We start from the raw sequence: 70783 nt of genomic DNA, 5'->3' as shown, positions 1-70783 counted from the left end.
ATCTTTGTTCAGATGACATGGGAGCCCACCCTGGTGTGAACTCAGCCGGAAGGAGAGTTCATCTCTCTCCTCTGCTGTGTTTGCCCAGCTCCAGAGATTAGTTATCAAAAGTGGTTTATTTGCTGGAGAAGGAGAGAGAGGAGGAAAGGAGGAGGAGGAGGGAAATCAATATGGATATCATTTGTCAAAACATTAGGCCAACTGATGCTGTCTGAAGCACTTGGGAAAGCAGGCAGGCTATTGAAAGGTATAGTTTTGCAGAACTTGATGATTTCAAATTGAACAAGACACAACTGTGAAATGTGGCAAACCACAACCTTGTGACCAGGTAAGTGCAGCCTTTCTCAGCTGGGGGACATTCCTCCTCAGCAACCTCTCCAGAACCCAGAGAAATCCGGGAGATATTTGCCTGACAAGCCTCAGGCACTAAGCTCCACCAAAACCCCAAAACACAAAGATAAGAGGGGTAGGATGGTCGTCGTTAATGGAATGGCACCAGGAAAACCTTCCTTGCTCTCTGCTCCCCACCAGCCAAGGCTCAGGGGCATTAAGCTACATCACCCCTTATATCTGCAGCTGTCTCTGCTTGCAGGTGATGTGGGGAGGGGAGATGACGTGGCCAATGCCACCCACCCTCAGGTGCCCACAGCCACTACTCGATCCCTTGGTTCTGACTTGCTCCTGGTGCTTTGCCTTCATTCCGAGGGGACCAGGGCTGCAACACGCTTCATGCAAGGCCAAGTGCCTGTCACCGGCTGCACCTTGGGTTTGTCCCCAAGGCCCGTGAGGGAGAAGCTGCCCTCTCCCTGCTGCCCCAGCACAGTGAGCCCTTGCCATGCCCACCCCTGTGCAGCCTGGCTCTGCCCCTCTGATTTAGAGGGGTTCTCTGCTAGCTTCAGTCGCCAGGTAGCATAACCGTGGCTGACATGAGCGATAAGAGACCAGCCTGAAAGCTAGTGCATTATAAATGATTTATTGGTCTAATAAAGAGCCTCAAATTATCCGCCGCCTCCTTCCTTTCTCCCCTCGCCCCAAGGACCGATAGAGCTACCGCGCAAACATTTTCTACCTCGCATTATGTAATGTCACAGAGAAGAAAAACAAGTATACAGCCCCCCGGGGGGCCACACGGTTGGCAGCACCCCCTCCCCCCCATCCCGAGCAGCAGCCTGGCAGGCAGCACCTCTGACAGTGCAGCACAGCATCACTGCCAGGCAGCTGGGGCAGAAACTGAGCGCTCCACGCTCTGCCACAGGAACCGCTTTTCCTGCTCTCCCCTTCCCACCCGGAGTGCCTCTTGCCTCCAGAGGAAATATGAGTGTCCTGCCCTTTCCCCCAGAGCCTCGCCGTTCCCTCGGGCTGCCAGCAGCCAGGGGTGTCCTCTCCTGGCGAGTCCCCGCCTCTCACCCCGCAGAGATGGGGCTCTTGGGGTCGAGGGTTTGTAACCTCGGAGCCAACAAGAGCTGGGCTGCACTGGAGGGGTAGCCAGGCCAGCAATGGGAAGATCTCATTTGTTTTAGGAATGGAGGATTTTGCCCCACAGTGTGGGGGCCCTGGTAGCTCATTCAGCCTCTGAGTCAGCATCCTCATCTCTAATCCATATACTACTCCATCACCATCTTTTTCACAGCAGTCGATACAAATCTTTAGTTGATAAAGTCTGGGAGCTTGTTATCTACTATTACACATGTAGGGTTTTTTGGTCAGCTCCTCAGGGGCCTTCCCTCCTCTCCATTTAGCCTAACCCCCTGCATGCCCTCATTCCAATTGCTCCAGGAAGAGCCCTTCCCTGGGACACGTAGTTGTATGAGCCACGCTAGGTGCTGAGAGCACACAGGGTCTTTCCTGCCCCATGGAGCAAGCCCACAAGTCCTGCCTCTCCTTCCAGCTCACTTGAACAAGTCACAGCTTCTCAAGATACACAGAGCGGGAGCAACAAATTAACCTACTTTAGATGGCTTGCAGGCCTTAACAAGTAAGTGTTGCTAAAGGGCTCGAGGAGCCTCAGAAAGTGGCACTGTAAAACGGCAGAATATTATCATCCTCCTCATCATCCGCTATTATCCTGAAGATTGCAAGGTCAGATGAGGTGAACTGAGGACAGCAAAACAGTCTTAAATGTTCAACATCAAATTATTTGAAGTGTGGCAAAGGAAAACGAAAAAAGGGTAAAGAGAAGGTACAGCTAAGTTGTCCTTCCAGGCATTTTAGCTTCAGCGTGTGACAGGAGCCCCACAAGTACGAGGTTGCCCACCCCTCTCTGCATTTGGCAGGGTGTATAGGAGACCTCCTGGGCATCCCAGGACCCCCATAACTCCCAGGACCCGGACCAGGATTGACAGCTTCCCAGACACAAAGCTGTACCTGAGCCTATGAGATCTGCTCAAGTTGTGCTGGTCCAGTGGGACTCAAAAATGCTTTTCACCAGACAGAAAAAGTAGGATTGGGGTGCGATGGTAACAGAGTGGTACCTGTCTGGGGCCTGAACTGTTTGGCCAAGGTAAATAAGAGAACAAAAATTCTGGGAATGATGTTATGAAAGGTGTATTTTGAGTGTTTTCATTCCTTGCAAGGCTGACCTATTTAGTGGAGGGATTTTAGCCCCTAGGAAGAATTAAATAATACTGTTAGGAAACAGGGACCATAGTGACTGAGGCAACCCAAGGCCTCTGCTGCATGTGCTCTGTGGGTGCCCAGGCAGCCCTGGGCTACCACACTGAACCATCCTGATAGCTGACAGCCTTCTCTTGCCTTTGTCCTGAAGGCACACAGCTACACCTCTGCCTGTGGTAGAGCCAAGCACAGCAAGTGGGGCTGCCCTTAGGGAGAAAACACAGTCAAAGAGGAGCCTTAAAAGCCTTCTCCTCTGTGCCTCTAACAGACCTGGCCCTCACCATCTCGATTACAACCCTTTGCTTTGTGTAAGTGCGTGCACTGGGCACCTTTTGTTTCCAGAGGTCTTGGTAACAGCAGGTCTCCAGAGTTTGTTTATGTCCTCATGTGTTTTCCCCATCTGAATGAGAAGATGGTTGAGATAGAGTTTACCCACCACACTACATTATGGTTCCTGATGGTACTGATAGGATAGTACCAGGGCTGAAATCCCCAGCCTGGGGGCAAGAGAGGACCACAAAAGAGGCCATGACTGAGCAGCCGGGGCTGAATCAGAGCAGCCCCCTGGGCACAAGCTCTTCCCACTGGGAATGGGTGTCAGATGAATCCCAGGGGATGCACCCCAGCTCACACCTCTCCCTGCCTTCCCAGACATTCAGCCTTAACCTGCTGCCACACCACCCCAGTGCCTTGGCCCTGCCTTGTGGTTGCACAAACCCACATGTGAGTATGATACCTCCTTTGTGATTTATTTGAGTTGCACACCTCATCCCGAATTCAAACTTAAAGGGTCCCATTTAGTTGTGTACAATGAGACACAGAGGAAGCCCACTTACCCTTGCTGGGAGTTCTCAGTGTGATGGGTATGGGTGGTGGTGGAAGGAGGTGGCAGTTTGAATTTCTATTTCTCTCCTACCCACTCCCCTAAGCACTTGATTCTTTTCCAGAGTGAAAAAATGCTTGCATCCACACAGTTTCCAAAAAACTCTCCCCTGGGTATCAGATACGAGGGAATCTACACCTCCTCTGCTCATACACCCCATCTCTTTCACCACAGAGGTGCCAACTCCTACCTCCATCAGCTCGTGTGTCATTCTTTCAGACACACTCACTGGTGCTTTCTGCCTTGTTGTCCCTCACACTGGAGACGGCTTCCCATAAACATCTGAAAAGCTGCCTCCTCCTTCTCCTCTAAATCCCTACTGTAGCACGTCTGAGGACTGCAAAACTCTTCACAAGCCCCAGGCTGCTGCTGTGCTGAGGCTACCACATACCCTGCTGACCAGTACGTTCCCCTTACCTTCTTGTGCTGCTTCTTCCTCTGCCTGCAGTCCTCTCTTACCTCTCCCATCTACTGTGTAGGCACCCTGTGACAGGAAATATCTTCTCAGCTTTTAATTTTGTAGCGCCGTGCAGAAACAATCCAGTCTCAGGTTCTGAAGTACAAATGGGCTCAAAGGCACCAGACAAATACATGGAGGCTGGGCCTGAGTGTAGCTATTCCAGCAGAGAGTCTAGGCACGTCTGTTTGCCCAGGAAGCCTTTGAACTGGCTATTGCCCAGAGATGGGAAGGTTTACCTGAGGACACATCAGTCTGCTTTAGCCCTCTCCATATGTTCCCTTCCCTAAGCAATTCCTATTATTCCCTGACAGCACACCACAGCTAGTACAGGATAATGGTTCAGTGGGTCCCAGGCTGCCCATTTGCATGTTCTTTTAAGTGGGTCTGTAACAAACTGCAAGCAGCAAGGAGAAGCCTGATTATTAATAATTGCCTGTACCCATCTGCTCCCTTCTGCAGTCTTCTGCTGCTCTACCCTGAATAGGTGGAAGAAGGCTGAACCTGCCCAAAACTGTAGCAGTAGATTTCAGTGGCCAATGGTTAAAATTTTAGGATGATAATTTCTTTTAATTTAACCATTTCTTTCAAGGCGAGAGACTCCTATGGAAGCACCCAGACTCCAGAGCATAATTTCTTATTACTTTATACTTGAGGGCCAAGGCAGAGTAACTACTAAAAGCAACAGAGATAACTAGAATATAAAAATGCTACCAAGTGTAAAGGACTGGGTCTGAAGAGCATAGGATCAGGGTCTGGGACTCCAGGGAAGAAAAGGGATCACGGAGGGATGTTTTCACTGACAGTCATTAACTCCTGGAACACACCTGGGAGGAGTCCCTCCACAGGTGACTCTCGTATCACCTCCAACCTCAGCCAGCTGCTGCACTAACCTTTCTTCTGTAGGTGCAATCAGCTCAACAAGAGAGCCCACGGTGTGGTAGCAGTGCTTGTTCAAACCCAGAGACAGCCCTGGGTGTGTGACACGAGCCACAGCACCCACAGCTCCTGTGCATACCTGCCTGCTGACTCCAGCCTTCACGTTAGCACCAGGGGGGCCCCTCTGCTCTCCCACCCCCTCCCAGCCACTGCTGTCACCCCTTGCTGTGCATCACAGCCCCCCTCACGTTGCTCACAAAGAGCTGGATGTCAAAAAAACGGGAATAGAAGATTTTACTCCGAAGTCAACTTAAACGACATCATTGAGCAACGTCACTCTGTGAGCAGGTGCTTTATCACAGGTGGCTTAACTACACCACGTGCCCCTACCTGTGTACAGGTACCAGGAGGCACGTTACCCCCCACGCTATCCCCAGACTGCCCTCCCCGTGGTGACACCAGGGCATCCCTTGATATGCCTAGTGCTGGGCTGAGCTACCACCCCACACCCCGGGGGCCAGCACAGCCCTGTGCCTGAACACATCCCAGCCTTGGTGGCAACCCACACGCCACCAGCAGATTTGCTGCCTGCAGGAGGCAGCTACACCAGATAATTGGTCGCCTCCCTGACAGCTCCAGTCTTATTGCTCACGCTCCTTTACATAACCTGGGTGATATGAGGCTTGCTATGGCTGGTTTGGGACTGCTAGGGAGCCAGTGCAAGTGCTGGTGGAGTTTTATTATTACTGTTATTTATCATTATTTGCATTGCAATAGTGCCCTGGGGCCTCTGTTAGGATTAGGATGCAGTTGTCCTGGGTGCGGGGAATATTTAGCTGGAGACTCGCAGCTGGAAACAAGGTGTGTGCTTAAACTCCCTTGGAAAAGTGCTGTTGTGAATACAAAGGAGTCTCTAGCCCAGTGGGTTTTAGTCTTTCCTACTGCCTCAACACTACCTCTTCTGAACACGGCTCCCTCTGAGTTCCACCAGCCTTAGGAAGGGCTTAGAGGCCAGGCAGGGGTGGTTTTATTTCTGATTAATGGGGAATCCTGGCCATTCCCTCACCACCCACAAGATCAGAAGGCAGTCCAGAAACCAAGGAGACACATCACAAAGCCCCCCAGGACCCCCAAGCTCAAAGAAGCTGCGTTTGGGTTGGCAGCACCCCTCTGCCCTGGCACCCCAGTAGGAAAGTGGTGGGCATGGCTGGTGAGAAACAGATCTCCTCTTGCAGGTCAGCCTGTGAGCTCCCAGACAAACTGCTCAGCTCTCAGCATGGCCGTGGGGAAGCAGAACAGCATGGAGAGAACGTGTTCTGCCTCGACTGCCACGCGTCTCCTGAGCCCCTGCGTGAGTTGCACGGACAAAACTGATGCCAGAAGAACTTGGCAGTTGTTCTCATTTCCACAAAGCAAACACCCCGAAGACCAGGAGCTCCTAAGACATGATTTAGCAAACGCCTAATGGCACACAGCAGCACCAGGCAACAGCTTAAGAAATGCGGTAATGAGCGACCTGTCACATTATGACCACTTTTTGCTATTTATTTAGCCCCGTTAGCATTTGTCAGAGCAAATGGAAGCTGGTTACTGTCCCAAGGAACTCAGTCTCTTGCAATTGTTGGGCCATAAAAATTCAAGGTGTGGGATGTGGGGATAAGAGCTGAAGTCTCAGCTGAGGGGGTGAGGAGGTTTGGTGTAGCATGAGTGTCACTACACACATTAGATCTGACCAGGACATCAGTCTGAACACCACTGTGCTTCAGGCATGGACAGGACCGTCTCTGGTGACCAGGTCTCATTCATTTCATTGTTTCTGTGCACCATTACACCCCTCATTTAGTCAGCAGCACCATCACTTCTCACAGGAGACAGGGCCTTAGCTGGGTACCGAGCAGGAGAAAGAAACCTGTAGCCCCTGTGGGACACCACAGCAACAAGCAGCTCAGTGTCTGCCTCCCACCCAAATGCTGTGCCTGGCCAACCCTGTGACCTATTAAATAACCTGCTGAAAAAGACAAGAGATCAAACCTGGCAAAGAGTTTCCAGACTGGTCCCAGGACAAAGTCAACATTTGCATTGTGAACATCCTATAGCTGTCCCCAAGCAGACTGAAGTGGTCAGGGGGACAGCTAGAGGGGTGGGACATCTTGCTTCCCTCTGCACCAAGGCACTCTGTCCCCTGGCTCTGAAAGTAATCTTCCATGATATCTGCCATGGGCAGTGCTTTCAGATGGCTTTTTTCTCTTCCACCTGGTGGGTCTCCTCCCTGCCTTTTGGACCAGCAAGGGAACACTCCCCACAAAAGAGAAGCTGCACCCAGATACCCCACGCTGCACTCCCAGATACATGGTACCAAGTCTGACGTAAATCTATGGCTCTGGACAAAAGATCATTTAACATGCTCGGTGCTGAAGGGTAGCCAAGTAAAAAGCTTCCTCACTGGGCTCACTCTGCAGTAAGTTTATTAACAACAGGACCTCCTAGATAACATAGGTGAAAGAGGGCAACTTGGGGGTATACTGGGAGAGACGGATTTCTGCTGCTCGATCAGCTGGCAAACCTCAGTGGGATCGTGCCTCCAGCATTCAACAAGCCTGCCTCAGCATGGAGTAAGTGAATCTTGCTGTATTTAAAGAGACAGTCCCAAGGGTTCCCTTTTAATCTCATCTCTGTTTGCAATTCCCCCTTCTGAGCCTATGAGCAACATTTCTTTCCCCTTCAAGTGCTAGTCTGCTCTGTTCAATTTTCTCTTCATCCCTCCCTGCCCTCTCCTTCCCTCTGCTATCCCCATGTTTCATTAATGGAGCTTGAAATTATAATACAGTGATTCAGCTTCCTTTCATGTCTGCCAACAGTCAGTGGCACAAGCCTGGAAATGGGGCTTGCTGGTTTCCTCAGCCCCTCAAAGGGGCTGCAGCAACCCCTTTGCTCAGACCATGAAGCTGTGGATCTTCTTCCTGTCACGGGTGGCAAGGAGAGGAACTTCCCCAGGAGCTCCTGGCGCTGGTCATGGACCACTGTGAAGCCATGGGACACCTTGCACCAGGTCCAGAGCATGCTACTCCTTGCCAGGCATTTGCTGGGGGTGTTTGAAATAAAAGGCCTTGGAGGTGCCAGGGGGTGTGCTACCTGGAGTCACTGTGCTGCCTTGCCTTGCCCTTCATACACTGGCTGTTTCGGGGGTGGGACTCACCCAAAGCTGATGTCTAGGCCTGTTTCCTGAAAAGATCTTGCCTCCTGAAAACACAGTCTCTGCAGGTTACACCCAGGTTACAGCCCCAATATGCTCAGTAGTGTAACGGCAGAGCTCAAAGGCATAAGGAAATTTCCTTCTTAATATCCTGAAGCCCATGGCTGCTCTCTGACACCTCTCACCCTCTGCCCTGCCCTGGTTCCCTTTCTTTTGGCTTTCACACCAACAGATGTGCAGCCCCATATTTCCTCTTCTCACTTCTGCTCCCTGCTGCACGGACCTCACGCTCTTATCCCCAGCTTACCTCAATCTCCAGTAAACAGTATCTCCTCTCCCACCACCTCAGCATGCTCTATGGAAGAAACATCTGCCAAACACCTTCTCTGCCACCAGCCCAGTCTTGTCCTACTCTTTTTTTTTTCTTTCATTCCTTCCTTCCTAGCAATGTTCCTCCTCCTGAACAGAAAAATTCTCGTGCCACCAGGTTTTTGTTTCTTTCGTTCTCCAGCTTCCAGGTATTCCAGCTTTGGAGTCACAGTGTTGACACTCTCCTGGATAAAGCGCACACACTCCAGCTCCTACCAATAACCTCTGCTCATCTTCATCCTTTCTAGATGAGCATTTTGTCTTGGCTTCATTTTGTCACCTTCTATTCCACCTGCTTCTCTGCTCAGCCCTCTCCGTTGCCTTTCCACTCAGCGCCTGTACCTTCTTACTGCCCATCTGTCCCTACCCATGCTCCAAACTCCCACAATATCTCCTTCCTTTGTACTTCACACCACTTACCAGTCCATTTTCTCTCTTGCATCTTCTTCATCTGCAGTCTGTTTGCATTTCTCAACCCCTTCCACCGCAGCATCCGTGCTCCCTCTCTCCCCCTCCCGCAGGATGTCCCTCAGGGGACAATTGTGCTGCGTCCTGCCCCACTTCTTCTGGAAGAACAGAGACGTTGTCCTGGCTCTGCCTGTGCTCGGTGCTGTCTTGCTGACAGGCAGCAGTACATTCAGGTGTGCTCCTCTGCAGCCCCACACCCCTGTCTCACCCTGGGATGAACGTCAGTAATTAGCACTAATGACTCCTGCCCGATTCCCCTTTACGTCTGTCAGCACGCAGTGAGCAGGAACAAAGAGGCATTGTATGGATACCTGTGTGCACGAGGTGACCATTACCCTTGAGGACTTCTAGAGTCGAAGAACAGGAATTTTTATGGCTCCAGCCTGAAAGCTGGGCTGCCTCGCTGGAGAACGGGCACACGTTCTCTGTGGGAACCCAGCAGCTGCTGAGCTGTGAGTTACGAGTGCACGTGCAGCAGTGGGGATGTGTGGAACGAATGTACTGCAGCAGGAAATGTCATTCAGCAGCCTGTCAGCGTGGCTGGGACCACACAAGCGTGTCTGTGGGTGCTGTGCCACTACCCACAGCAGAGACCACTGTGGTGTGCAAACACGAGCACGTGGCGAGAGCAGCGTGGACGTGTCTTCTGGCCTTTCAGGTTAATTGATTTAGGAAGTAGTTATGTTTTTCCTCCATTAGTGAGGCTACTGTTCCTCCCTAGAGCTTTCCCAGGAACTCTTTCCAGTAACTGTTCAGATAACAATAAATGATGCATAAGCTGAAGATACTACGCCAATAAGGAGAGGTTGTGCAATAAACAAGAATTAGAATTACACGAAGGGAAGGGAAATGAAAATCCCTACTTCAATTCATAAAAGCAAAGTCCTCTGTATAAAAAGTAGAAAGCTGGACCCTTTTGAAGAACTGGCTGCTTTTAAGAATCATCAGTGATCCATCTCTTCTATCATTTCTTAAAAATCCTACATCATGGTAGCTCAGCCAAGGCAAGTCTTTGCAATTGGCAACATACAGGAATGTCAGCAGTATCACTTTGGAGAGACTCTGAGCATCTTAACATCTCCTGTTCAAAAACCTCACTTCAGATGATTTTAATTGCAGGTAGAATGCTTCTTTTAAGAGAGAGCACCAAATGACTGCTGGACACCAAATTATGTGTACCTGAGATAGGTGCTCTGATTCGGCTCACTTTCCTTGTTGCAACGCACAAGTTGCTTCACAAAAAAGTGTCAGCTTCAGCAATCTTGGTGTAATCCAGGGATGGAATGACAGTGGGAGGAGAGAGTGTCCCTGTCCCTCAGAAAACCTGCAGGACCAGAGACTGAAGAGTCCATTCAGCCTCAGAGATGCTCCTTTCCCATGGAAGCTCTGCCAGCCACCAAAACAAAAGGAACTTCCTCTGACACTTACTTCTTACACCATTTCTTTGCAGCTGCTAAGAACATAGCCCTGCCCCTGCAGACCTGTGGACATCTGCCAGAGCAAAGTCAAGAAGGAATTAATTATGGTGACAACAATTCTTTCTGCCATATGGCGGTCAGACCTGCTCAGGAAGGGAGAACACCTCTGTTTTCTCACCTCTCCGGGAGAAGCTTCATTCCTGGATAGTTCATGACAGGGTAGAGCCTGTCCTTGCACACAGCCCTTCCCCTTCACCCTTTAACATTAAGCTGCTGCTTTCTGGCCCTCTAGGTGTTAAAATTTCTCAACACCTCACTCAGGGGAAGACTGAGATCACAGGTTGGCCAGTGGCTCATTCCCTCTAGCAGTCCTTGTCTAGGAGGAATTTGCCTTACCATTGCGCTGGTTGCCTTCTTCTTCCTCTCTCCTATACTGTTGTATAAACGCTCTCTCCTGCTCTTCTCTCCCAGAAGGAAGCGGGGGAACCTGGATGGCTTGAACATCATCTGCTCAACAAGCCTGCAAAAAATCATCTCTGTGGGCAGGAATGCTCTCCCAGGTCTATGGTGATGGACTAGCCCCGGATAGCATGGCTGGTCTTTGCCTGAGCAAGCCACCTCAGGGAGTGGGAGAGAAATTTCTGGCTGCTTTAGCTGTAGAGTTCCATTCTCTCCTTAAAATCAGCCTAAAATTTGGATGAACAGGAAACTCCTTCTACTGTGTCACCTCCTGCCACACACTAAAAGGCCCTCATTGGTTTTTCTAACGTGCTTTTCTGTGCTCTATCTGGCCCAAGAAGCCCTCTTTAATGTATTCCTCCCCAGTTTCCCATAACCTGCAGCTCAGAAAGCCTTGATCTGAAATACTTTTGTTCTTGTGTTTAAGAATCCTAGGAGAATTTTTTTCCGCAAGTTTGTCCAAATGCTTTTTGAAACATGTAAACATAAACCCCGTAGCACCCCGTGGCATGGAGTTCCCCAGATGAGCAGTGCCTTGTTTTGGGAATCTCTCCATGTTGTTTTGAACATCCACCATGAACATCTTCAGCTGGTGCCCCTTTATTCTTCTAGGAAAACATCTAAGCAATGTATGTTCCTTCCTTGCCCTTTTGCTTGTACTGTTTCTGACTTTCTAGACCCCTATCAAAAACCATTCAGCAAATTGTCAGCTGAAGAATTCAGTCCTTCTCAGGCAAGCTGCATTGATTTATGCCAACTGAGGTCCTGGTCCTCTATCCTTGCTGAAGATGCAGGATGACCTCTAAAGACTACGTAAAAACACTTTATGTAGTGAAGGTCAGTGTGCGTCTCAAGTATTTTCTGTTCCTGCAACACACACACTGCTGCAATTTTCAGCTTTAAAATTTCCTTTCAAGGCAAGAACAATCGGACAAAGCAGGCATGAATCCACTGACCAACAGCTTGTTGCAGAGAATTTTGTTCCATGGCATTGAAGGGAGGTTTTGAATGAGATGATCAGAGTAGTTCAAGCTTAATACAGCTTTACATCATTAACAGTTAATGTTGAACCAGAGCAGTAGAGTAAGCTGTACTTATTGCTAGTCAGATAGTCTGCAGTGGTCAAGGAGAAAATAATCACTAAAGGCAGGAGGAGATTAAAGTGAGGTGGTAATATCTGAGTGCTCGTTTTTCTAAAAATTGTAGATTTTCCTGGCAGTGCTCACAGCCCATTTATTCACAAATGCTCACAAGAGGAAGGATAACGCTTTTTTTCCTTCACCAACTTGTTTATAGCAAGCTATCTCCCTTCTTTAACCTCATCTCGAGTTACTGTGGGCACAAGAAGCATCAGACACACTCAGGAAGGGACTATCCTTCTGCTTCACAGGTCCAGGACACGGAGGTTCATTTCCCTCAAGGGCACAACTTCCCAGTCTTCTGCACCCCAAAGGAAAGAGAGAGTGAGCCACAGTAAAAACATAAGAAAAGCAAGGGGGAAGCTCCCTCCTAGTGCTGCAAACTTGCTGGACACGCTGCCACAAGCCCCTCACCAGCGAGGCCCTTGCCAGGCAGGCATTTGTAAGAAATGGTGTCCCCGTGTTCCTACCCTGAGGCACTGCTCCTAATACAAACCTGCACACAGATGCTGCCATTTGGCCCCGAGGTGTCATGGCAGGAATAAGAGATGCCATGTCATGGGTGCTGCAGCTTGACTTTGCTCTCCAGAGTGAGACCAGGAGGCCACATTCTGCCCTCGTCCTGCCCCAAGACCAGAGCAGAGAAAATCGAGCTCCTGAGGCTTGTGAGGGAAAGGTCTGCTTCCAGTGCTACTGGGTGCTCTGCCACGTGGACACCTAAACTGACGGAGAACAGGTTACCTGGGGTACCAGGCTGGAGTTAATTTGCAGTGCTGGCAACAGATGGAGGGTCCCTAACCTGGGGTGAAACCTGATGTGTGTTCTGACTAAAGCAGCCTCTGAGCAAGGCAGGTTTTTGTGCTAATGATGACAGCCACACACTTGAGAAACTGCCACCCCCTCTTCTTGCAACAATCCTTAATTAGAGAACAAAAAGGAAACCCAAAGAGCTCAAAGCCTGCTGATTGTTAGTGCCCGTGCTTCTCTCCCACCTCCACAAACCACCACGTCTGACCTCCACGGTAACTGGCTCTGCTGTGCCTAACCACGTGTGGTCAAGCAACACTTCTTTTTGTGCCAAAAGAGCGATTCAGAAGGGGAAACAGCCCTTCTGTTGCATTTGCAAGCACAGCTTAGCCATCGAACTATGCAAACCTGGGTTTGAGAAATAGCAGTGGCACCCTGCAGCATGGCTAGCTGCAGGGAATACAGCCAGAGCATCCAGGATGCAGCAGGGGTTTTATCCCTCCAAGCTGGTGAGCTCAGGGGTGTACTGAAACCAAAGAAGATGCTTACAGCAGAGAGCAGAAAAAAAAAATATCCAACCTGTGAGAGTGGCCGGGGAGGGAGAGAAGAATGGACTTTCTCCACCTGGCTCTGTTCACAAAGAGGGATCTGTGTTCCCAGGTTCCCTGCATATAGATCCTTGCTTGTAAATTACAGGCTATTCACCACATTTCCTGACACTGCCCAGTGTTTCCAAAGGCAGCCTCTGGGTCAGGGCAATTCATCTACAAGGGATGCAGATGAATTTTCTGAGAGCTAACAAGCAGCTCTCTCTCCTGTCTCAGGAACTAAAAGAACTCAGCTCTTCAGTGCGCTTCAGGGTGGCCCTAGAGAGACAGAGCTCACCTTTTGAAATGTGGGCTGTGTTGCCAACAAAGACTGAAGCTCTTCACAGGGGTGCAAGGAGACACGTGCTCTCCTAGGCAGGTGGATATTTGGACTGAATTGGCACCATCCGATCGGCACTAGAAATAGAAACTCTTGCTTAGTGCCTGCAGCCAAAACATCTGCTTCACACCTCTTGGCCCTGGGACCTTGAGCCAAAATTCAAGTGCAGCTCTCAAGGGCAACATAGACCTAAGTGCCTCTAAAAGTAGTAGACAGAATTAGGATTTCTGCACATACAGGACTTACGCCGTGATAATTTTTATTTCAAAGGCACAAACCTCTCAGAATACCTTAAAAGTGAGATATCCAGCAACAGGACATTCATATGTCCGTGTTTCTGTGATGGTAGTTTGCTCTCCAGCTCTACCTGTTGGGTGATCCTCACATGTAACACACCATTGGGCTGCAAAGGTCACACATAAGGGGTCTCCTTTACGTATAAAAAGAGTTAATATTGAGGCCTCCTTTACCCCTTCACCGATGTAAATGGTGAAACTAAAGTACCCCTTTTATGTCTTTCAGCTTCTATCCCTTACTGAAGAGACACTAATTCTGGTATTAGAGTACCTTTTCCTTTGTTGTTTATCTTATGCAGCTTGTGAAGGGATTTTTGCTAAACTGAAGAAACCCAGGCCCTCAGTCACTGGCACCTCAGGGTGTAAGAGCTCAAAGTGGAAGGTGGGTTGTAGCAGGGTAAAACCCCGCCTGAGTAGCTACACCTTAGTATCTGGTAAAACTACTGCATAGAGCCAAGGCCTTAGTTTCAGCACAGGCTTATCCTCTCCGGTTGCATGGTCTCCCATGCCACACTTAGCCTCCAGTTTGACACTCATAAAACTGTCTGCAGGCTTACCTCTTCCAGCCCACCTTCCCCTCCCTGTTTCCCTGCGCCTCCTTCACACATAGGGTCCTCGGATCTGGTCCTTGCTGTTCTGACAGGCTGCCTGATGGCTGCTGCTGCTCACAGAAGTATCTGGCCTGTTTCATTGACTGTCCTAACACTTCAACACCCCAAAATATAGTCCCCACATGAGACTATTCTTTCTTTTCCCTTCCTGGGGACTTCAACCTACCAGAGACACAGGTGAAGTGAGAGGTGCACTGGAACAGTGGGAAGCCCACAGCGCCCTTGAAGGGTCAGAGAACCAAGAATTCCCGGGCTCCAGCCCCCCCCCCCCCCCCTACACAAACCCCCCCTTTAGTTTTTTGTACCTCTGGGCTGAACACTCGGATCCCCGACCGGATGCCAACACAGCGACTGAAAGCTGCTTGGCGTTATTGCTGTCATTGTTTCACACTGCCCTCTTTGATGGAGCATTAGATCCCGCGCTGAACAAATGCCTCGGTGCCTGCTGAAGCCTGCTTTCCCTCCCCTGCAGCCCCCTGCCAGCGCTGGCTTTCAGGGTGCCAGCTGTCACTCGCTCTGCATCCTTCCAGCCAGCGCGGCAGCAAAGGCGCACGGGCAGGGAGACAGGGAAAGGCGTTTGGAGAGCTGGAGCGGCACCGAGGGAGCGAGGAATAGCGAGCGAGGAGAGCTCTTCAAAGAGGAACATCAAAGCATCAGAGACGGGGAGAGAGAGCCGCGAATGACAGATCTGGTTTAAAGAGCCATCTATCTCCCGGCTCTCGCTATGTAAATGACTCCTGCTCGCCGGCTGCCGCTGCTGCGGAGGTAATTGCTAATATTTTTTGGAAGCACTTCCTCTGTGCCGAGGCACCAGGCCTCCTGCCCGCCTCCCGCAGAGGTGTTAGCGGCAGGGATGTCCCCCGTGGTGTGGGAGCCGTGCTGTCCCCTGCATCCCTCCTTGCACTGGTAAGGGTGCAAGGCTGGCAATGTGCTCTTTGGTTGCCCCATTATCCATCTGCCCTCCCTGGCTTCCAAGTTTCTCCACAGGCTTCTCACTGTGCTGTTACCCTTCAGACCTCCCATCCCGTCTGTCCACACTATTGCGTTCTCTCTTTCCTTTTCTGCTCCATCCCACTCCTCCCTTTCACTTCTTGCTCCCCATTGTGTTCTTCTGGGGGCTTCCCAACATCCTAGCCCCTTTCTGCCTGCCTAGCTGAGTACAGATCTGCCAGAAAGGTACCTTCTTCCACTGCCTCCTCAGCATAATTGGGGGAGAGGGATGCTGGCCAAGGCCGGAGCCAGCAACATTAGAACTGAGAGACTGAGAAAACCCTCTGTGCTGTCTCTTGTCAGCACTTGAATCTCCCACTTGAAATGAAGACAGAACACAGCACCCAGCCCAAGACCAAGGAGGCGAGTATTGCCTTTTGGAGTCTCTCAGACAGCCTGTTCCCCAAAGTTAGAGCTTATTTCTTTGGAGGAGAGCTGAGCACTTTGCCAGTGTCACTGCTTTGAAGTGAGCCAAGCCAAAGCTGTTCACCAGAGACCTCCCCTTTCCCTCTCCAGAAGACCTGATTCCAAGGCCAACCACACATGCCCTCAGCGAGTCCTTCCTTTCTCTCCACCCACCCATTTTCTCTCTTTCAGCTCCAGCTCCTTTAATGAAAACTAAATACCTTCTCCCTTCCTCACAAGGGCATGTTCCTGTGGTCCCTTTGCCCCCTTCCACATCTCAAGCACTCCCAGACTCAGCATGAACACTTCTGCTCATCCCTCCTCCTCCAGTTGCCCTTCACTGTTTGCCATCCTGGGGAGGGCTAAGTACAACTATAATTTAGAGAAGAAAAACAAATTAATATCTGGGGAGGGTGGGAGTCAGGGGGTTACTGCAGGAGGAAGTTGAAGGACACAAGTCTACTTGTCTCTGGCAGTCTTCCCCTCCCTTGATAAAAAGTCAGGAATAATGACTCACCCCAGTCCCTACAGAGAGTAGTGAGTTTGGAAGCACTGCCCTCCCAAGGGTTAAGATGTAACACATTTCCTTCCCTGGCTTCATCTAGCTCCGGTGGAGGGAACCAGGTCCTGAAATTCACCTTATGGGCTGGAAAGGAGCATGAGAAATTGCAGCCCAAAGGGTCAATTTTCCAGAAATATCTAAGTACCCAGGAACAGGGGCTCGAAATGAAAGTGTCTCTTGAGCCATCTCTTTCCTTCACTGCTGTGGTGTGATAATAAGGTGCTTTTTATGTAAGTGACCTATTTTCCAGGGAAGCCAGTTCTCCAAGTGGGGAATTGGAAAATGACTAGTGCAGCAGTTTTGTACTTTAATATGTTTTCATTCTCCGTGAGCAACAAGCAGCCTCTGTACCCAGAGGACAGAGGAACTGTCTGCTCCCATCAGGGATGCTCCCTGGTGCCCAGCCCAGACAGGAGGTGGGAGGCAAGCCCACGCCGTGTGCTGCACGAGCCCCTGGCAGGCAGAGCTTTCCCCTTGTACCTGCTGACAGAAAAGCCTTTCCTCCCTTCCCAGCCCATCCCAGTTATTTTTTCTGTGAAAGCCACTAAGGTGAGGCTGGGGGAAGAAACTGAAGAGCCAGAAAGTTGCATGGAAGGGGAACGGGGAGCTGGCTGTGGGCTTTGGGATGAGCTGGGAAAGAGGGGTCATGGCTCGTGGTGAGCCCTGGCTGCCCACTGTCAGTAGAGCCACGTGGCAGGGAGGGTGGCCAGGAATGTAAAACAGGGGGGGCAGGGGGGCTGTAAAAAGGAGGAAGGTATGGACACCTCTGTGTGAGGCTGAGCACCAAAAAGACAGCACCTGCTGGGAGACAGGTTGGTGTGCTTTGACTCTGGTATAAGTCCAGAGCATGGCTTTAAAGCACAAAAAGGGTTGCTTTTCCAGCTCAAGGAGAGTGATTCCCCAGGAATCAAACCCAACTCACTGCCCTCATCTCCTAGAATTTTTGTGTGATGTGAGGGCCACAGAACACCAGAAATCAGCACCCCCATGTCCCATCTCCTAACTAAAGATTTCTGTAGTCAGAACACTGCCCATGAACCAGCTGGGTGGCACAACCAGGTGATGCTCACAGGGAAGATGAAGCCAGACTTCCAAGACATGGGAAGTCCTGTTAAGGCTTGGGTCCATCCCATAACTGCTGGCAAGAAAGGAAGCATAAAGGGGAAGGATGAGCACAAAGCCTCTTTGCTGAACACCTGCAGTTCACTCCCACAGCAGCTCTGGCTGTGATCGTGTTCTCTCACTTCCCCACGTGGTGCCTCTGATGCTTTGGCATCAGCGCACAGTGGATGCCCTCCACTTAGGAGGGGCCTCGCACAAAGGAAGAGGTATTGGTGGTCCCCCAGCATCACCCACCACCCCAGCATCACTCCCTACGGCTGTTGGAGAGGTGTGAAGCCCCCTTGAGACGAGACTTGACCTTTCTCTGCCAGCTGCCTTGTGCAACCCCTGCGGTCAGTGCCCGCTGCGGGCAGGTGAGCGTGGGAGCAGCAGGACTCAGGGCACTGCGTTCCCTCCCTCCACATCAGCCAGGCAGGAAGGTGCAATAGATTTTGTCCAGCAGTGAAATAGTGCCAGCACTGTAATTCAGTGCACCCCCAAGGAGAAGGGGGAGACGCATGTGTGTCCATCCCAGAGGAGCGCCCTTCGCATCCAGGCACGCGGCAGTTAAACCCCGCTCGCATGCTGAGGGTTCTCCCTTTGCTGAAAACTTACATTTTTAAAAATTAAAAGCCGTGATTCTGGCATGAGAGATGCATTCACCAGGGACGAGTTTCAGCTCACCAAGCTGCTGTGAATCAGTAGACCCCTTCGCCCCCAGGCATCAAGAGAGATTAAAAACCATTAGTACACTAGAAAGACAACTGCGGTTTAATCAAAACATCTTGGGAGCAGCTTATGAATACTGTTAGCAGGCAATATTTTCTAGTGTATTTGTCTCTCATTAAGAAGAGCCTAACTTAAGCAGCTTCCTTTTGAGTTTTTGCTTTCTTAGGCTTGAATTTGGTTTAATTGCTAGCACACAAGCCTGGATGACCACTCGCTGCCTCCTGTTCCTCCTGTATCCATCACAGCAGTTCCTCATTCCTGATTTTTAGCCAGGATTCTGATTGCGGCCTCTTTTGTTTACTGGTTTCCTTCTCTTGGTATTTGCAATTCTAAATAAATTGAATATTTATTACCAGCTCGTCATTTTATACCAAGGACTGAGCCCCCCCCCCAACATGCACACCCAGACAGGCTTCCTGGAGTGAAGGGCAACTTTCCCTACTCGTCCAAAAGAGAGGGCCAAAACTGCACTGACCCCCCTTCCTGAGCAGCTGCCACCCCAGAGTTCTGACACCAGCTGGCAGCACCATGCACAGGCTGGGAAAAGCCATGCTGGGGCTGTCTGAGAAACAGGGACGGGTAGGAAGGGTGAGGCTGATGTGATCAGGGACAGCTTCACAGAGGAACATGGCTGGGAAATCCTAACCACTGCAGCTGTGTACAGCTGCAGAAAACAGCCTTGCTGTTGTGCTGCAGCTTTCCTGGACATCAAGACATGGAGGAAACTGGGCAGCCCAAAAGGAAGCTGCCAGAGGAGTATCCAGCAAAGTGGTATTCACCCTTGTGCCGTGCAACAGCTGATGAGTATCCAATATATGCCTACCTCCCCCTCCCATTCCCTGCATTTTGACAACCACAACAGCATCCTTTTGTACAACTGGCACAGAGCATGTCTAAACCTGTGCTGTGGGAGGTTGCCCTAATGGGGTGCAAGTTACCTTCCTCCGGTCCCTCTTGAATCCACAGGAAAGTGCACAAGCTAAAAACTTCAGAATGAAAATATCTCTTTTTCTACAGGATTGACAACTAAATAAACAACCTTCCTCCCAAGTCTCCAAAGAAAAGTAACCAACATTCAGAGTAAAGTTGTTGAAAATGGAATAGCATACCCTTCTGTCATCCTTTTTCTGACAAAATTGCCATGATTTTCACACCACTAGGCTAATGCACCCTATCTAGCATTTGTCCTTTTTTTTTTTTTTTTTTAAATAACCCAATCCTGGAGAAGTTTCCATCAGTTCCCCAAGAAGCTATTTTACAACCCTGACCTCACCACTGAGAAAGTCTCCCATTCTTCAGTCTACATGTTGTTATGCTTTATTTCATTGCTCTAGTTAGTCCCCTGCCTGACATCCAACACACCATCAGAGGGCTGCTCACTTATAGCACCTTGACATGCCACCGTGTGACTCCTGTGAAATATAGGACTGAAATTTAATCTATGTGCCTGTAGCCCAAAGCTATTAAGAGCAGGTTGTAGATTTATAACAACACACTTTTTCTCCTTGTCGCTGGCCCAAGGACTTGGTGGCTGCAGCTGCACTGGTGTGACCCCCGGGCTGCTGTTGTTGCCCGTTCCATCTGTCTGCCTGCTGAGTGCTGCCCAGAAGGGCTTTGGGTTCACTCAGCTGGGATGCAGGAGGAGCAGCAAAGGTGGAGGAACCTTTGTAGGTGCCACCTAAGCCCCAGCAGGCCTGTCCTGTCTCCCCACACATCAGCATCAGAGCAACAGGTCAGCCTGGAGTCCTGGCAGGCAGCAGGCACAGAGGAATTTGGGGTCAGGCTGCCCCAAATGGCAATGGCACAGCAGCTGTGTCTTGGATCACACCAGGACCAAGTCTGTCAGTATAATGGCGCAGATGTTTGCATGCTTTTGGTGTTTAACAGCCCAAAGGGCTCACTCTGGCCTTCCTTCCCTGCTAAGAGTCTCACCAAGCTGAGCACTTATGTCTCCAGACAGGCCCCAGCTGCACGTCTCTGTCCTCCTTAAAGTCACAAGACCATGAGAGGTTTGACAGGTGCTGCAGCAGCATTTTGAAACACCCCAGCAAAATGGTGAATGTAGAAGGAAATCACACCTCTGACTCATCAAAGAAGCTGTGGATATTTAAGGCTCTCAGAGAATAAGCTTCTCCCATCACCTGAGCCACAAAAACCCTTTTCCTGCACCTCCCAGCCTGGCATGGGAAAAGTTGATCATCACACACAGAACCCAAGTTATCATATTCATCAACTTATAACATACATTCTGGCTGCTTCATTGCATCCCATTTTAGAAAGTCCTCGAAATCCAGAGGAGAATGAGTTCCCAGGGAAGTAATAATGCTCCTGAGGTCTTTGTACTATGAGCCAGAAAAAGAATGGACAAACTCTTCTCTTAAGGAAACTACCTTTGTGCCAGTTTGTCTTTTCCCATCTCCCAGTGCAGCATGTGATGGGCAGGGATTCAATCATCTAGAACTTCAGTATCCTGGGGATGTGAGTCGGGGCACATGGAGGTTGTTGTATAGTAGAAAAGAGAGGATGTCACATGTGTCCAAAACACTTCGAATTAATGCCAATATGGAAAACCAGGATGCAGTAGTGTTGGATCCCAAATTACACCATTACATTCCTTGGAAATCACAAGACCCACTCAGGCTCGTAGAACACAGCGTGGCATTGCCCTGCCTGTACATCCCTGACCCACTGTGCAAGGTAGCACTGGCTTTGCAGATGAGCCTGAACTTCTTGGAAACCTCTGGTGGCCTTGGAGGCTGGGATTAGCCACCCCTGCCCCACAGCAAAAAGCACTTTGTCTAAGAATTAGGGAATTTCCAAACACATGAAGCACATGAACTCCTTGGAGGCACCATCTAATCTGCATGCTTGGCTGCAGCTCTGGCACTGGTGGGGGCAACTCCACCCTGCAGACCTCTTCTAATGAGGAAAGCCTTCTGCTCATTTCACAGATCTGCCATGTGCAAACAAGTAGGTCATTCCTGTAATCTCTTCATCTGGGTATTAAAAAGCCTGTCCAAATTTAAGCTTGGGGTGTGTCAGTCTTATTACTCCTGAGGGCTTCTGTCGAGTCTGGCAGGAGCAACACCAAGGCTGCCAAGGGCAATGAGAGCATTCCCAGTGGTGGATGAGTGTCCTGCATCGTGCTTTCCGAGACTCTCAGTCCAAAACACAGTTAAAACAGAGCCCAACTCCCCCAGCCCCAAACTGGGGAGCTGGGGACTGGACAAGGAGGCTACCTTTTTCCCCAAGCACAGAGCGCTCCAATTCCACAACAAGGGATCCCAGGCTGCTGCCAGGAAGCCAGAGAATTTTCTGAAGGAGATACTGCCTGGCATTTAGCTGCAGAGACCCTGATTTTATCAGAGAATATAGATGCGTGTGAACGTGCGGTGAGTGATGGCGTGTGAAAGCAAGAGGGCACTTTGTTAGCAGCCCAGCCTCTGGAAACCGGAGCCTGTAAGGGAGCTGACTCCAGCTCAATATTGCACAGCAAATTGAGGGTGCTTGTTGCACACAAAGCAATAATTGTATCTGGTCTAAATGAACTCAGCAATCACTCCAGGATATAGTTATTATTACTGTTAACGGGAAGCTAACACCAGTTACTGCTCCAAAATGAACTCTTTCCTTGTCTCCTGATTGGATACCATCACTCTCCTGCTCCTAACAGTGATTGCTTTCTGCAGCCTCCATCCATTTTCCTTGAAACAAATACAGCTGCCTTGGTTTTTTGACTCCTTCCTCTTTGCACTGATCTAGCTCACATTCCTCTCCCTCCGTCCCAGAGGCACCCATAGCCTCCAAAATGTGAAGCCCAGGTCTAAAATCAAAGTAGCAGATTTTCACCAGGCAAATGTGCATCCAGATGCTGTCACTCAAACACGGGGAACATCAAATCAGAGTGAAAACCTGTTTACAAGCCAGTAAGGGCTTATATCCAAAGAACGAGCTCAGAACAGTTTTTCCAACATAATTTCCTTGTTCTAGTGTTTGAAATGATACTGCCATAACATTGCCTATTGTGGTCTACTTCACAGAGTCCAGAGATTTGCCTGCTCTACCATTCTCCCCCTGCACCTAGGTCAGTATTGACATCACCTCTTACTGAAGAGGAGAGCAGAGCCCCAGAGCTCAGTGGCTTTCTGAGGGATGCAGAATGAGTTGGTGTTGCAAACCCTGGGCTTGTTTTCCCCAGATGCCAAGACTCGCTTTCTCCTTTTGAACATTCACTTTCAAATCCAGCATCTCTCTTAAGGAAAAGTTAAAGATTCCAGAAATCAACATGAAATCCTTTTCATGCTCTGGCTGAGATTCTCCTCTGAGGTACACACTGACCCTGGCTTCACCTTAAATAATGTATACATTTCCATAAATGTTGCTGTTCATCTCAGTAGTGCAGATAGCTGCTTAAAAAGCAGCTGGCTGGTCTGCTCCATCAGGGAGGAACACCAGTGTGGCTGATGCAAGCCTAGAAGGTGGATGGGTACTTTGGCTGGTGTCAGCCCCTGCCCTCCCCCTTGAAGGTGCAGGTGGAGCTGGTGTGAGGTTCACCTCCGCAAAGGAAGCTGGTTTGGGCATTCACTGCCATGGCTCATGATCAGTGGGCAATTTAGGACATAGACACATGGCTTGTTTCTGAGGCTGGAGGAGAGAAAGGCAAGGAGAGCCCTGCCCTGTCATCAGTGACCTACACACTGGGTCTGCTGTCCCTGGACCCCGCTCCAGCATCTCCCTGCAAGGCTTGGAAAGCACCAAGGAGCATGGAATATGGAGGGATAATCACTCTTCCTGCCCCTCCACCAGCATCCTGCTCCACACACACATGCAGGGAGTACCCAAATACGTTTGGGATGTATGGAGAAACAGAGCACGTGCTTCCCCACTGTTCCAGGCACGGGTAGGCAAGTGCCCAGGTGGGTCCTCTCATGGCCCACACGGGTGGGATGCTGCAGCAGACCAGGCTGTGCAGCCACGAAGCATTGCTGAGCCCTTCACAAAAGCTTCAGCTCTTTCTCCGTGTCTCCAAGCAGGAATGAGAGGCAGAACCGAGCCCCACGCGTCGGAACAGCTCAGCCCCTGTGCTGCCGGCGGAGGGCCCCAGGCTTGTCCCCAGCCTCGCCAGTGACAGTGCCTCTGCGCCATCTCTTGGCAGCTGCATTTGCATTCCCACAGTCTCACTCCTCTGACTGCTGCAGCCACCGGCTCTCGCCGTGAGAGACGGGCAGGGATGCTCGCCGGGAGCAGCAGCGAGGATCACAGACAGGCAGAGAAACAAGCACGAAACCGACCAGTCAGAAGGTGGCAAGATGTGGGGGCCTCTTCTGGCGGCTGATGGATGTGCCAGCAACAAAGAGAAGTGGACATGGAGCTGCGTCTTCCCCTGCCGCGTGCGTGGGGCAGGACATCTGCACTTGTACGGTGTTCAGGACATCAGACACCCACCCCTACAGGCTGAGCAGTGAGTGCTTCACAGCAAAGGATGACAGTTGGCTGGGGAGCCTCTGAGGGAAACATGGAGAAAGGGGGAGGACTTCTCATTCTGAAATCAGGGAAGGGTTTCCTAAGCTGCTTCCCCTGTAAAGCAGAGCTCTACGGCAGGGTGGTACTGGCTGACAGAGAGCCCACTGGAACAGTCTGCATGCTCCAACCAAAAACATGGGCTGCCCAACCAACACCCTGCTACTGCTTAGGCTGGGACACGCCAGCCCCTGGCTCAAGAGCTGCACGGCAGCTCACTGGTGCCTGGGTTTTGTCTGAGATTTTTCCTGGGCAGTCCTCCCCAGGGTTACCCCAGGCTCGCAAGGGATACAACAAATGGAAGTACCTTGTGTCATCGGCTCCCTCTGTCAGCTGGCAAGACAGCCCCGCGGTGCCAGCCAAGCAAGTTAATCAAGCGGTGCTTAGGGGACCATAAATAGTTCGCACCAGTGTGATTTGTCTGACTGCATGGCATAGATATGCCATCAGCCAATTTGCCCACAGAGTCAGAAAGGAGCCAGGCAGCGACGGCTGGAAAAGCCCAAGTGCAAAATGAGGCTGAGAGAGAGAAAAAAAACCCGAGAAAAAAAGCTGCACATTGACAGATGAGGAGTTTGGCAGCAGGGAACACAGGCACGGTGTGTGCTGTGTGTACCTCACAGCATCACTGCAAGGCTTAATTAACAACAAGGCCATGGGAAGTTTGGGTGCTGTGGAAGAACAAGGTGATGACACTGATCCTGTGACCACCACCACCTGCAGTATGAGCTGCCCTGGGGGGAAAGAGGGAGACAAACATCCATCTTATTTAGATCAGAGTGATGCCAATGGGCTTGACTGACACAGGAAGAGGAATTGCGTCCCTGCTTCAAGAATCTTCTTTATCCATCTGTTTTGGGTACAAATAAGAGTAGAGAGATCATTTTGACAGAGGCAATGAGATTTCTCAGAAAATGAACCTGTGAAAATTGATTTCTGAGCTCTCTGTTAGGAGTGGAAAAGAAGAATAATTTCAGGTTGTCCAGAAATGCAGATTTTCCAGTTTGCTTGCTGACACCTACCATGGAAAAAAATAAACACTGTGGGTTGGCTAAATCCTTGCTTTTGACACAAAAATTCACTGACATTTAATTCATTTTCAGGGCTTGTGTTTTGTTTTATGCCTCTTTTTTTTTTTAATCATATTTCAAAGCAGAACATTCTTTCAAAATGAAAAAGTGAAATGTTTTGTTTAGGAACTGTGGGAATAAAACATTTAGATTGAAAAAAAGTCCCGCCCTCCATTATTTAAGCCCAAACTATTTGTCGAACTTGACATGCATTTGCAAATGGATTCAGTTGCCCTGAAAATTGAGGGGTTCTTTTCCTTGCTGATAGCTGCTTCTGGGGGGTGGAGGGAAAATAGCCTATTTCTGCCTTGCAGTTCATTTGTTCTTGAAGCTCTTTAACTCAGCTGGAGTCAGAAATGTTTGTCTTCCCAGAGGGAAAGACCAGGCTGCACAAACAGCCTGGAGGTGAGGGGGAAGGCAAAGGTGTATCACTCTACTCTCTGGCAGCAGGAGGGCTGCACCCTTTTGTTAGGGTGCACTAACATCCCAGGACATTAAAAACCTTGGGACTGTACATGGAGACCCCTTGGGAAAGCCGCTGGCAGCCTGGAAATGCTGTTTTGCCACAGCAAAAAGCATATTGTTCCCAAATGGAATACCTAATCAGAGTTCCCCTTGGCACAGGCCCCCAGACTGTGCCATTGCTGGCTGGCTTTTGTTAGGAGAAGCAGCAGCAAGGTGTGAATCCAGGCTGCAGGGCACAGAGGTGCAATCCCCCTGCCCTAACACCCCTTCCTACTGGGAGGGCAGCATCTCTCTTTATGGAAATGGTCTTCTGCACTTATCCAACATTTCTGCTGTTTATTCTACTTTTGCACTTCTAATTAAGCTCCTTATTAAAGCAATTAATTCTCCAAACACAAAACTGCAGTGAGTGAAAATTATTACCAACCAAAGGCTGTTTGGTGGAGTGTGGTAAATGAGTTGCAGAGTACTGTAGCTTAATCCTGGTCCCCATGGATAAGGATTGTTGCAAGAAAGCCTTCCCCCACTGCTGGAGGGTTTTTCTGCTGGGCCTCAACAGATGACAAGGGCAAAGAAAAGCACAGAGACACCCCTCCCCTGGGAGCAGCACTACAGGAGCCTCCAAAACTCATTCCTGACAACACAGCACAGGCATCCTCTTATTTTGTGAAGAGCTGTGTACATAAGGTTTTAATAACAAGCTCAAGATTTAGGACTCCAAGGCCTGAGGGCTGCTCTTCTACATTAGCATAACAGCCATGCAAAAGTAGACAGGAGGCCATTCCTTCCTCCAGGAGCCATGTCTTCTTCTCCACACCTTTCTCTCCCCAGGCTGTCAGCTCTCCTAGAGCTCACCCTGCCAATAGCTGGGAAGAACTGAAGCCTCTTTTTTTGCTATTTACCTTTTACAACATAGGGAATCCTGTCCCTACAAATCTACCATTCCCAAAAAGCAGGCTGTGATAAACCTTACTTTTAATTCTGGTCTCCTTCAAAAGAATAGAGGTGGGGAAAAGATAGCAACAGAAGAAGGATGAGGAGTAGCTGAGGCTGACAGGCAACCCCCCTAGCACAAGGAGGGCAGGCAGTACACTGGTTGCCCTGCTTAGAGCATCCCATGATTTGCCTGAGATGCAGGGCAGTAAGAAATAATTATAAAACCTGAGTGACAAATGTAATAAAAGTCCTTTTCCCATCCTCACCCTGCTGACACCTGTTCTGTGGTATTCAAAGAGTACCTCTCTATCTTAAGGGCAGACAAACTTGACCAGCTAAAGCTTTCTTTCTCTCCTTCAAGCATCTTCCTCCCCACTCCAGACCCGCAGGAGTGAGCAAGGCACCTCTCCAGGCACCCACAGCAAGCACTTGGCAACCACAGTGCCTGTCAACAGAACTGGGAGAGGAGGAGCTCCAACACCAGCAAGCCAAAAGCAGTGCCAGCAGCTCTGCCACCGTTTAGCTTCATCCATCCCTTCCCCAAAGCTTTTGTTCTCTGTCTCTACCAAAGGGTAACCTCCAGTTGGCAAATACCCCTTTCCCACCACACAGCCTCATTTCCCAGGGGGTGCTCCCTGCTGTGGTTTGGCAGGGAAGGCAGTCCCTGAATTGGGAGCTGCTTTAAGGCTGGTTTGTTGTTAGTCCAGGGCAGGGTTTCCTATCCCTGTCCCCAAGTTTCCTCTCCAGCATCTGAATCTTTAACAGCATGTAAAGGTAGCATCACCCACACAACTTACCTTGTCACAGCCCTGCTTCTGCACCAGCTCCAGCTCAGGTGGTGTCTCACAGAGAGGGGTGGAGGCCTTGTGGATGACCAATGAGCAAGCCCTTTTACCAGCTCAGGGGTGCTATTTTAATTATCAGACCACTGCAGGTGTGTGCCTTCTACCAGGAGGGAGCCACTGCTCTCTCTCAGTGCATGAGCACATTAGAATAGAATATTTCAGTTGTAAGGGACATACAGTGACCATCTAATCCAACTGCCTGACCACTTTAGGGCTCATCAAAGGTTAAAGCATATTATTAAGGGCATTGTCTACATACCTCTTAAACACTGACAGGGTTGGGGCATCAACCATCACTCTAAGAAGACTATTCAGGTTTTGACTGCCCTCTTTCTAAATAAACGCTTCCCAATACCAAGCCCAAACTTCCTCTGGCACAGCTTTTTAAACCACTAACAAACATGTACTTCACCTCCCCATCAGGCTACAAGCCCACATGCCCTTTATATTGATTAGATCCATTTATGTTGATTGGCTGCCTCACCTGTGGGCACTGCCACACCCAGCACCCACGGGTGAGGTAGCGATTCATTTGCCCTACCTACCTATCCTTGAGCAGTCAGTATTTCATGAGAGCTGGGGTTTTCCCTCTTCTGCTTTTACCTCAGATGCAAACACCAAGTACTGCCTTTCCAGTCATTCGGGGGCCAACCAGGCTGACACGTGGCTAACACAGCACAACCAGAGAGCCACGTGTGACAGACTGTGCCGTGTGTTCCCCGAAAATGGCCCTGCCTCTTGCTCCAAGCAGAGAAACAACACATCCATTCTTACGGCCATTTCTGTGTGCCAGCCATGGAGCAGTGGTGCAAGGGAAAGGCTGCAAAGGAGCAGGCTGCACCAGGGTCAAGCTGGTGTCCAGCCTCCAGCATTCCTCACTGGAGAATCATCTCATTCATCAGCTGGAGGGTTACAAGGGGGAACTAAGCCACAGAAAGTCTGCCTACTGCTAATAGTGTTACTGCTTTTCACTCGCATTTGAGAGCAAAAACACTCTGTTCTGCTTCTTCTGGTCACGTGTTTTGGGCTCTTTGGGTGAACACAAGACAGGCAAGTCTCTGTGGAACTGCAGAAGGGAAGCCTGTCAGGCAGCTGTGGCTACAGCACGGCAAAGGGGAGGATTTGTGAAGCATTAAAAACACATGTTGCAACCTGTCCAGTTGTCTGTGGCCATTTGGATCAACTTGTCACACGCCTGGTATTGTCTTCCAACCACTGCAAGCAAAAGTAGGAGGGAGATGCCAAGCTCTGGAGCCGTGCAGCCCCCCTCCCACCCCCCATCCCCAGTGCCTTGAGGCTGAGGTGGCACAAGGCAGCTCATGGGCACAGTCAGATCCTACAGGCACCCCATGCAGCAGCGGGGTATCCTGCCAGGACCCCCACCACGCACCACTGATGTTATCAGCTCTTTCTTGACTTGCAGAGGCCCCTTTCCCCCAAGGGCACATTTCACGGGGCCAGCAGTGAGGAGCACGGTCCCTGCCAGTGCTGTACGTGCAGGAAAAGGACTTTGCCCTTCTTCTGTGCCTGCAGATACCACAGTTACTACACTTCTAGACAGAATAGAATGAGCCCTGCCTAAAATGCTCCCAAACCACACAGACATTCTCTCCTGTCTCTTAGGTTTAACAGCAGCAGCCGCAGCTCCAGATTTCCATACATGGCTCTAGCCAAAGCCAGACCTCCAAACTTTTTCTTTGTATGGTACCAAACAGAGGAATTTCTCAGAAATGCTTTGTGAGTGTTAAGTTCCTCCACAGTTGACTCTGTCATGTTCAAGACCCCTTTTTCACCGGGGTTTGAGTGATCCTTGCTTCCTTACCCCAGGCAGAGCCAGAGCACGGCAGCAGGGACCTGCCTCTCCCAGGTGCCCCAGAAGTTCTGGGTTCCAGCTGCCCCTGGGTGCATGGGCTTCTCCACATATGTCCTTGAGCAGAAAGCTGGGAGCTCCCAAGCTGCATCAGTCCAGAGGTCTCTCCAATTTTGGTGTAATTCTGGAGGTTAATCCCAGCCCAGAGACTGCCCTGTTGGATATATCAGTGCTAGGGAAGGCAGTGCCTTTCTTTCACTGCCAAGTGGATGACCTCTTACTAAGGCTGCCACCAGAGAGGCTGATGCTGGGAAAAACATCCTTCAGCCAAATAATCCCACTCATCTGTCTGTCAGTAGAGGATGAGAAAGCAGCAAAACACTTTGGGATGTCAGCCAGGCACTGTCATACAGCAAACAGCTGCCTGGCTCTCCCCCAGTGACAAAAATGCAGCAGCCTTGGCACAGGGAGCAGGAGGATGCAGCATAAGCTGAGAGACAAGCATTTCTTAGTCCTTGGTGTCCGGAAGGGAGGACTGTGCTTTTCCAGATGCTGCTGTACCCCAGCACAGGAGGCAGATCAGAGACACGCCCAGCTGAATGTCCAAGAGCAGAGTCACATCAGCACAGGATCATGCCCTCTAGGACATGCTGCTACACAGGGGATGGAGTGGAGGGAAGGTGGCCAGTCAAACAGCTGCCACCCTTTTGTCTTCCTTCAGGAGGGGATCTTGCCTCCTTGCCCTGAGGAAGAGGCAGGAGGAGACAAGAGTTCTTCACGTGACTCCCCAGTAAGTGCTTTACTACAACCCAGAAAACAAAAAATCACTACTTCAGGAGGCAAGACAATAGCGAGGCACTCATTTTTCATCAGCCTCTGATCTCCCATAGCTCTAATTGACCTCAGCAGAAAACACAGATGCACTGCACTTTAAAGTAAAAGAAAAAAATCATGCCTCGGTGTTATCTCAGATATTCCCAGGAGAGGTAATAGCCAGAGAAACTTAGTTGTTCACTTCTATCCGCGGGAGATTTGTGTCCACAAAGACATTTCTGTTGGGTTTCTGGCTGATACCAAATGCATCCTCTTTGATGTGCATTTTTGGGTCAATGCACACCAACACTCTCCCGGTCCCCTTTCACTCTGCGTGAGTCGGAGAACCATTTCTGATGGGAGAACTCGTTTAAAAATGACTCCAGAAAGCTGATGTCTGTCTATACTGTGTACTCCCCAGGAAAATGGGACCCAGCAGACATCCCAAAAGGTTTGCTGCTGCCCTGAGAGCCTGATGCTCTGGAGGGACAAGAGTGGTGCCAGCGAGCACTGGGGAGTTCAGGGAGTGGAAACATTCAGCACCTCTTGCATGTAGGACCTGCCCTGGGTCTTCATGGGCTGCCACTTGCACAGAGGCTGTAGCAAGGCCTCCTGGCTCTTATTCCTTGCTTGGTGTTTCTTCCCACACTGCCTAAGACTTCCCTGTTGCAGAGGAGGTTCAAAGCCCTTCAGCTTTGAGCAATGCCAGATGAATATTGAGGCTGATTTTCTTTATATAGATGCTGTTTTTCTCTTTCTATTAGTGGTCTCTGGAAACTCCCAGGCCAGTTGTGTGAGAGCACATTTTATAGCTGCATGTGACAGTAAGGAGAGAAAATATGCTAATACATTCCCAACACAGGAAGAGAAATGCCAGGTCAGACTGTGGGAAAGGCGGAATCTTCCCAGAGGCAGCGGCCCTGCAAGGAGAGGCAGCTTTGTACAGGCAAGGAGAGCAGGTCACCAGGTATGACAGTGGCACACCTGGCTAGGAAGAGGCCAGGCTTTCTAAGCTTTCAAGAAAAGCATGGCTTTGCCTCATGAAAAGAGCAGATTTACCATGGAATGAGGCACTGGGGAGGCATGAGGGGAAAACAGACCCTCCTGGTGAGCTTGCTTGGTCTCCATCCCTCCTGCCCCTGGTTGTAGGCACTGGAGTGAGACACAGCCAGTGACAAGACAGTGTGAACACCTTAATGTGCAAAGCTGGGGATGGACCTGGCATCATTACAGACTCAAAGGAGTGAAATGCTTATTCCCTGCACCTCAGAAAGGCAGCACTGAGGTGAAGGTCAGCTGCTGGGGGAGGATGAAATCTGGCAAGAGGTTTCTGGACAGCCTTGGGGGTCAGACAGCTGTTGGGAGAAAGAAATCATAGGCTGAACTTTCTTCACACATACTGGCTGCACGTAATTCAGACAAGCCCAGATCTTTGCATGCTTCCTAATCAGATAACCCATGGGTTACACGCATGGAGGGACACAAACTTCTCCTCTGATTTCAAAGAATTCAAAAGGTGAGATTGATCCTGCATATATATTAGGGAGGATGTCATATTTTTCAATCACTGCTTACGTCTTGTTTACTGTTCCAGCCCTGGGAAGCACTCAGCCTCCTCATTGAAAAACTCTTCTTCCCTCACATCTTCATTCATTAAGCAAGCTGTCTACAGAAGCCTGTAAGCACAAAGCCCAACCACAGCAGTGGGCTTGGGAGACTGCTTTATTTTTAGAAAAAAAAAAACAACCAAACTTAAAACAACCATATTCCTCTGGAGAACTAACTCGAGAACCATTACTAGTAAAAGCTGCCTTGAAATAAAACCATTTTTAATGATGGCATTTAGCAGCAGTTTCAAGAGCCTGGTGCTCTTACGATTTTATCAGAGGGGAATACATTTTGGGGAAGGCACCCAGGGCCAGTAAAGGACTCCAGGGTAGGCAAGAAAACTGACCTTAACTTGCCTGTCACTGCTCAGAGCAATCTGTGATGCCTTTGCTCACAGGACCCAGCATTTCCCCTCTGGCTTTGCGTAATGTACCGAGATCTCCGATTCCTGAGTGGTTTGCAGTGCACAGTCCTTTTTTTCTCAGTAACTCTCTCATTATAGGCCAATTTTAACTTATAAATTCATTTATAAGCCAGTCCATTTGTGCAGACTGTCTTGCTGGAGGCAGACTTCTGCCTTTCTCCTTCTCCCTCCCTCTCGCCCTCCTCCTCCGCTGGAGCCCCCAGTAAGGACAAACGCATGTGAATCCAGGACATCTCTTGTCTACTGCTTGTGTGGGGCAAAGGCATGTGTGGGGCACGGGCTTGTGTGGGGCAGAGGCTTGTCTGGGCCACAGCTTCATCCAGTAGCTTTGGACAAAACTGGAAAGAGGCAGGCAGTGTAGCTGCAACCAGGAGCTGCTCTTGCTGCCCAGCTACCTCATGGTAAAGGCAGCAGAGACACTGGTGGCTTCTCCAGATCACCCAGGCAGAGATGTGTTCCTCAAGGTGTGCTTGCCTTCCTGCTGCTCCTTCCCAGCCCTCTCTGAGGGAGCAATGCAAGGCCCAGCAGGCACCCCCCGGCAGGGGCCCATCTGGAAGAGGAAACACTTGTGTCAGGGCACCTCCATCCATCCTAGGACTCTCCCCATCCCAGCGGCCCTGGGATGCCTTCCCATTGCTTGGAGCACAGATCAAGAGCGCTTGGGCAGCAAACCAGGTACTGGAACAGGAGTGACCACCACCTTTGGGCAAGGAGGGACAGGAGAAAGGGAAGGGATGTGAGGGAAACTCAGCAGTAAGAAAGCTGACCTTGCCGGGCCCAAGAAAAGGGAGACACCTTCTCCAAAGCCAAGGGTCTGTGTGTGGCCAGGCCCCAGCCCCTTGGCTAAACCAGGTGAACCAGTGGTGAGCCACCAGGGTGACCTGAGCTGGAAGCTGGCCCCAGGTCTGTAAAGATGGGACCTTTGGCACCGTGCTACTGAGGACACACTGACTGCAAAGCAGTGACCGGGAGGAGGAGGAGAGAGTGAAGTAACAAGCAATAGGACAAGAGGAAATGGCCTCAAGTTGTACGGGGGGAGCTTTAGTGAGAGAGTCAGGAAGACTAAAAATACTTACCCAAGTGGAAGGGAAAAGCCTGGTTCACACAGGTGAATTCCTGCTATGGAGAAAGCCAGGCAAAAACCCAAGCCCAGGGTAAGGTGTCTGTGCAAGGCCAACGCCGCACCCATCACACCTTTTCCCTGGAAGGGCGGCCAGGCATCGGAATGGGCTGTCCCGGGAATCCCGGATCGCCGTGGCTGGAGGTGTTCAAAAGGCGTGGGGATGTGGCACTCGGGGGCGCGGATTAGCGGCTGGACTCGGTGACCGTATCGGTCTTTTCCGATCAGTGATTCCGGCTTCTCCATCCCCCCGGCAGAGCCAGCGCGGAGCTGCCCCGGGAGCCGCCGCTGCCCCAGCGCGCTCCTGTCCCGGGGCGCTGCCGCCTCCCGCAGCCCGCTCCGTGTCCCGGGAAACCCCAGCAGATGGTGCCAGACTGCCAAAAACCCTCCGGGAGCCGGGCCCGGCTCCACCGGGAGCCGCCGCCTGTCTCTACTGCCTGGCAGCCTGGGGTGGAGCGAGCAAGGAGCGATGTGAGATTTTGGGAAGCCCTTGAATCAACCGCTGGTAAATCCCTGGAGGCTGTGAGAAGGTCAGCATCCGCCCCTTTTAGTTCAGCCAACGCTCCTTGGCCAGCATCTCCTCGCTTTCAGCATTTTTATTTTCCACTGCGATATTTGGTCCTCAGAGTGACCAGAGCAATGGAGTTCCCCCCTCCCTCCTCTTGGCTGACTTTGCTCTGGGCAATTTATCTCGATCCTCAGTGTAAAATTTTCCTTTGCACCATTTCATCCTATTATTCCAGAATAAATCGGGACCATTTCCATGTCGAATGCTGGCAGAGGAGCACAGGAGCAAGGAGGGGAAGAGTTTCACTGCTGTGGCAGTTCAGGAGGTTTGGAGATTTTCCCGTATGTTCAGGCACGGGGACAACAGGCCCTTCCTTCTGACCACAGGGCTCTCCAGGCTTTCCATACATGCCCTGGGGCTCCCACAGCAGTGATGCTCTCCCAAACCTCTCTGTGAGCAGGACAGCCAGAGGATGATGAAGATGCAGGAGGCTGCATCACCTCAAGGACCAGCTGCCTGGGAAGCCACACAGGGCTGTTTCAGGGACAGCCAGAGGGGATAACTCAATAGCCAGCACTGCTTCAGCAGGACTGTCAGCAGACGGGGGACTCACATGCCTCAGACCCAAAGATCAGGACAGGTGTCCCCATGGAACTACAAAGCAAGGACAGAGAACTGCTGAGCTAGAAGCATCCCCATGGGCTTTGGTGCTCCCAGACGGTGGTGATGCAGTCACAGCTAAACAAAAATCAGCTTTTAAATTACAGAGCAGAGAGCCCACCCGTTCCTCATCTACGCCTAGCAGCTGAGCTCACCCACATGTTATTAAAACCATGACACCACTGTTCCAGGCACGCCTCCTGGAGCCTGGGAGAGCTGAGCAAGCAGAGCCCCCGTGGAAAACAGGGCTCAGACCAACAGCCCAATGCTCCAGGAGGGGACTTAGTGCTGGAGCCCAAACATGGGAGTTGTCTGTCTGCCCAGCTTCGCTTTTCCTGGCAAGTGCCCTCACCTTCCCCTCCAGTCCAGAGGCTCATGCAGGGAATTGCATCACCGAACCCTGCCCTCTACTCTGAGGGATTTTCCCTAGCCTGGCAGCTGGACCAGCTAGCTTTGCATGCTGAAGACCTTCCCCAGTCTGACAACCAAGCTGCTGCTGCTGCTGGAATGCCAGGGAGCACGCAGCCCCAGCCCTCTCACACACATGGGAGCCGTGCCCCACTCTCCTCCCTGTACACAATCCAAGCAGCATCATCCCAACCCTTTCCTCCACCAGGCAACTCAACTCTGTGTCACCAGCCACTCCAGCCTTGATCTCCAGATGTGGCTGCCTTACCTCTCTCCCCTGCCCTGCAATCTACGGGCAGGAGCATCCGTAAGTCTTTCCTGCTTATTTGGAGATTGCATGTGCTTCAGCCATGCTTTGTGAACAACCACATCTCTCTGCTGAGGCTGGGCCAACCGTGCCTCTGACTGCTGGGGCTCTCAGCTCCATGGAGGGAGTTTCTTCTTCCCCTCCAGCACCTCCTGGCTGACGCATCTGATCGAGGACTTGGCAGCTGCAGCCTGCGTGCGTTCGTGTGCCGGTGGGGTCACCAGCCTGTCTGGCAGCAGGCAGGCAGTGCCACCCCAGCATGGCTGGGCGGTGTCAGCAGCCACCCTGCAGCTGCCAGCCTCAAAAGCAGCCCTGGGTGAAGCCTCACTCCAGGCGAGGTTTTATTTCCAGGCTGGTTTTGTCAGTAAGGAGGCCTGAGAGAATGTTTCGCCCACCCCCACGGATGTGTTCTCACTGCCCTTTCTTCAAGATGCAATGAAATTTGATTGAGAGGGTTGCAGTCTCAGCTATATTAAGGTCTCCCTGACTTATATCCTCTATTTCCACAAATGTGGGTAAGCAGAGAGAGGATTGAGACTGCCGTTGCCACGCTGGCCTTTGCTCAGCTGCCACCGGGCAGTTACAGCTCTCCAGGGCACGGTTAAGCAAGTCCTCCCTCCCCACGGGGGCATTTTTAATCAGAGGCTTCATCTTGTTCATTTCTCTCTGGGTCACTGCCACCAGTGGGGCCCTCGACCACAAACCATGGCCTCCGTTTTGCAGTGGGAAAAGATGAGGCATCACCCAGCAGGACACGCTCAATCTTAAACGTTACCACAGCGGAGAAATCGGGAGCAGAAAGATTGAGGACACCGGTGTGATTTCACATGTTTAACCTCCTGATAATTCCCTCTGTCTGTATTACCTCTCAGCTTCCAAATCCTCGGTTTTGTTCAGAGAGAGGGAGATTTCTCTCAAGGTTTTAATTCTTGGGATTAGATTCCTAGGAAACGCCTGTGCAGGTCACACTGGTGGGCTGTCTAGCCTGATCCCCCACTGTGGCCATGAGAAAGAGTACACAGAGTCGACCACTCCGAGGGTCTGTCCCTACTATTTTCCCACAGCTCCCATCCTCTCACAATTAGGGCTGTGAGAGGGCACTTCCCATCCCTTTGAATATCCCAGTCCTGAGCCTGTTGTCCTCAAATGCCTCTCACCCTGCCTGAGCCTGCTGGGGCTGCCTGCCTCCCTGGGGGTCAGAAAAGGCCAAGTATCCAGGACCTGCTGCTTGAAGAAGACCTACTTCCTCCTGCAGCTTTTTTCCAAAGAGGTGTAGGAGTTTCAGTGAGTGTCACACAGTGGCCACGTTGCAGGGTTGGGAGAATAACAATTCCCTGTTTGCTGCCTCTGTGGTTTAGCAAACCTCATTTGTATTCCCTGCCAGCCTCTTCCTCTCCAAAAACTGAAGTATTTTCACATGCCTCAGACATCAAAGGACACAGTTAGGGTTATGGGGGCCTAACCTGCATCCCTGAAGGAGCCAACATAACCGGATTCAATTCCATGCTTGCGTGTTGGTATTCAGGTGACTGCCCCAGGCTGAAGGGATGAACACATCCAAGGTGACCAGGGAGCTGTGAGAGGATTCAACCTGAAGATCACTGTATAAAACAGTGTGGGTCTGGCATGCACCCATCAACGTCAACTGGGTGACAGCTACGGGTGTAGCACGTGAGCCTGACTGTGGGGACGCAGAAGGTGTTAAGGGAAGTGAAAGGAAGCTGTTCTGAACATTGCTGCAGGACTGGAAGTGTCACGTGGTCAACTCGTGCTGGTGTCGTGTGGTTTCAGTTGCTGGCACTTCGTGTGGAGGTCTCACATCACACCCCAGGACTCTCACCACGTGCAGCCTGACATTTCCAGAGCAGGCAGATGCAACAATGAACATCAGTGCATATGTAACGCGCTGGAGAAACTGTTTGGGTCTCCAGGTGGGTTACGTGAGGCAATTACGAGTCTCTAAGCTGGCTAGACTTCTACAACAATGAAAGGCAAGGGAAAAAAAATAATCAGTAGCTCACTGGCTTTCCCCCATACCTTGGGCCTTTGAAGGGACAGAGGTCACTTCACAGTGATCCTTTCCTGGACAGTCTTCAAAAGTTTGTGTTCCTCCTTGATGAGTTCAGCCCTGCTGCGGTGATGTCCTTGATATGGAGACAATTCTATCACTTGGAAACCTCTTTTTCTAGGATGTTTAAACAAAGGTGTTTCAAATGTATGCAGGGCATGGAAGAGAAGGGAAAGGAGAGGAGTTTATGCAGGGATGGTATGAGAGATTCACCCTGGCAGTGAAAGTAAATGTGCATGACACAGCTGAGGGCAAGCATGTGTGTTAACAGACAAACAGCCCCAGGAACACAAAATGAGATGAAAAGGGAGCTAAAGAATATAAACACCAGGGAGTTCACAGCTCTCAAAGACGTGATGTGATCCTATTGCAACCGCTCCACCAGCTGCCCCTTGGTGGCCCTGCCCTGGGCTGCTGTGCACAGTCCTTCCTAGGACAGTTTACAGAGGGGGAAAACACGGGTGGGACAAGGGACAGGACATGGACCAAGCAGCACAACTGTGTTAACTCCTTTAGAGGTAGCTGGGGCAAGACACAAACACGCAGCATGACTCTATCAGCCTTGTCAGCCTCCCCCACAACATTCACCTCCTTCCCCCGTGAAAGTTAAAAGAACAGGTCTGAACTGTGAGGCAGTGCTGAGACCAGAACACCCTCCCAAAGATGGGGAGCAAGGTTGAGAATACAGCTCCCACTTCCCTGGTCCCTGGCCACCCTGCCCAGACGCCCACAGCACTGTTACTCAGGGGCCAGCTCGTCCCTTTCTCTTCCACTCCCCCGTTATGTGAAGCAACTCTTGTTACTCCTCAGACCATCTCTGCTTCCCAGCAAAATCAGCAAGCCATCACGGTCCTTTTTGAAGGCCAGGCAGCTCTCACAGCAGTAAATACCAGTGTAGAAAACAACAGGCAGTTTATTCTTCGCCCCCAAGAAACATCCACAGAGTTTCTGTGCTGCCCCTGCAATAACAAGGAACACCTCTTTATGCTTTTCTCTGTGTGAATTGAAGAGGCTGCAGTACCTGGGGCTCAGCACCACATCCCAAGAGTTGTGATCAGCAGAACCCCCCTAGGTCTGCTGGCACTAGGCTGGCAGATTCAGGCCTCCCTGGGAACTCACAAGTGCCTGACCCCAAGGATCTCCAAGTGGCTCCAACAGTGAAAGGTTTTTTAAAACACTTGCAATCAGACCTGTGGCCAGGATGCTGCACTTGGGAAAGCTTAGGAAAGAAACCATCCTAGAGTCATGTCCAAACTATACTAAAAACCCCAAAACTTCCGTAATGCGTCAAGCCCTAAATTAGCTATCTCTCCAGCTCAAAGCACGTGAAATCCTCTCCTGTCCTTGGAAGGGGAGCACCCTGGGGAGAAGCAGATCAAGAAACCCTTAGAAGCAGTAAGGAAGCCTCAGCAGGCTGCCAGCAGCAGGGATCTAGCTTCAAGGGCACGAAACTTTACCGCCTGGGGTAAAACAGCGAGCCTCAGCCTGGGGGCAGTGGTCAAAACGAGTGATGTTCTCCTATGCCTAGCTGCTAGATCAGAAGTGGGATGGGAGCTGTCAGTGTGCTATGCTTGCAATGACTATCAACCTGTCCAGGATGAGCCCAGGCTGCTCTAAAGGTTTTGGACAAAGGACATCACTAAGCTAATGAGCTGCTGGCCCAGCTGCCAGCATCTTCAGTGGAGAGAGGTTTTCAGTACAGACACACAGCACTCCCAGTTCATAACCATAAGGACACGCACTCTTTTCCTTGAAAGAGATTTGTATCCTGAAGCAGAGGAGATTTGCAAACCAAAACAACCCTGGCACTTTTGCCTGCCTCCATGAACCACGTGGCTGATGGCCAGCAGCATATCAGACTGGCAGAGCAGGCAAAGCTGTCATTACCTGGTGTTCAAACAACTCATGATCTAACCTGCTTGTGCTAGCCAGGATTCAGGCTGCTGCAAAATGTAAGCCCACAACCTTAGCCAAAACTGAGGAACTTGAAGCAACTTGGGAAACTCAGGAGCGGCAGAAAACCTGGGGCCAGATCAGAAACATTAACTACAGTTCACCTCGCCCACATGCAGAATCACCCACGCCCCAAGTGTCCCTGCTGAAGCCCGGGGGTCCCAATGAGCAACTCGAGAGAGGCAGAACCACACGTTCATGTGCAGATGCAGTTCCAAGAGAGACACCACCACCACAGAGGAGATGGCAGGAATAAGGCGGAAAAAACATTTTTCATGGCCTTGACAGTGACCCAGAGTCCCACCATAGGAGAAATTGCTTTGAAAAGCACTCTGGTTGGGGATTTATGGGTGAACATGGCTGTATATTTTATAGTACATTCTTATGGCCTCATCGGTCAATAATCTGCATTTAACTCAGTCCCTTCAGAGTGTGATGGGCCATAACGCTTGTGAAGCAGCTGCTACATGCTGAAATAATAATCAAGGAAGCAGAGGGCAGAGCTGATAATTGACTCTGCTAATGTGCAAGTCGGGACTTTGAGTTATTGATCAGATGTGCTTCGGTGGCTCAGCAAGAGCCCAATCCTCTATGCCTGGAGGTATCGACTCAGATGTTACCAAGAAGAGGGTATTCTCTTCTCCCCACATACTGATTTTCTGGATCATCTCCTATTCTGAATTTCCTTCAGCATTTCCTCTGGGACTGGTCTAAGATAGACCCCTGAAGTTGCCTGACAAAACAGCTTTGTCCCTGCTGCCAGCCTGCTTGTGTCCCACACACCCAGATCTTCAGCATCAGGGACATAAACAGTGCTGAGGAGACAACGACTTTCACCCCTCAGTACCTCTTGGCACCATCCTTGGCACAGGTGCCCTTTCCTGTCAGCTCCTTTTCTTTCTACCCTCCAGCTGAATCCCTTGCTTCCTCCTTCAGGTCTTCCACCTACCTCTCCTCCTCCTTGAGCCTCACTGCAGCTTCAGCACGTTTCTCCCTGTCCCCAGAGGTTACCGTGGCAGATCAAGGCACGTCACTGGCACCTCATCCCATGCCACTGCTGACCACCTGCTCACCCACATCCTAGTGGGAGTCAGAGCCACAGAGATAAGCCACTTCCTCCACTGTTAGCCGAATGCCTGCAGCCACGTCTTGAACGTGAACTTGCACAAAGCCTGCCAAAAAAGGTAAATAAATTATGTCAGAGAGGTCTTCCTTTTCAGCTAATTCACTGGTTTCTTCAAAGACTTGCAAGAATTCGGGAGATGTGGGCTCCTTCTGCAGAATCTCTGCAGGTTGCACATCTGAGCAGTGTTACCTGTGTAAGCTTCACGGCCAATTCTAATTTGCTAGGCACTGCATTCATTTGCATGCATGTCAAACAGGCCTGTAATTCTCCACATCATCCCAAGAGCTGTTAAAAATGTGAGTAAGACATTCTCCATCCTTATCAGACACTGCTTTTTCTTTTTAATTTTTCCTTTTTTTTTTCTCCCAATTTTTTTTTTTTTTTGGGGGGGGCTCTTTTCTCTTCAGTGAGAGAAATATTTCTTTCAGAGATGTGGCCCTTTCATCCCCATCTTCCTCAAGACCTCTTGTCTGTAAACCATCATGACCTGGAAGCTTAATGAGACTTACACAGTCTGGTTGTCCCAGCTGCTCCTCTCTCAGTCTCTGATGCTATTTTCTCTTGGTCCAGAAAAGGGCAAGATCTGCGTAAGCCCCTCCAGAGCCATCTTTGTAGTGGAAACAGATGTGAAGGAATTATTCAGCCCTTCAAGAACATATTTAGTTTCCTTAATTGCTCTCTTTTAAGTACAGGTGACTCAGTGCTCAAATATTTAGACAGACCTCTCAGTGTGGGTTACTTGGAAAATCAGTGCTTTTACACCTCTAGGCTCCTGCATGCTTAAACCCATTTTCATCTTCTAAGACTGGGAAAAATGTTGTCCAGTGAAGAGCATCAAGAGCTTAGTCTGTGTTGTCCAAAAAACAGTTGTGAGATTCTTTGAGCAACTGCTTTCACAACAGTCCTTAAAAAAAATAAAAAATCTAGCTGCAGAGTCCAAACGTTGTTTCCATCAGGCAATAGATGCCCAGTGGGCTCTGCTTCCCCTCTGTCTTGCAGGAGAGGAGAAGGATAGCTTCACATTCAACCACAACCTGCCAGATGCTGTGGGACGTGCAAGTGTTCCCACAGCACTACGTGGCCCTTCTCATTTTCCAGGTTGTCTTTCTGGCCAAATGTATCTATTGCCAGATGCTGCTCACCTTGCTGAGTCTGCAGCTCACGCAGCTGCCAGATTCCCACAGGGGCTCAGGGTTTTTATCAAGAGTAGCAAAAAGTTGACGAGACACTTGCAGGTTCGCCGTGGCTGAAAGGGTGCTGAGTTGCAGCAAGGGAAACAGGAAGGCTCGTGTTCAGCTCACTCCCAGGATGCATGAAAAGCTAAGAAATGGCCAGGCAGGCAGGAAAGTGATGGCTTTATAAGGAGATTCAGGATGCAACTCAGAGATGGGGAAGATTTTGAAAAGAAAAGAAAAATGGCATTTTACAGGAATCAAGGAAAATGCTTTCCAAATGCTCCTGCCAGCTGGACAGAACCTTGCCTGGAAGATGTGTACTCACAGAGCCTGCCGTGGCAGGCAGCAGATCTGCAAGGCAGGAGCCACGGTGTGGGTGTTGTTGGCCTCCCCCAGCCCCAGGCCTCAGCACTTCCCACCAGAAAGGAGAAGCTGCTTCTCCGCAGGGGTGGGAGGTGACACGTCACAGCACCTTGGGGTTCCTGTTGCATCACAGACTTCCTGAACCACACTGCAATGGCTTTGTCCTCCCTCAGCGTGCAAACAACCCCTGCTGCCTGGGCTGGCTCCCCTCTCCCTGTGGGGATGTGCAGGCCCTGCAGTGTGGCAGGCAGCCAAGCTGAGCAGTGCCCCCACAGTAACACAGACCCAGCAGACAAAACATCTGCTCCCTGGGGCTCTCCTGACTTTGGCTGCACGGAGGGACTCAAGGACCAGGGGGGTCCCGATGGACAGGCTGGCAGTGCCCCACTGCAGTGACAAAGGCAAATCGGATCAGGGGCTGCATCCACAGGGACACTGCTAACAAAAAAAGAAATGTGATCGTGCCACTCTGCTCAGTGCTTTTCAGGCTACATCCAGCCAAGCTGTATCCAGTTCTGGTACCCATGATTCAAAAAAAAGACACGAACAGACTGGAAAGGGACCAAAGGAGGGCCACAAAGATGATCAAAGTGCTGGAGATCCTACCATATGAGGAAAACAAGAAGTAATTAGATCTTTTCCCCCTGGAAAAGGCTCAGGAGGGGACTTCATCACAGTTTTCCAATACCTAAAGGGTTGCTCCAAATTAGACAGAGGTTCTCTCTTCACAAGGAGCCACATGGAGAGGACAGGGGCAGTGGTACAAGTTGCACAAGGTGAGATTTCATTTTTATATAATAAATACATTTTTTACGGTGAGAGCAGTCAATCACTGGAACAACCTCTCAGAGATGTAGTGGAGCCCTCGTCACTGGAAGTTTCCTAGACGTGACTCGACAGGGTGCTAGATAATCTCATCTACTCTCTCTTTCCCACGAAATGTTGAACCAGATGATCTTTCAAGGTCTCTTCCAACCTGGGCTGTTCTGTGTTTCTGAGACTAGCTCCATCTCCAGACTCCAGCTTCCCTCCAGGTCCTCACCCCTCCTGGCCCCTGTGCATCCCCATTCACAGGCATTTCCCCTGCTACCGAGGGACAGTGTCTCCAGCCATCCCTCCCAGGATCCCCTCCCCTGCCTCTTACCAGAAGGAATCATGACTCTACCATGACCAGACAGAACATACCCTTGACAGGAGAAGCATTGTCTCTTCATACCCCTTGCTGCTTCTTTTCTTCTGCAGAAGGATTTGTTCCCTTGCTTCTCCTCCTATCTCCTCCTGAAAAAGCAGAGAATGAAAAGGGAGACAACCCTGCCACTTTGTTGTCATTAATCAGAAAGGTGCAGGGAATGGAAGAGGATGTATTTAAGAACACACCTGAAGGATTTTGGATATTACACCCACATACCCACTCAGCTCTTGGATACAGACTCCTCTGTGCCATTTATCCTAATCTATCCCTTTGCACTTCACAGTAATCACCTTTCACCATGAGATCACACAACTCTTACACCCACAGCACCACACAAATCACCAGACCCAACCCTGTCCCAAAGAAATTACAGCTAATATACTTATTGTAGAGTAACACAATGACCCTTTGACCAAACAGAGCCAGGGAAGTGCTTTAGAAAGAGTTGCAAAACATGCACAACATGGAAATATGGGCTCCAGCTACGGGGCAGCTCCCAGTGTTGGAGTGATGGTGTTGGTAGTTATCCAGAGGTTTCACCATATGTGTGTGCACACATTTCTAGTGCCCATAGCCCCCTGCCTGAATTTGGAAATAGCTCCCCTACAGCTCAGCAAGGAACATTTCTACACTGGAGCTTCTGACCCCCATGATATCAGCAGGGACTGGATCTAGGGATATTGTTCTGGATCCTTCATCCCATGCCATGGCTTCTGCAAACGGGATGGAGGTGGAAATGTCCAATCCAAACCCGAACCAATTGTCAAAAAGTTTTTGGTCCTAATCCATTACTAAATGCTGGAAAGTTCGGGGTGCCTCACAAGCCTGCTAATGAAGCAAGTGGAGTAGGGAGAGAAGTACGAACCCCATTTCTGTGCCAAAAGTGAATTCAGTTTTGTAGAGAAACTGCACATTCAATACAGCGCGTCCAGCGATCATCAGTTCCAGTCTGCTCTTTTCCTTCCCTTAACAGGATTTTCCCAGCACAACTTACCTCATCAGCCTTTCATTGCTACTAAGCCAGGAATCCCAGACAATCTGTCCCACTGCCTCCAAACAACTTTCTGTCTATCACTAACAGGCCTGCAGCATCCATATGTCCTGCAGCCTTCACTGCTATCAACAGTCTTAATCTTCCTTATCACCAGTTATCCAAATATCCGAGGCAGAAATAGATGCTAAATTTCAGATCATTAGCAGAAAACAGAACCAATTATGGAAAAAATAGCCAAGAGTAAGAGATCTCACACTGGATTAAAAATAGATTGTTTTTATCCATTCTCGTGACTTCAAGCGGGCGTGCAGAACAGCAAGCTTTGCAAGCTCAGAAGGGAAATGTGCCTGGCTGGGGGGCCAAAAGAGCTGGTTTGGGTGGGGATGTACCCCTCTGGCTCAGGTCTGAAGCGTGGAGGAAGGTGTGCACAGCACCACAGCTTGTCCCAGAGGCCTGGGGTGCCTCCTGGGGGCACCAGGGCAAGCCTGGCTGGGGAGTGGGCAGAGTGAGCCTCTGCCCTGGGTGGTCGCAACCACTGAGCATGCAGGAGCAGAGGTCTCAGGAGGCAGCAAAAGGGTGTTGAAAGTTGCTTTCCTCATGCAAATCTGTTCAACACTTTGTACTCTGACGTAGGTCATGGCCTCCTCAGAGATTTGTAATCCTCTGAGGAGAAAGACTGTCCAGTAGGCTCCCCTCGCTGGTTTTGCTGAAGGAATGTGATTTCCTTCGACAGCATCCTTTCCTCACACCTTAAAGGGCTTGGAACTGGAAGGATAGACATAACTTCTGCCATCACTGGTGTGCACCTTTGATGGTACCAGCGTGGAAGGCACTGACAAAACAAAAAGTCTGCCCCAAAGCAGGGAGGAGGAGATGCCTGCAAAGCGAGTGTGGCTCTCAGCGAGCACTGAGGAACAACCAAATCTCCGGGAGAATGAAGCATGTCTTCCAGAGGAAATTTTGAGAAAGAACATCTTCCAGCTGTAAGGGAAAACTGAAGCCCAGCAGTGTTAGGGGCCAGTTTCAGTTCCTGCTGCCCCCCCCTCCAGTTTCAGCTCCAGCAGCACCTTCACCATCAGTGACCATCACCATCCCAGTGCATCCAAGAACCCTCTGCAGCCACAGCACTGGTGGGAGACAAGCAGGGGGAGATTGTTCATCTGGACTCAAGCAACCCAATAGATTCCATGTTTGAACACTACATTAAGATGGATGGTCTAAATGCCTTGAGAGTTTATTTTGGCTGGGACAAGCACAAGGGCTCAGAGAAAGGGAACAAGAAAATTAGATGCAATTTCCATGAGGATTATTTGTTCTTTGCCATCTCAAGAGAGTCCCAAAGCACTATTATCACTAGGCTTAAGTTCATTTTTTGGGCTCTATAGTGCTGCTGGGAAATGCTTGGGAGGGGTCAACAAATACACACCTCCTCAAATAAAGAGCAGGAAGACAATGTGAAATAAAGAGGGAATAAGAACATGGAAAGTTTGCATAAAGAAGAGTAGCCACAGCTTGGCTACACAAGAGCTTCATCTGTTCAAAGTACAGTAAATGGAAATAAAACTTTGAGTCAAACCTTATTTGTCCTATTAATTCAGCTGAGCATGAAGTCACAACAGAGAGGGGGGAAAAAAGATATTCAAAATAATCTTAAATAGCTTAAACCAAAACCAATCATTTACCAGCACACAGTCACAATAAAAGCAATTAGCATGCAAAATATTAAGAACCTATCCTGTCTTTAAAATATCTATGGGCCACAAATAGAGGTGCACAAAAGACAGATTATGAGCAAATCTCAACTTCTTATGCCATCAATTCTCAAGTTAATTATCTGATAATCACCGTGGCATTCATTTACAGAATAAATATCCCATTTAAAATTAAATCTGCACGTAAATAGAAAAAAAGTTAATTAACAAAACAATAAAGTACCCAGCAATGTAAATGCTCTGCTGACTCCACTCCCTGGTAGTAGCAAGAGTCTGATGGAGCTTTGTGCTGAACTCTCAGATTGAGGGACTGGGGCCTATACTTTTGGCAGCAATGCAACACATGCTGTCATAAAAAAATAAGTTGCAAGTTTGTCAGCGACAAGGAAGAAGCACAGGAAAGCCCAGATCCCACTTCAGCACAGCTTATCCTTGTTTCTACCTCCATCAAATAAAGCACATAAGCCTCCATGAAAATCATATGCTTGCATCCTGAGCTGAATAGGGATAAGCAAAGAACATGCTTAAATATTTTGCAGAATTAGATCCACAATCTTAATTTCATACTGCAGTTATTCATTCTCAGAAAAATCTGTTTCTATGGAAACTTATTTGGGATCCAGCAGAGAGACTTTCCCTTTGATTCTCACTTTTAGAATCAGTGTTTCCTCCTGTCTCTTTCTCTAGAGGTGTTCTAAAAAAGCAGATTTCTGATTTCTTTGCCTGTTTCACAGCAAACCACTATGTCCAAGTTCCCTCATTTGTTAGGCAGAGAAAATTCCCAGCTACGCTACTGTGACAGTGTGAAGTCTTGAATGGAAGATGCTGTAGAGAAAGAAAGGATAATGGATAATCTAAAAGCTTCATCTTGCCTAGTGGCCTACAGATTAACATGATTTACTGTGCTGAAAGGAGATTCTAATGCTTTTATAAGCATTTTTAGGAAAAAAAAAAAAGCCCTGTTAGGTGGTGTAAAATAAAGAGAAAATGTGAATGCTTAAATGGGTATGAGCCCTTTTTTTTATTTTGGTATTGAAGTAAACGTGGAATAAGGACATTAAAAAAGTCTACATGGTTGGACTATCTACCTCCTCTCCTTGTCTGAGCAATGGCCAAAAGCACAGGCCTGAAGCAGAAGACAAAAGCAGAGCAGGCACATGTGATACTTCCCCAAACCTCTACCAAGCCACTGCTCCAGGACTTACCAAAAGGCCTCCTTCATGGTCAGCAATGCTCAGTAGGTTCCTTCATGATTGTTTTCTCCTGGGAAACATGAAATTACAGCACAACATCTCGTAACAAGGGGCTTTCCCACTTTACGTTGTGTGAAAACCATGCTCCTCCTCCTTTCCTTTCATTTTGAGGCTGCTGCCAGCGGGCTTCATCAGCATCCCACTGCTCTTGGGCAGGGAGAGAAGGAAAGCCCAGCCACTGCCAATCCTTTCCTTGCCATTTGAGGCTTCTCTCATTTTACACGTGAAGCTGAGGCTGATCTATTTTTGCCACCGTGCCTCTCTTCACAGTCACCTACACAAATGTCATCTGCTGTTTCATCACACAGTCTCACAGTGCCCCGTGCATTTCATCAGAGCCAGCCCTTGTTACTAATACCTTGATGAACTTCATGTCACCTTTCTTTGCTTAGCAGTCATCCTCTTTTCCAGACCATTTCTGTGTTCATTGAGCAGCACAGGTCTCAGAGCTGGTGACCTCCCTTTTCTGTCAGAACCATTTACTTTCTTTTCTTCCTGGTATTTTTAACAAATAGCTTATCTGTGCAAGGACCTACCAGTTTTATCCCATGGTTACTTAGTTTCTGTAATAACAATGGACATTGTGGAGTCTCTTTTGGCTCCACATAGACTACGTCCATGAGATTTTTCTCATCCACATGCTGACTTCTTCAAAAACATAATAGATTTGTGAGTTATGCCTGCTGTTTTCAATAGCCAGATCACTACTTTTTTTCCCTTGCTTAGTGCAGAGGTCAATCCTTCCAGGTACCTGCAGGTCCCTCAGCCTTCCCATGTCTGGCTGGTCAAGCACAGCAGCTTGCAGAGACATCCAAGTCTCTGAATGCCCATACATACAAGATATACAACAAACTCCAGCCTCATCCTAGGACCCAAAAGCCTTGTGTTAGTGAAGAGTATAGTAAATATCCCTTCAGACATCATTCTTCAAGACAGGTCAGATCTTTGACCAAAAGAGTATCAATAAGGTGCAGTTGTCCAGTATGAGCTACCAGGCTCCCAGATCACTACTTCTGGATTAATGACTCTATCCCCAAGAGCCTTTAGGTCTCTCCCAGAACAGCTTTGTCAGTTGTCTTGCTTAAATTCAACTAAATGCCCAACTAATAGCACAATATCAGCTACCTAGCCCCCCATACCTCTGCCTCAGCTGGGGAACACACCAGGTTGATGTTCACGCTCTGACGCCAAAGAGTGGGATGACCTTGCATTGCCTGTACAGGATGTGTGCCTCAAAACACGGGCGTGTGACCAGCAGGACGATGTGTCCGCAGCTTTCTCTCCAGGCACAGAGGGGTTGAGGGCTCAGCCTCGGGCACGGCTTCCCAAGGACAGAAAGCAGGGGACGCTGTGCCGCACTGACAGAGCTGAGAGTTAGCCCGTGACACCCTCCCATCCTTCCTCCCTGTCCCTTTAGACCTTCAGTAATTCCTCTCTGAATTGCCTGCCTCTCTTAACATTACCAGGCAGCAGCGTACGTCCCACTTCATTAAGCCTGTAAGCCACTGGCTGGATGATATCTGACTTGCATCCGTTTGCAATTTAAAACGGGCATTTGCTTCAGATCAAAGCAGCAGCGGCAGCAGGAACAGAAATTAGCATCTCGCAGCCTCTCTCTCCCCGGTTTCGTTGCCACAGTGTGTCTCCCTCATTACCAGGGAAATGAAATGTCTTTACAGTTCAGGCTGCCTCTGCCTTTTATCCCGGGGCCACTGCATGAGGCATTACTGCCACATTTAACAGCGATTGGTCATGGCCCTTCTCTTTCAAATGGGACAGTGGACCTCTCCTCACTATTAGCATCCCACGAGGGTTCTGGGAGGAGTCACAGCCCCTCCTGGTATGTCATACCGGTCCCAGCATTCACCCATTCATTCCCTCACGCTTAAAATAATGATAAAACCAGTGTTTTCCCCCTTGCTGGTGAATTTTCACATTTAGTTGGCAGTCCTAGGAAAAAATGTTCCTCCCTCCCCTACAGAGAGCAGGTACAGCCTGAGCAAGGCCAGAGATCAGGTCACTCTCTGCTTCACAGCCACCCCCAGCAGGTTTTGCCTTCACAATGGTCCCCAGGGAGGTCTGAGGGCAGCACCCACTGTGAGGGCAGGATTTGGGGGTGCTGGAGGAGCAGCTCCCTCCCTGTGCCCCCTTGCTTTGTCCAACAGCCCAGACTTCTACCCACTGCCTGCAGAGCTCAGTGTCAATTAAAAGACAAAATATTCGCCCTGCAGGGATTATTCTGTTTCAATAATGCCACTGCTGGAGGTGAGTGCTTTGCCGTGGCAGGAGCAAGCTTGTGCCCACACACCCCTGGAGAGATCACTGGCACTGGCTGTAGTGGAAGGCTCAGCTCCCTGCCAGCATCACTTATATAACTTCCCTTAGAAACACACAGGGAAAAAAACGTAATGAATGACTGAAAGCAAGGAAGCCCAGATGAGCACATGCTTGAACCTGTGGCTTGCAGTATTCTGCTTCCAGCCCAGGTCCCAGAAGCAAGTAGTGTTTGGATCTTGCTTTACAGTTTGCATTTCTAAATTGGAGCTGCTAGGGAAACAGGCCTGTGTTTGGTTTAAACCACGTCCATGAGAGGGTTTTTATTTGGCTTTTTTAAATGCCCAGGCAGGTAGGGGAATTAATCTTGCATTAATCTTGTCAGTCCCACACCACCACAACCAGCCTCTTTGCTGGTGACTAAAAGGAGGCTGAGGGAGCAAAGCCAGCCAGATCCCACGTTACCTCTCACACAGCCTTCCCACCTTGAGCCTCACAGCTGTACTGTTTCTCCCATGGAAAGCATCACTCTAGGGCAAGAGCTGCCTTTTCCTGCCCTCTGCAACTGCAATTATGTGTAACTGCAACTACAGCAATAATTACGACTGTAATGCCATATTATCTGCTGAAAGAAAAGAGGGAGGGGCAGATGATTGGAGAAGGACAAAAAAAACCCAGCAGTAGGCAAATATGATGCAGCAGTTTCTTAATTATTAAGGAAGGTTCAGAATCCTATCAGTGGTTCTGCTTTGTCTAAGGTGCCAAAGACCAAGGCCAAAGGACACACAAAACAAGCAGGGGCTGCAGGAACCAGCTGGAATGCTCAAGGGAGACCAAAGCACGTATCAAAACTGCTTCTTTTATTTCCAGTTTTTAAATATTTTATTATGGGAAGAAAACTGAATGTCAAATATTAAAACCAACTCAGAGTTAATAGGAAGTAATGAAGAGATGCTGCTTGAGCGGGGACATCCCAGGAGAACTCCAAGTCATTCATTTGGAATAATTTATTGGAAGTTTGGCAACCTTCCTCAGCAGCCTTGCCCTGGCAGTACAGGACAGCATGCAGGTGCTGTGCCCTCTGCTCCAGGGAAACAGGGCAGGCCAGGAAACCCTGAGCCATCAGACACAAACTCTCCCCTTGCTTGCAAACCACTTCCTGGAACTCCTGCACAGCAACCAGCTCATCACTCAGCCATCCTCCCTCCTTGCAGAATGGAGGAGCCTTGCAGAGAAAGGTCCTCAGTGCACCCACCTGCAGGTGAGAGCCCCTGCCACGATCCTTTGTCCCACTGCATGTTTGAGGAGTGACTGAGCACTGGCCTGGCTCCTGCCCAAAGGCAGGTGCCATAAAAGCATTCCAGGAAGGCAATGCAATGCAAGGGTTATACTCCCATCCATCCTGCCCTCACATCATCCCTCTTATGAACAGTGAGGGGCTGCCAAGCCGTAGGGGTGGGCTGCCTTGCCTGGCAGGCACTGCCTGTGCTGCTCTCCCCTTGCTTTACAGTTCCCACACCTTCCTGTGGAAACCTTCCACACACAACACAGCATTTGTGTTTTTATAGCCCCATGCAACCACTTCCCAGTGGATTAATTCGTAATGGAGCAAGCTCTGTGTTGCCCTGTAGCCCCTTCAAACTGCTTTAAAACCTGTGAAAGGACCCTGGGCCTTCCTGCCACATGCAGCTCTCACACAGGGCATTCCCTGGGCAAGGACACATTTAGGGGATGGGGTGCAATGGGGGCACTGCTCTGCTGCTGCAGTGTCTATGCTGCTGCACTGTTTTCTCCCAAGGGGCTATGACAGCTAGTTATATCTTTTATCAGCTGTTCTACTTTATATCACGGGCTGGATTTGAACAAAAGGTTGGCAATGGGATGGGTGAAGGTGGCCAAGAGCCCCAGCAGCAAAATCAACACCACCCCCCTGATCCACCAAGCACACACATCTCTCTCCCTCTCATGCATTTACCTCAGCTGACTGAAATGTTCTCTGTAAAAACAGGACTCTTTTGGAGCTTTTGCTGTGATAAGCTACAACTCTTTCTAAGTTTACTCGTGGAAAAAAACACACCTTAAAAATAAAGCTGAAAGGTATGGTGGTGACACACCAAAGACAGGAAAAAAAAAAAGGTGAAAAAAACTCACCACTGCAAAACCGCACATTCTTCTTCCAGACCCTTTCATCAAGGCTCTGGGCACACTTACAAACTTAAATTAAAACCTCTAAACCTGCATGAATATAAAGTTGATACTTACAAAGGCCTCTGATTAAGTGAACCAAAGCGGGACAGGAGAAGAAAGGGCCCTGTTGATAGAGAAACTTCCCTCTCTCTGACCACCTTTTTCCCCCCCAGTTCACCAGACACAAAAATCTCACGTTGCAGCAGAGCCTGCAGCTTTTTGCCTGAAGATCAGATGGCAGGATGGTAGGGGCTGTCCCCAGCACTCCTGTAATGAGCAGCAACCTCAGTAAGTCAGATTTTTGACTAGATAGATGGTCTTGATGAGGTTCATCCTAGGCCATATAAAGAATGGGCTGTCAAGACACCTGTTAATGGTGGTTTGCTGTGATAACACCTGAGGAGGTGTGAGACAACAGGTGACAAGAAAAGGGCAAAATTATACTTAAGAGTAAGGGGAACCTGAACACCCCCATCTTCTTAACTGCAATCCTTAGGGAGATACAGGGACGAGGTACTTACAAGCACCTAGAGGAACACAAAGAAAAAAAAAGCTTTTTGTTTGTCTGTTCTAAACAAAACCAGAGCACGTCAGACCTACCTACCTCCTTTGCAAGAAGACTTGTGGGAAGAGGTAAGCAGTAGGCATCATATATTCTTGATTTTACCAAGGTTTGTGAAGCATGCTCCCAAGGCACTCTTGGGCAAGCTGAGGAAACAATCCAATGGAGGAGCAGCACAAAATTGGCAGATAAACTATGTGCATAGATTTATTGTTAATAATTGTTTGTCAAAAGCGGTTCCTTCTTTCCTTTCCTGTGCCCTAACACACCTACTTCTCCTTTCTGTACCCCCCAAATATGAGCCAGGCACCAGGCAGCCAACTCACGCTGCTGCCCCTTGCTGGGACAACTCACCTGCCTCCTCTCCTTCACCCACTTTTCATGAAACTTGCAGGAATTTCATGTCCTGGGAGCATCTGCTTCTCTGTGGAAGAGACCAAAACTGGTCCATGAGTTAAAGCATTACCAAGACAGGGCTGAGTCAAACAGACAGCAGGATTCTTCACAAAACAGTGTGGAAAACTGTTTGACAGACCCACGCAAACAGTGCTTCAATCAGATAGGAAAAACCAACAGCCTGAACATACAGTGAAGAAACAACTTGCTAGACAGCAAATCTGCAGGAGAGGAGCCCGACGACTGCGAGCCAAGCACAAACAGCGCCGCGCTGTCACACACACACAGAAAATCAAACGCCCCACTGGGAAGTGTAAACAGGACATAACCCCCAAGGCAGGGGGGAAGCCTCTACAGAGAGCCCCACGTGCAGCTCTGAGCACTCACACTGTGGGAGAGACGGCTGGGGTCAGGGGAGCAAAGGGAAAAGCTGCACCAAATCCAGAAAACACATCCCACGGGGAAAGACTGAACAAGCTGGAAGCAGCCAGTACAGACAGAGGGTGCTGAACAGCGAAACAGGAGCAGTACTCTTCAAAAGTGTGCAAAATGTGCATTTTCAAGGGACTGAAGCACCTACCAGTTCTTCAGGATAAAGGACAGGCAGCTTTTCTATTTGTAAAGAAAGCAAAGGACATGAACATATCATCTAGAGGGGCTGTGGTGTCTCCAAACCTCTCTCTGGTCAAAGGAAGCAGGTTCATAAATGTCTGCTGTGATTGCTATACAGCTACTTTTGTCTCAGGACAGTGCTTTGAGTGTTACCCTGACACCTGACCTTCCAACTCACTGAGACCACAAACCACTTTGCACAATTAGAGGTTCAATATCTCTTGGCTTACATGGACTGGATAGAAATCTCCTTTCCTCTAATGCATCAGCCAGACAATCTTCAGGTAGCAGAGCTCCTCAGCCTTGAAAAGGTGAGCCTGAGCTGGATTTCAGAGCACAGAGGAGCTGCCCCAAGGACACACACATGGCTTTTTATTACATGGAACAAACTGGACATGTCCAGTACCAGGTCCCAGGTGTGCAGCTTCCTGACCCACAGACAGCCCAGGCATGAGGGCCTGGATGCTGTCTTCTCCTACAGCAGTCCCAGCAAAGGAAGGAGCTGGAAAGTTTGTACACTTATCTCCAAGATGGCTTGGTGTCCCCTTCTTCCCTCTGGGATGCAAGACTCCATGAGAGTCCTTCATTGGGTCAACAGGTTTTGGTTTTTTTGTGGATGGCTGTGGTGCCCCTACTCTGTACTTTCTTCAGACCCAGCCAACCTTGCTCAGTCCCCATGTTCCAGTGACAGGTTTTGTGATGAAGACCCATCTCCTTTTGGAGAAGATGCTCTTTGGGAACAGGTGCTCTCAAGAATATGAAAAGAACTTCCCGAGCAAAGGGTGGCCAAAGGCAAGTGCGGTGACTTAAATAGGACACCGATACTCCATTACCAGCTCTGCCACTGCTTTTTTAGCCCGCATACCACATAGATTTTGTCAAGATATCTAAAACGAGTAGCAATTTGATACTTTTGTGTCACAGTGCAAAGAGAGCTGTTTTTTCCCCTTATTCCTGCAGAGGAATAACACCACTTCCACCCACAGCAGGAAATGCGTACTTCAAGGACTTCAAATATGTCACAACGAACAGAGTGTGAAATGGGTGGGTATCCAACCTGAGAGACAGGAACACTTGTTATGAAAACCCTAAAACCCTTGTTTAGTAATTCAAAGCCGCTTCATTCCATCAAAAGCACATACAATTTCAAGGATTCATTGCAAGAGCTACTACAGAACAGTAAAAAGCCCCTCTGCAAGTGCTCAGTCCTCCTTAAGTGTCCAGCTCCACTCCTTCAAGTTACATCTGCCTCTATAGACCAGCTAAGTTGTCTTGACCTCTCCATTCCCGTCCAGTTCCATCAGCTGGTTTCCTGTGATGTTGCCCTTCTTGCTTTTTCTGTATTTGCAGTACCAGCAGGAGACAGCAAGGGCCAGGAGAAGGATCAGAACCAGTGGCAAGCATAGGATGAAGTTCAGCAGTGATGGGGATGAGCAGATCCTAGACATAACAGTTGACTCTAGGGGAAAAAGAAAAAGTAAGTGAGGCCCCAAGCTAGCCTGAGTTTCTCTCTCCTGCTGCTTCTGTAAGTTATCTTCTTAAACACTTTCTCTCAGTCTTCAATATCCACCGATTTTTAAGAAATCATACAGGCTACCTGAGGAGATGGAGGAGAGAAACCAGGTAATTTGCCTCAGTTTCCTCTCTAGGGAGGTAATGACACATGGCTGTCATTACCACTTGTAAAATTCCAAAACATTTAAATTCATGAGCCAGAGGGGCATATCAAGATGCCTGCATCACTGGAGGAGTGCACAAGCACACACACACGGCCACCCTGCCAAAAAAAAGAATAACACAAAAAATCAGAGAGGGAGAAAGAAAAAAATACCCAGATAATCTCTTGCATTTTGTGAAAACCATGAAAACCACTTGGTAAAAACACTCATGTGAAAACTGGAGGAGAATTTACCAGCAGTTACTGAGCAATTTTAGCAATGGTTACTCCACCAGTAATGGGTCACAAGAGACAGAGGGAACTGATGAAGGAGAAATCTGAGTGCTAGAGGGAGCCGTGATGGACAACAGCAGTAACTCAACGGTGGGGGGATGAAGTGCTGTCAGTCCCTCTCTGTGCAATTAAATCTGGATTAGCTCTGCTGTAGGTGCAGTCATGAGAGTAGGCTCCATGCCTGCCTGTGCCAGCAGCAGGCACAAGGGAGGGCTCCACAGGATCACCCTTTCCACACTGGTCGGCACTGGGAATTGCTGCAGAAGCTATAACCCCATGAAGGCAGCCAGGCTGGCTTCAGGTATGGCAGATCCAGAGCTGAAGGCATGAGAAGAACTGCAGGATCCTCTCAGCTGGGTACAGCATGATTGATTTCACAGTTTATATTTTTTCCTCCACTTGGGTCATCCAAGCCTCCTATTTCCCCAAAGAGCAACACGAGTACTTTTTTCCTGCCTGTTACCTCCCTAAAAACACTGTGTGCACCCGACTGAAACCTTTGCTTTTATTTATTTAAACTTCTGTATGCAGAATTCATCTCTATCTTTGCACCCAGCATGCACCCCAACTCATCCCAGAGAGAATAGAGGGTACTTTTAGAGACCTCACAGGAGACAGGCTTGCCAGAAAACTCAAACCCAGGATTTTTTCCCCAGAACAGTTAGTGTTCCGGCCCCAATGGCTCAGCTGAGAGCAGAGATTTGTGACCATGGTCCTGTAGACAGCCCACAAGCCATAAAACATTGTAGACAAAAAGTGCACTCATTGGTGACCTCTGGACCCACACACTTCACAGTCAGAGCTCTTGATATCTCACCTCATCACCACTTCCAACGTTTACAATGCCAAACATCTTGGCAAAACAGCAGGACTGGAATGTCACTGCCTCCCCTACCAGGCCCATAGCGCTTGAAGGGTTCCCAACACAACTCTGGTGATCTCCCCAGCATTGAGCCCCTCAGCAATCCCTTAAGCAAGCCCTCCTGGCTTTGCTGCACGTCTGCCACTGCAGCCAGCAGAGAGCTGGCATCACCCTCCCCACACCCCCCAGCGTGGCTACGGGAACACGGACAGCGCCGGGCGAGCAGCCCCTGTCACCCAGCAGCGTTACCTGGCGGGATGGTGCTGAGCTGGGTGTACCCTGAGCGTGCCGAGGCTTGCAGAGCCCAGTCCTGCCCCTCGCCCTGGTGCTGCCACTCCTGCACCTGGCAGGAATAGAACCCAGCATCGCCGCTCTCCACGCGGGTCAGTGTCAGGCTGAAGTCACCGGGCGTGGGGCGGCGGAGGTACAGCCTCCCCGCCCGGCCCTGCTGGGGGAGCTGGATGGTGCCGTCGTGGTGGAGGGTGAGCAGGGGACTGTCGAGGCCGCTCTTCTTCACCTGGAACCAGGTGGCTGAGAGGTGGGTGCCGGGCAGGCGGGCACCCTGCAGCAGGCAGGGCAGCGTCACCTCCTCGCCCTCCCTCGCCGAGAGGCTGCGGTTGGTTTTGTCCACCTGCAGCTCACGCTCTGCGGGAGGGTGCAAGCAGAAAGATGTTGTGGTGTTGCACACTGCCATAGAAATACTTCTGCCTGTGCCCACAGGCTGATGGAAACCTTCTGGAGCAAAGCATGGGGGATTGGGGTGGCCTCCTGCAAGGGCCTCTGCGGGACACCCCCAGGCTCCTGTGACTCATTCTCCCTGGGGTGTCACCCTCCCTGTCGTCTCTGCTCCCTCCCCCCCCCCCCTCCGTTCACAACCCTCTGCTGTAATTCTTCCCACCTGCTCCAAATAAGTGATAAGGCATCCTTTGGACCAAAAGCTTTTTAGGAAGCTGGAATTCTCTGATCCACTTTATCTATGGCTGCAACTCATAAACAAAATGAGGCTGAGAGAAGGAAGAACTGAGCCAGGGAGACCCACCATGTACTCCAGCAGTGCAGTGATTAAGGCGGGAGCAGCTAAACCCTCAGACTTGTTTCTCAGTAGCAATGTGCTGCAGGGTAAGTAAAATCCAGCATCTTGCTTCAGGATGCTTCAGGAGCACCAGGAAAGGGCAGATTCTCTATTCACAGTGTTGTACAACCAATCAACCGCATCATATGTTGGAGGGAAAAGAAAATGCTACAGCTCGCTCTGTTATGAAGCATTTGACTTCATCTGCCAGTGGCAAAAATAGCAGCTGGGTTGGTTTGGGAAGACGTGGTAAATCTTCCTAATTCCCTATTTCCCTTTGAGAGGCACTGACAACTCCTGCATCCCTGAGTCTCAGATCCAAAGCAGGAGCCGCTGCTTCTAAGCCCTGCCAGCTTAGCAGAGTCCTGTCAAGGGGCCTGTCATAAGTTGATCCAGCCTTCTCCAGCAGCACCTATACAAGAGATAACCACCTGCTCACCTGGGAGCTTGAACTCCAGTGTGGTCCTTCCCGATGTTCCCTCTCCGAGTTTGTACCAGCCATCCACCAGCCAGAGCCACTCCTCTACCACACAGTAGTACCTGCCCCGGTCCCCGAGGTTCGCAGACAGAATCTGCAGCCAGAAGACGTTGCTGGACACCCTCTGGCTCAGGAACCGGGACTTTTGGGCAGGAGAGCTGAATTCAGGCCCGTATTCCAGTACGCCACTGTAGTTGGCCCTGATGATTTGCAGGGGGGTCCCATCTGCCAGGGGAGGCAGGAGGTACCAGGTAACAGCGAGCTGTGAATTATTCTGGGCAAACACAATCCGGCACTCGATGGCCGTGTCAGCACTGCTGGCAACCTCCACAGAACTGTCTTCCGTGGAAACCCGAACCTTGCTTTCTAAAAAGGAGAAACAAAATAACAATAATGCTGGCGGCAGCTGCCGACACAGGGATGCTGTCAAGAGAGGAATGGGGCTGTCCTGAGAAAAACACACCGAAAGAGGAGGGAGGAAGAGGGTGTGCAGAGGACAAAGACTCATTAGGGGATGCTGGAGCAGAGGGTGGGGGAAGGAGCGAAAGAGCAAATCCACACACTCTTGCTTGAACAATGGCAGGGAATCACAGCTGGGTGTAACTGGGCAGGAGAGCAGCAGATGAGGTGCCTTGGAGACCACGGAGCAGGAATGGGGGATGGAGGCAGCCACTGTGTCGGAGCTTGGAGGCAAAGCCACTGTCTGAAGCAAACGTATCTCTCTACCACAGCTTCCATCAGCAGGCTCACACATACGTGACAAAACCAGCCCACAGCTTTGGAGAATGTGAACAAGTGTCTTTCATCACAGAGAGACAACAGAGCCTGTGTGGGTTTCACTAACAGTTGCCACCTCAGGTGTTTGCTGTGGTTATTAATCCAAAACCACATGACAGAGTCCTGCACATCCGCTGTGATTGTACCCAGCGATCGTTCAGCTGAGCACTGCTCAGTTCAGGAGAGCAGAGCTGTGGTGCTGCCTGCAGCTCTGCCCCCAGGCAGCCTGTACCGTTGTTCCCTATGTGCCTGTACTGCTCCTGGTCTGAGGGACCCTCTTCCCACAGCACATCACCTGTTGCTGGTACCTTTCCTTCTCCTCCAGCAGTGCAAACCGGTATCTTTAAAGATCCTCCAACCTCCTGCACTTCCCCTCAACCCTGCCCCAGCTGTCAGGGGAGGGAGTACACAGAGCAATCTGCCTTGCGTAGGCAGAAATTATTCAGCATGAGACACCATCAGGGCTTTAAGGGACTGTAGGCTGAGTTTCCATTCTCAGGGCTCTCCCTGCATACGAGTTGAACAGTTGGCCGTGGAGGCTGGGGACAACTGAGCTCCCTTAAGCTCAGCCCCTGGGTACTGGTTTGGGGACAGGCTGCAGAGGACACACTGAGATGCTCCCTCAGAGCATCTTAGACCCCTGCCCTTGGCCACAGGCTCAGCAGGGTGCTCTCCTCCACAGCATCTTCCCAAGGGATGCAACGACAGCAGGTTAGGGAGAGGGCTTTGGACCAGGAGGGAGCTGCGGCTTCTCCTACAGGGGCTGATGGAGAAAAGGGGCACCACAAGAGAAAGCTTGAGCATTTCCCCTTCCTTCAAGCATTTCTTCTCAAAACTCAAGCAATCCACTTCAGAGGCCTTCACTGCCTCTCGAGACCAGTCAGTGCAAGATATCCCAACTGATGGCTCTTGACATTCCTGTAAATTGCCTCTGCCTCTATGTCAAATTTGCCCGCAAAATTTTCCTGTTCATATCCACTTATGCTGCTCTTTTTCTTTGTACTCTATTGCTCTTCTTTCTCTCTACAGACAGGCACATTGGCACCAAAAGGTTGACAGTTTCCTCCACAGAGGGACTTGCATAAGTCCCACAGCAACACTCACAAAGAGGTCAGGGAGGTGGCTGCTCCCAAGGGATCAACAAAGTGCTGTCCTGCATTTCACAGCACATATTTGCTGCTGTAAAGAAACGGGTATGGGCAAGAAGCAGAAGAGAGGGGAAAGCAGTCACTCTAATTAGGAAGCTGTGAAAACTCATCAGATCCATGACACAGAGATCACACAGACTTGAGCACACTTAGGAACTGTATGCAAGGTGATGTCTTCCAACTTCAGTAGTTAAAAGCATACCCATCCCAGAGCCAGCTCTGTGGAAGAACAAATCTTCAGAGGGGAACACTGGACATACTCAAAAGCTGTTTGGAGACAGTCTTGGACAGCCTGTTCTAGGTGGCCCTGCTTGAGCAGGGGGTTGGACCAGGTGACCTCTAGAGGTCCCTGCCAAGCTCTGCCATCCTGCGTTTCTGTGACAGGTGAACTGGTCACACTGGAAAAAATAAGACACTTAACTTCAGCTGCTCAGTACCAAGGCATACTACTCAGCCAGTCAGCAAAGTGCCAGGGGAGGAGGGGATAGGGGGGCTCTTGCTGGAATATGGCCCAGCCTGACACCTGCTGGGGCAGAAAATGCTCCAGAAAAGGAAAAGCTACTAGAGCTCAGAGAGGAGCTATGGGAACTGCTGCCTTGAGCACTTGATTTTGATGAGTAAAATTGCTGTTACGCTCTCAGAGATCACCTCAAGAGGAATCAGAGCACTTGCTGCAAAGCCCCTTTTTTTCAGCTCCAGGTCTCCTCTCTCTGCTGCTGAAGATCAATTACCAAAAGGGCAGAGCAGCTGCCTCTTCCTTTCCCACACAAAGCCGTGGTGCTGTTTTCCCCTTCATTTTCAATCTAATTAACCAAGCTGAGCATCTCTCTGCCCGTCTCCCTGTGAACCCTGCCTGCTGACACCACGCTTCCTGCCCAGCCCAGGAGCAGTGGAGCATGCAGAAGGGCATGGACACTGCAGTGACCCAGGTGGGCAGCTGGCTGGAGGGACAGAAGGTGGAAAGGCCCCTGCAGCTCACTCCAGACACAGGGGAAGCCACCGCAGGTGGATGCACTGAGAGGCTGATGGGAGCATCTGCCTGCCCAGGGAACTAATTATGGGACCCACGCAAAAAAATCAGAAATGGAAAAGACCTGTTCTCCTTCTCTGCCTGATGTAACACTTCATGCACGTCCCTCCTGTCTGAAGCTGACCCACAGACCAGATCCACAGGGGCATGTAAACTCCTAAAGCACTAAGTGACACCAAGCACTAAATGAAGTGTAGCAGCAGAAGTCAAGACCTCCAGTATCTCTGCGGGCTCCAGCTATAAGATTTTGTATGTGAAGAAAGAGGCTGGTGATTTTCATGATTTGCAGCTTAATTTTCTGCAGCTTTGCCTCACCCTGTTGCTGCTAGAGTCGGCTTCCTTCCCAGACTTCTCTCCCTTCCCAAATATCCTTCGCTGGCTCGTTGCTGCCTTTCTGAGAGAGACAGTACTAGACCCGGCAGCCACCTCCCACCACCCTCTCCCAGTTCCCACCATTCTTCACAGTGTTGCAGCATCCAGCAACAGCTGCAATACATTTGGAGCCAAATGTTGTAATACCTTCACGGTGTCGCTGCTACCATCTCCTCTGTGTAGATGCTCCACAATTACAGCTGCTCATCTTAATGCCATTTACACTAGAGATGTATGCTCGTACACGCTGTTTATTCTCATCCTTAGCCTGCAGCCCCCAACCCCCCCCCAGATGGCTGTGGCTCAGCCAGCTGAGCAGCCCAGCACCCAGCTCCACAGGGGGCAAGGAAAGAGCAGCAGTGGAGCAGGAGGAAGAACACCACAGAAACGAGCCTGAACAGGGAAGGAAATGTGTTAGCTTACGCTACAGCAAACCCATCAGTTAGAAAACATGGGAAGCACATAATTTCAGTTCACTGGGTCGTGATTCCAAAAATCCAAGGATTTAGAAGGAGGAGCACTTGATGTATGAAAAAAGAGCAAGAACACACTCCCCCCCCCTTTGGCTGGCAGAACAGAAGTGAGTGAAAAAAAATAAACCAAGCTGTATTCTCACACCTGCCTCCTCAGGCTCAGAGTTTTTGGCCAGGTCAAACCCTTCAATTCCTCCAGCAGCCCCATCCATGAGCAGAGCAAGCTGACAGCGTGGTGCTGCCAGGGGTGGCAGGGAGCAGGCACACAGAGGGCTGAGGTCTGTCTGCAGCATCTCTCTTCCACAAGAGGATGAGGCTCCCAGAGTGATGCTGGCAGGTACAGTGGCAGCACAGGCCCTGCCTGCAGTGGGGGCCTTAAAAGGGAACCCTGGGCAGGGCCCCTCAGCTGGGCAGCCCACCTGTGCTCGGGAGGAGACACCTCCCCACGGAGCCCCTGGCACCTCGCTGCTCAATGCTGGCTCCCAGCCCGTCAGAGAGCCCTGGTGTTTTCTCAGCACACTTCCAATACAGTGAGGGAAGCTCAGGGAACACAGACATCCCAGCAGCTTTGGGGGCCAGTCTCTCTCCACTGTCCTTCAGAAGCCCAGACTATGGGGGGGTACCTCATACCCCCCAGCATTCAACTGGGCTTCTCTGGGGGCACTACTTCTTTCCAGAAACAAGGCTTAAAATCCTAGTGGCAGGGCTGATCCTTAGATGCTTGGCATAATCTACAAATAAATAGATTTTGCCGTTGGCCAATGCCAAATTTGCCTCTGAGGTTGCTGTCAGGTGCTAAGCAAGTAAGAGAGCAGGCAGCACCACCTCATGCAGCCCTGGGAGATGACCCTGCTGCGGACACCCCAGACATCAGTGCTCCTGATTGCCCTGGCCATGTTTGATTCATTTAAAGTTGCAGAAGGAGAGACCTCTGATGAAGACACTGCTTACCTGGCAGCACCACCTTTATGCCCACAGGATTGGAGCTGGTGGTGGCCGCTGGCTGCCCCAGGGGCAGGACATTCCTCCTCCAAACCTCCACCTCACACTGGTACGTCCCCTCGGCGGCAGCCACAGCACTGTGGAGGTGCAGCCTGAAGGAGGTGTCAGCCTTCATCAGCTGGGCTTTCTCCCTGAAGTGTGACTGCGCTGCCACCCAGGCCACAGTGCCATTGGGAAAGACCTGGACCAGCTCATGGTAGGGGCTGGTGGGTGGGCTGGGCTGGAAGAGCCACCGCACGGCCGCCGGCACCTCCTCAAGGGTGTAGTTGGCACTCACTTGGCAGACGAGTTCAAAACTTTGCCCATACCTGACGGTGGCAATTCGGCTCCTCAGTGTGGCGCGCAGACCAAGACCTGCTCGGGAGGAGAGAGCCCTTGGCACCAGGACAGAAATCCTGCCCTGTGCCATCTTCCCACCACCCTTCCCACGCTGCCCCAGCCACCACAACCCCACGAAGGCCAGCAGTCCTGCTGCTGCTGCTCTCCCAGTGCCACTCTCACTTAGGTGCACTGTGCTCTTACAGCCCCGTGTGGCCCTCTCCTATCCAACTCCCACCCTCCCAGTCCCTTGGACAACCCTGAGTACCCTCTTTTCCAGGGTGCCCAGTCCCACACTGAGACAAGGAGCCAGGGATCCTCCACTTGATGCTACTGTCCTGCTTGCAGCTTCCTTACACCCTCCACAAAACCTGAACTCCCATGGCCCGACCCATCCTCCCAGGCATCCAAGCCCAGCAACAAGAAAGGGAAAACAGCCTAAACCACAGCCAAAATCTGTCTCTCCATAAAGGCACCCATTCCAGCAATTAAAAGAGGAAACATGGGCATTGCACACCAGGGAGGTTAGCAGTTCTGCACTCAGACAAGAGGGCAGGAGAAGCAATCAGGTGCCAGCACCAGGGGTGTGTCTCTGACAAAGGCCACCAGACAAGTCAGCAAGTGCCTTTGTTGAGCTTAATTACTGTAAGTAATTACGCTGTTGAACAGATAATTTTTATTTCAAGGTAAGGAGACAGTCAAAAGACCTGCTGAACAAGCCACTGCCATTCAAGTGTCCAGGCATTTTAGCTGCTGTGTCCCACTTGTCTCCCCAAAAACACCTCATGGAGGACTCCAGCATCCTGGCAGAAATGGGGAATCTGAAGGACTCCAGGGCCAAGTGATCAGCCCTGCAGCAGCAGAGCTCAGGGCACAGCAGGCCTATGTCCTACTGACATGTCCACCTGCTTCTCCAGCCTTGCCTCCAGTCCAGAAACAGGAGTGACCCAACTTACCCATGGAGCTGACTGTCACTGCTGCCTCCCCTTGCTCTGTCCAGCTTCGGCCTCGAGACCACTCTGTTGCTTCACATCTGTACTTCCCACCATCGTCCTCATCCAGTGTGCTGGGGATCACCAGGGTGAAGGTGCCAGAGCTCTCTTTCTCCAGCCGGAGGCTCCCCCGAGTCCTGCCGTCCCGGTAGGTGCTCCCCAGCCTCAGGCTGCCATCCTGCTCCATGGCGGCCACCAGCACCCCGGGATCCGGGCGCTGTGGGGGCAGGTGCCACCACTGCACAGACACGGGGCTGGTGGCTCCTTGCACCTCACAGTGGAGGATCAGGGAGTCTCCTGCCGTGACCTGCGGCGTGCTGGTGGACACGGACAGGCGCAGGCGGCTCTCTGCAAACAACAGTCAGCGTGTTGGAGGGGATGTTGTTGTGCTCCTCAGAGAAAGCCAGAGGTACTGTGGCATTAAATTGAAAAGACTAGCAAAGCCTTGACATGGGAAAAGGAAAGGAACTGAGGAATTGCCTGAAATTTTGAACCAGCCTTTTCTTACGAATTTGGAGAAATCTTTGTGGGGTTTGGGTTTTTTTGTTTGTTTTTTTTCCAGTCAACATCATTCTTGGGACATGAATGCATACAGAAATACTTAAAAAATGGAGTCCCAGCAGGCAGCTCTTGCTACATGACAATAATCATCATCTAGCTATGACAAGGAAACCATGAGTCTCCTACACATCTTTCTCAAAGTGGTCTCTCACAAGCCATCCTTCCACAACAGGGAGAGAATCCTGATGGAAATGGCAGTGAACTCCCTCTCCAGAAGCACCTGTTCTGCATCCTCTGATACTAAGGAGTAGCAACAGGCATTGCTTACAATTTTCTGTAGCAAAGACACAGGAGGACTCAGACTGCCCAGAATTCTACCTACTTGCCCCAAAACTTACTGCAAAGAGACTGAGCTAAAGGTTTACACTTTGTTGACAGATGCTGCATCTGTCGTGATAATGTTTGCCAGAACAAACGCTTTTCCCATTATCTACCAAAAACTATTGCATATTTGGAGTCTTGCTGCCCCTGCCAAGATGAGCCCAGACTTAGAGCGTTCCCCAGCCAAGGATCCTACAGACTTTACCCAGAAGAGCAGCCATTAGGATTTACTGACCTATTGGCTTCACGTTGACTTGGATGCCTGATGACAGGTTGGTTTGGATGCCGTGCAAGTCTCCAGGAGTCTTCATTTCTGACACAGAGCAGCGATATGTACCACTGTCCCTCAGCCCCACCTCATAGATGGTGAGAGCATAAATTGTGTTGCTTGACTTGAGTGCTTGGAGCTGCCCCAGCTTGGCTCTCCCCTCATATTCTTCCTCCCAAGTCAATACCCCATGGGAGTCAACCCTGGCCACTTCCATGCTATTGAGGAGCCAAATCACTTGGAAGTGCCTGCTGTCGCTCTTCTGAGCTTCCACCGTGCAATTCAGCTGCAAAGTATCCCCTTCAGAAAGGGAGTTTTCAGCAGCAGCAATGTCCACAGAGAGGTCTCTACCTGTTGACAGTCAAAAGCAAAGAGAGTGATAAGTGGCTCTTCCCATGCTTCCCTCCCACCTGGCAGCACCAACGGCCTTGCAGAGAGCAACAGGAGGGAATTCTCCATTGAAATATTTTCTTTTATTAGAAAAGTGATCAGGATGGGAAACATTGTCCACAGGGAGATTACAACCCTGGAGATGGTTGCCAGTTCCAGGCACTAAGCAGCAGTTGCAGGTGGAAGAAGTGCCAGGGCCCTGAGGAGCTGAGCTCCCCCCTTCAGAGTGTCACTGTGGTGCCCTGCAAGTCTAAAAGCAAGGGCAAGGCTGTAGTTTGGAAGCAGAACAGAGCACCTCCCAGACCACAGTTGGAAGGGCTCAAATAGCATATTGAAAGCAGAGTACCCAGAGTGAATTTAAACACTGGTTCATAAACAGTTTGCAAACAGGAATCCCAGCTGCTGGAGATATGTTTGGCATTCCTAAATATTTGCTGGAGAGTTTATAGAAACCAATGAAGCTGTTAACCGCGGTCAGAGTGGTTGCTGGCTCCCAGCGTGATGGGGTGCTCAGTCCTGCAGCCTGGGCTCTCCCACTGGGTGCTAGAGGGCCCTGCAGAGCTGATGGAAGGCTTGAACACCTGCTGCAGTTCCTCCATGGCAATACCAGCAGGTCCAATAGAGCCACCATATTGCCCTTTTATCACTATCACCTCCCTTCTACCCTGAATAGACACCACATGATAAATACCAAGCTCTGACAAGGTTTCTCTAAATGATCCTGTGACACTGGTACCTGAAGCCACACCCTACCAGCGTGCCTCTTCAACAAGCAGATGCAGGGAAGCTCACTGACTGCCATTGCTCCCCAGACAGCAGCAGACCTGGAAAGCCTTTGCTGCAAACACTGTGCAATAAGAGGAATAAAACTTTGCTAGTCAGCCAGGTTTCAGGAAACAGACTCTGACAAGGGGAGACCACACTTCCCTCCCCCAGTACCTTGCTCCCCTGAGCCCCACACAGGGTGCTTGGTTCTTACCCAGTCGTTTCTTTGGTTTCCTGCTCTGACTCACCACCCTCCCACGAGACACAGGTTCCCCTCACCACCCTGGCTCTGTAGCCTTCTCCATCTGCCCTGAGCCACAGGGACAAGGTACACCACCTCCCCAGGCACCTTTTCAGTGGGAGACTTGCTCCTCTTTTACTGCCTACTGTTGCATATGTTGAAGGACATCAACTAGACACAGTTTTGTCTTGGCTGCTTTGAAGTAAAACTTACTGGTGGGGAAAGAGATTTTCCCTTCCTCTGGGCACAGCTACTCACACAGTCCTGGGGGCAGAGCAGGGTGAGGGACCTCAGCCAACAAAGGGCTTGTGGCAGGAGGGATGTCAGGCAGGGTGCTCAGAGGAATGGCCTAATAAAGAGCAGCACCAGTTGCTCTGGAAACTGGCAAACTGGTGCTTGTATGGACAGACAAGCCACCCCCAACAGACACTGGAGCTGTGCAGCACATGCAGTACATCCCCACATCCCTCTGACCCTGTGGCTGACTGACAGCTCACTGTGGTGTACTTTAAGGCCACAAGACCCTGGAGGCAGTCTAACAACACAGTTTTTTGCACCCTGGAGCTTAACGCTGCCAAGGAGCCAGGCTGCTGCAGGCACACTCTGCTCTCTCTGCTAACACCTCACATGGCTCTGTGAGACTGAGTGATTTGTTTGAGATTTGGCTGCATGAACATCCAAAGTGTGAAGCACCAACAGCTCCTGAACAAGGGGCTGCTGTGGCCCTGAGCCAAGCCCAGCCCACCCCCTCAGAGCCCAGCAAAGGCAGCCAGACCCACCAGCTTGTCCCCAGTCTGTGACAGAGGCAGCAAGTGAAGGGCACTGAAGCTGCTGCAGTAGAGCCTTGAATGCACAGGGGAGTTGGAGCCAACACGTGAGTTTGCAAGAGCCTTACCCTGGCTCACGACTGTCAGCGATGTCCTCTCTGTCTGCTTGCGGGAGATATCCTTCCAAGTCTTGTCAGGATCCTCAATCCACTCGGCTGCCTCACAGTACAGCTGCCCCTGGTCAGATGGCTTCACTCCCCCGAGGAAGAGCTTGTAGGTGGTGTTCCCAACCTTGTTCAGCCTCACGTCCCCCACCAGAAACCTCTGCACGTAAGAGGGCCCTGGCTTCAGGATGAAGTCCTTGGAGAGGGTGAGGACCTCCTCAGCTTGGTGCTCTCCTGCTCCCCGAAGGTGGTACCAGCCAACTGAGAGATGAGTGTGCTGGGTGGTGGACTTGGACACCTCACAAGTGAGCTCCACTGCATCCCCTTCAGTGAGGGTGAGGACCTGGGGTGCCATGGAAGCTGAGAGGGTGTCTGCAATCACTGAGCATGGGGGAGAAATACACAATCATAGAATATCCTGAGTTGAAAGTGACCCGTGAGAATTGCTGAGTCCAGCTCCTGGCCCTGCAGAGGGCAACCCCCAAAAAACGACAGCCAGGCCCTAAGGGATCTGACAGCACATGAGAGACATCTTTTGTAGCTGACTGACAAGGCTCCCATCAGCTTATGTTGAGGTGTGACATGGCTAAAACCTCAGCAGGGAAGAAAGAAAAGTGAATCTTTTGCAGTACACTCTACAGTCAAACTACAGTCAGCACTAATTAGGCAACCCCAAAGAGAGTAAAGTCTATACCCTCACTATCCCAAATTCAGACTGGTGCAACACCAAGATAAAGGAGAAAACAGGGCTGAACACCAAGTAGAAGTATCATACCACCACATAGATTTGGTGGGCTCACAGTAGGGCCTTTCCTTTTGCCTCTCCACCCCACTGCCTTCCCTCACCCAGTGCTCTGCAAGAGCTGCTACCTTCCTCCATCTATGGGTATCTCACTTGGGTCAATAATCTGACTTGGGAGGACACCAACACATAATGCACAGAACCCAAAAACTCCTGCCCTCCTAAATGCTTGGCTGTGAAATGCTGAGTCTGCATCAGGAGCTGAAGTTAAAGTCAGGCCATGGGAGAGCAGAGGCTTCCTCTCCCTTCCCTTGCCCTGGTTGGGAGGCAATAGCCAGAGAACCTGCAATGTTCTGTCCACCAATAGCCAGAGAACCTGCAAGGTTGTGTCCACCAGCCCCGCTAATCACCCCTTTCCCCAGCTGCCCCTCTGACAGAGATGCAGAGGTGAGCACTTCTCAGTGTAAACGTGGGGGCACAGCAGGAACCCGCCGGTGCCCCTGCCCAGTGGGGAGCGGGGGCTCTCCTCCAGGACCCACCTGAGAGGTTCGTCTTGGCGCTGTAGCTCCCGAAGTACCTCTCGTCGGTGTTGGGTGTGTGGCACTCGTACTCCCCGGCGTCGCGGTCCTGCAGCTCCGTGATGTGCAGCAGGACGGCGTCCCCCTGCACCCGCTCCACGTAGATCCCGCGGCCGCGCACGCGCTGGGTGTAGATGGCGTAGGGGAACGAGGGGTCCACGGTGCTGACGATCTGCACCTCCCGCTCGGGGGCCGAGGGCAGGTAGATGGACCACTGGAAGTTCTGCTCCGCCGGGCCCTGGTAGCCGCTCACCTTGCACCACAGCGTGACGTGGGAGCCCCTCACGCGGTGGAGGGGACCCTGCTGCACAGTCACCACACGCTGGGCAGGGGTCAGACCTGCGGTCAGCAAGCAGGCAGCACACAGGGTGTTTGCAGGGGCACGTGCCACCCTGAGAGGGCTGCACACCCAAAATGACGGTGGCTCTGGGCACGCATGAGACTGCAGCACAGCACTGGAAAGAATTGCTGTGCAGCCTCGTTCTTCGAAGCGCCAAGTCCAAGGGATTTCACACCCCTTGCGACTTCGAGAACAAGTCGTATAACAACAGACCCCGAACTTCTCTCCTAGCACGCTGGGGGTCACACAACAGAGACCAGGGGATCGTGGCCAGAGGGCTGCCAGGCCCATTCATGCCTGAAGAGCATCTCTCAGCCAGCATTGCAGAGGGAGCAGCAACCAGGTTGAGATCACTGGAGGAAGCTTGTGGCGTGTTAAAATTAAGAGGGCCAGGCACTCAGGTCCTGCACAAACCATGGGGGAAAGGGAGCAAGTGCCAGAGCTGACCATTGCCAGAGAAGGAGTTGCAATGCAGAAGCCAAGGGACATGGAACAGTGGAGGTAAGCAGCAGGCTGGATACTGCAGAGGTGCTCCACAGGCAGAAACTGGGGAGAGCACAGGAGAGGGGGCCAGCCAGAGCTCCACTGAAGGCAGGGAACACCGGGGGACATCAAGAGCTCCCTTCATTTCTGCTTGCAGAGGGTTTGGGGAGGTGGTGGCCACACATGGACCCTCCCCGTATGCATAGCTCCCAGAGGTGACACTCATTCTATTCTGATTCTCAGCATGCACACTAAGCAAAATGCCCATTGGATGTGGATACAGAGTCAAAACACAACTGTGACGGCCTGAGAAGAGAGCTGGTGATGGCACAGCCTTCAGAAATTCTCTCCCAAGGCAAGAGGGGGGTGAGGTAACCCCCCTACACCTCCAGCAGCCACTCAACAGGGATGTGTATCTCCCTCACCGAAACCCTGCTAGGGTTGGGGCTGTCATTTTGGAGTGAAACTGCAGTGCAAAAGGGAGCACAGGCTGATGAGCCTCTTCCCACAGCCACCGAGCCAGAGCAGCACTGGCTGAGCCACCTGCCTGCACCAAGGGGGTGTTCTGCTTTCCCCACAACTGCCCCAAGAAAGCCCCTATCACCGGGCAGGGAACTCACCCAGGACGAGGAGGAAGAGGAAGGCAGCCACCAGGCACTGTGCCAGCCCCATTGGAATCATCTCTGCTTGGATCCTCTGCCAGAGGGGTGGTGGTGGTGGGTTCTCATGGGTGATGGCGTCAGCCACCCTGCTATTCCGAAAGTGGCTGGGAGGAAACTGCCTGTCAGTGGTGGTTTCCCCTACTTAGTGTGGCAGAGAGAGCTTAGGGAGTGTGGTGACACAGCAAAGTGACACCCTCTGGGAGGTGACAGCCAGCACCCCATCCCCAAGACAAGCATGATGCCCTAAGCCCCTTCTGCCCCTGTGTCTGTGCCAGGTGCCCACTGGCTGTGGGTTTGCTGTCCGACAGCAAGGGGCTGGATTCCAGGGAGGCATGGAGGCAGATTTCTGGGGCTGAAGCTTCTTGCAGCTGTTTATTTCCCATAGCTGCAGACAGCAGCATGATGCCTTATGTCCAGGTTGGGGTGGCACAGTGCTCCTTGGAGATGACTGATGCAGCTCTGCCTCAGGGTGCAGTAGGGCACCTCAAGTGGGGTGTCTCTCCCACAGCACCCCCACCAGCCCATCAGCTGCACGGTCAGGAGACTCTCCACCATAACAGCCAGTCCAGCCAGCTTATTGGTTCCTGAAGGCTCACCACAGAGCCAGAAATCACCCAGGAATGCCATCCTGTATGCATATTCCATGGGCAGGCACTTGGATGTGAGGGATCCCGGCCCAGCAATGCTCACAAGGGTGATGAGGCTATGGAGGAGCTGCTCTGGAGGGGTAAGACCAGGAGGCTCCAGCACAATCCCAGAGGCAAGTGCTGTGGCATCATGTCATCAGCACTATGTGGCCTGATAGATGCTGCTGCTCCTGTTGGCAGGTGCCAGGGACATGGTGGGAGGCTGACAATGGCACATCCTGGGCAGGGAAAACCCAGTCTCTCAGGCATGCAGCCAAACACTGGAGATGAGTTCAATTCAGATACTCTCTGAAGTTATTTGGGTGGGGGGGGGGTGGATTTGGTTTTTTTGGGGGGAATGAGGTTGTTTTGTTTGGTTTGGGGTTGTTGGGGTTTCTTTCCCCAGAAAGGCTGGTGGCACAAAGCATTTACCCCTGAGCCACACTGCTCCCGCCGTGCTGCTGGAGGAATTGACTGAGTGACTAAATAAGCTCAGGGATTCACAAGCAAAAACCAACTGTAAAACAACTCCTCTTGCTTGATCCCAGGGGGCTCCTAGAGGGAATGAGATTCATGTAATGAACCAAAACAAACACAAGGTCCCTCCTTTCCCCTTTAAGAAAAAAATCAACTCGTGTGACAGCCTGAAGGGCCAGGAGATGGAGGCCCCTCCCCAGCTGCAAGGCTCAACCCTCCTTTAGCCAACTCCTCATCAGCCTGGGCACACAGCTCCCATAGCACCACACAGCTCTCCAGAAAGCCAAATCCAGACTGGGAGATGGCCTGTTGCAGC

At 50.6% G+C, this 70783-nt stretch overlaps 1 protein-coding gene and 1 long non-coding RNA gene across 2 annotated transcripts; both read right to left on the bottom strand.

Annotated features, from left to right (window-relative positions):
• Window positions 1–39650: 39650 nt before the first annotated feature.
• LOC113956756 lies at window positions 39651–41112 on the bottom strand. The gene is made up of 3 exons (XR_003530944.1): window positions 41030–41112; window positions 40397–40494; window positions 39651–39933 (listed from the first exon to the last, which is right to left on the bottom strand). It is a non-coding gene; the product is annotated as an uncharacterized LOC113956756 (long non-coding RNA).
• A 12689-nt stretch (window positions 41113–53801) lies between these two features.
• On the bottom strand, window positions 53802–69374 carry LOC113956731 (immunoglobulin superfamily member 3-like). The gene is made up of 8 exons (XM_027663617.1): window positions 69323–69374; window positions 67841–68218; window positions 66524–66940; window positions 64200–64583; window positions 61722–62126; window positions 56932–57336; window positions 55670–56065; window positions 53802–54066 (listed from the first exon to the last, which is right to left on the bottom strand). Exons 1-8 carry the CDS (start codon window positions 69372–69374, stop codon window positions 53870–53872), a joined length of 2634 nt encoding a protein of 877 aa, XP_027519418.1. The 3' UTR covers window positions 53802–53869.
• Window positions 69375–70783: the final 1409 nt, after the last annotated feature.

Source organism: Corapipo altera, unplaced genomic scaffold, assembly GCF_003945725.1.
Source record: "Corapipo altera isolate COAL_440 unplaced genomic scaffold, ASM394572v1 165, whole genome shotgun sequence".
In the NCBI taxonomy this organism is placed as follows: domain Eukaryota; kingdom Metazoa; phylum Chordata; class Aves; order Passeriformes; family Pipridae; genus Corapipo; species Corapipo altera.
This window is presented reverse-complemented; position numbering and strand designations above follow the sequence as displayed.

Bases quoted from the DNA above. Each gene is read 5' to 3' on its own strand.
- LOC113956731 (XM_027663617.1), bottom strand. From the start codon at position 69,374: ATGGGGCTGGCACAGTGCCTGGTGGCTGCCTTCCTCTTCCTCCTCGTC. The intron at 66,941-67,840 runs GTGGGTCCTGGA...CCCCATGCTCAG, and splicing joins CGCCAAGACGAACCTCTCAG to TGATTGCAGACACCCTCTCA. The intron at 62,127-64,199 runs GTCAGTAAATCC...CCTCCCGAGCAG, and splicing joins AGTCAACGTGAAGCCAATAG to GTCTTGGTCTGCGCGCCACA.